This window comes from Phaseolus vulgaris, chromosome 7 (assembly GCF_000499845.2).
Source record: "Phaseolus vulgaris cultivar G19833 chromosome 7, P. vulgaris v2.0, whole genome shotgun sequence".
Classification (NCBI taxonomy): domain Eukaryota; kingdom Viridiplantae; phylum Streptophyta; class Magnoliopsida; order Fabales; family Fabaceae; genus Phaseolus; species Phaseolus vulgaris.
In genome coordinates, this window is record NC_023753.2 from 20,755,533 (window position 1) to 20,827,621 (window position 72,089).

Here is a 72,089-nt window from a genome sequence, read left to right on the forward strand (position 1 = left end):
TTAGTACTAAAATAAGTTAAATCTTGATGAAGTTGTAATAGCTCTTTCAATGGTAGTTGGATAGTAGATGGTAATGGTCTGGAGATCTTAATAACCTGCAAATCAACTAGGTCAGCTTTATGAACAATTGTTATGGTTGGATTTGTGCACTCTGATGTATTAGAGGATGATGGTGTAGTAATACCTACATCTACAACACAAGTTGTATCATCATATGATATATATTTGGCTATCTCAGCACACATTTGACAATTAGAAGATCCATTACATGAATTACACATGAAAGTATTAGTAATATTGGATATTCAGATAAATAAAATCTCCTAAAAAATTCAAGTAAATTATCATTTTCAAAGTCAGTAAGTATGTCAAAATGTAGAAAACAAAGTGGTTCTAAACTAGATGTTTTATAGTGTCTAGTATGTTAAATTGCATTAGAAAGTTACCAAATTCCATGGTCAGTGTGTCAACTTGTACATCAATCTTGGTTTGGACTGTTTTCAATAATGGCATGTCGAAGATGGTAGTGGCTGCACCAATGTGTGAATTTCCTCCTTCCATGTTCAGTATGTAAATATCTACAAATTAGGTCATCAACTTTCATCAGCACATTGTTCATAAGTCTTGCAGAATGGACTGTGCACGTATTGGCCAACTGGATTTCAACACCTATAATTTTCAAAATCCAAGAGACAAGGAAGTGAAAATAGATAAAGGCATAACAGTGATATACGTTCCTAAATGAAGCATAGCTAGCATTGTCAAATGTGTTATTGCCTATGATGCAAGGAATAGTGAATGGTCTTAGGTCTTTACATTTTTTCAGGAATTTCAGCCATAGGTTTCGCAATAAGTGCAGAGACATTCTTGTTTGTGTTAACCTTCTCATTACCTTTCAGACGTCGTTTATATGTGCAAAGGTCCTTTAAAAATTTGGCATACTTTTGGGATATGTTTAATAATATCTAATACATGAATTTTTACTGCTATGTTCCTATAGGTCTTCAAAATCTCTTTATCCACCTCTTCCAATTTCTTATTCTTCTGCACATACCTTTGTGGAAAAGAAACAGGGATAGACGGTCGTTCCAGACTGGTAGACGATTCTTTTTTACTAGTAAACAGTTGGTATCTATTATCAATTTTGATTTTTTCTACCAAAATTGGAGTTGTTGTTAGATATGGAATTCATTCTTTTAGGGAATGGAAGCGAATTTGAATTGCTCTCAGGGGTGGACTTAGCTATTTTCTATTCAGGTTCATCTGTGGTTGTATCAGACTTGCTAGACTATCTAGCTAAACTGTCTAGCGTTATATGAGTTTTGAGCTATTGCAATTCTTACATGCTCTTCCCTAATCTCAACATAACAACACTAACATTTTATGGGTTGATAACTATCTAGGAAATTAACTTGTTGGACCCTTAAGATTGCATATTGTTTACACGACCAATCTGACTTTCCAAAGTTTTGAATGGTTATCTTTATTTTATGTATTATGTTCAACGATATGCTTCATCATGTCTTATAGAGAAAGTTGACTCTTCGCCAGTATATCAGCTAGTGGTGGCAATTGCTACTACTGTTTAGTAACAAACAATAAACATACAAGCAAGGGTGAACTAGCGAATAGAAAACATCTCATCATATATATATATAAATATCATCAAGCTTCATTCATCATGCACATATAGAGATCATGCATATGAATGCAAATAAACTCAAATTTAGACACAAATCTTGTCATGACTAAATATGATACATATGAATGTAAATGAACTCACATTTAGTCACACATTATATCATGACTAAAAATGAGGTGTTGTCCAGAAGACTTCTAAAACCATGATATATAAGTTCCACCAGATGCTAACACAAGAATTATCATGAACCGTTAGACTTTAGTTGACCTATATGTTCTCAACGTCAAGGTAGTACAAGTATATTATAAATATCACGTCGATTAGAAATGAGACAAAATTATAATATATATATATATGAGTATGGTTCAAAATTTATCTTATAAATCAGTTTTGTGAGATTGGATTATAAATAAATTCACGATAGTTTAAAGTCTTTCCTAATCAAATATCTTATTGCACGCTCAATTCAACACCTAAGAATATTCATGCATTCATCCATCAAATCAAGGTCATGACCATCCACGTAATCTAGGTAAGCTCCCTAGCTAGTAACAAACCTAAAAGGAGAAGGAACTTTTAAAGCACCAATAATAATAAAACTACTTACTAAAATTAAACTTTGATGCGTAAAAAATGTTCCAAATTAATTTCTGTTTATAAACATCGTATCTAGTTCGTTTTAAAATCTAATGATAAAATATTATTAGGTCTTAGAAAATTTGTATAAATTTATTAATTAAATAAAGACTATAAACTTATACTATAAAGTTTGTTGATTTTAATAATATTACCTTTCAAGTGTCTTTGAATAAAAAATTTAAACATTTCGAATTTTAATTTCAATAATTTTGAATGTTTTAGATTTTTTTTTTTAATTTTAAATTTATTTAATTTTCAGATATCTCATTTCAATACATCAATTTAAATTTCTTAAATTTTGAATTAGTAGTTTTAGATAGGAATATTTAAATTTTACTATACCCAAATTTAATATTTTTAATACATATTTTTTAAATTACATTTTTGATATTGAAGTTTTTGAAAATAATATTAGTCCAAATTTAAATATTTAATAATTTAAAAATAATGTTATAGAATGTCTACTAATTAAAAAATAAATATTAATGTTTTTATCTTAATATTGATAGAGCAGTGAAAGATAAAGGAATAAGAAAGAGATGAAAGAGAGAGAAAGAATTTAAATGGTTCAACTATAATTAAATTTTATTTGAACGGGTATTAATAAAATAATAAAATTTAAATAATATATAAAAAATATCAGAGAAATACAATCTTATAATTTAAGATTTTTAAACTATAAATATAATTATAAACTCTAAAAGCTAAACACAAAAACATATGTTATAGTTTTTAACATTAAAGTACGTGTAAAAAAATAAATTAAATATATGTGATAACATATGTCTAAGTATAAATAATACACAATAATTTTATTTTAAAGATAACAAGTCCAACTCTTAAATAAAAATAAAATGATAAATATTTAGATTATTTCTTAAAGAATCAAAATAACATTGTATTAAAAAGTATTTTATAAGTAATTTTTTTGTTGACCTGTTGCAAACTTTATTTTATTACTAATTTTAAAATAGTTCAACTTGAAAGTATGATTTATTTATTTTTTCCGTTGAAGTGGATGATTTCCGAACTATAATAAAAAGTAAAAAGGGAAAGATATAAGTTATTAATTAAAAATTAATTTTAAAAGTAAAACATAATTAGTTATTATATTTATTTAATTAGATTTTATTTTATAAATTAAAATATTATTGATATTTAAAGTAATGTTATTATTAATAAAAATTTATAAACTAATTTTGAAATTGGTATTTAATTAACTTTAAGTACCAATTAATTTATATTCTATAATTCACACTACTAAAAAATAAGAATCAATGACAACATATTATGATAGGTGTAGTTTACCGGTCATAAAAAGTAGTGCGATGGCACGAACAGTCAAGTTTCTCCTTCCTCGACAATTTTTGAACCTTACAGTACCCTTCTATGATTGAAGTTTCTCCTTCCACCATCTTCACTTTCTGCGTCGAAGCTTCTCAAACAATGAACATTTCAAACCCTTCCGCGTCGAAACTTCTCATTCCACCATTGAGGTAAGTCAATCGAAACTTATAAACGCAAATTTGATGTGTTTCCCTTTTTTTCAAAACTTGTTTGGTTCCAAAACTTGAATTTCTCATTACAGTTAATTAAATATCAATTTAAAAACTAATTTATAACTTTTTTATAATAAAAATTATTTTAAATATTAATAATTTTTTAATTAAAAAAATAATATATAATTTAATCAATATAATAATTAATTATTTTTTATTTTTATAACTTATTTTTATTTAATGACTTTTTTATAGTGATAGGAAGAGGTAAAGAAGAAATCAGAAATGAGAAAAATAGATAAAATATATATAAACAAATGGTGATGTAAGAAAAAAAATATTTTGGATAGAACTTAAAATTTTGTAATTTTATGTAGTAAAAATACTTTTATAATTTATCAAAGGCTTTTTTAGTTTCATTCGAATAATATATTTCACTGAAAAAGTTAAAAATTTTTAAATTTGAGTTACTAACTTCATCGTATAGAAAAACTTATTAATAATTACTTTTTATTGATTAAACATTTAAATCTCTATACTGACAGTACATAATCATTAAGTTAATTTAAATTAAGATATTGTTAAATAATTTGAAATAATTTTTTGATTCAACAGAAGTATGTTTACAGAAATATTAAATATGTAAAAAGCCAAAAATATTGGATAAACTTATTAGGTATGGAGTAAAAGGTGGAAATACATATAAAAAATACATTAAAGTTATATATGACATTATTAAATTGGTGGGACTTGGGAGGAGCAGGTTGTAGGTAAAATAACGTCCTTTTAGTACTATACTACATCAAAGTTTGGAAAATCAATAACGGATAAAGGACTGACACACATTGGATATTTAATTTTTGGGTATATATATAATTGCTTTATATTGTTGGATAATAAGTACATATAAAACAAAACAACACCATAGAGAATATTCGTGTTTAAAAGTAATATTTATATTTCTCTTCCAATTGAGTTTTGCTTTTATTTTTTTAATTTCTTTTATTTTGATTTTATCTTTTTTAAATTGAGAAAATATTTAAATTAATCTATGGGGAAGATTGTGACATCACGTGATAAGTTCCTTAATAAATTTTACGTAAATAGGTCATTAAATTTTGTATCTTCTTACATAATAATGTTTTCTTTAATAAGATTTTTTTAGAGATGTTCATAATAAGGATAACATAGACACAATTGAATGATACTTGAATACATGTATTAAAGAATTTAAAAATATTTTATAGGAGAACGGTGGTTTTTCCATCATTACTAATATTATCCAAACTATTATTCTCACTTAAATTTTCTTATGGTTTTTGCAATTCAGACCATTAGGTCCTCATATCTACCACATTTTCTTTGTTTAACATAAAATGAGAGAAAAAGAATCCTAAAGGAGAATATGGTGAAATTATGTTAGAAGTTGGTGCCTTCAAGTTGCAAAGTTGGCTTTGTATGCTTTCAAGATGGTGGACAATAACCTTATTTGACATCAAACTTAGCTTCTAAGTTTAGAAAACATTTAGCATAATGAAGTATAAAGGAGTTTATCTCAAAGGATTGATTAACCATACAAGCTTCTTGTTTCCATTTCACATCATAGTTGTAGTTAGGAATCCATGTTTTAGATAGGGTTAGAATACCTTAAATTTGATTGAAACTATTAATCATCTTCCCTTTGAGGTGTATTAGACATCACATAGTCATTTAAGTAAGAGAAAAATTATTTTCTTATCACACCATCTATACATGTGACTATTATTAAATCTCTCTAACAATGGAACCTATATGTCAATGAATTAATATTCAACTAAAGCTTATACATTTATATCAAAAAAACATTCAAGGACTTATCAACAACAATATTTGATGGGTCTTTTGAGGGGGAATTCAGATGGGAGATTCAACAACAATGAGACCTAAGTCAAATCCATATAGGAGATTGACATCACCTCCAACTCAAAACCTTAAGACAATGAGTTTATGAGTCTTCTTCTTTGGATGTTACTCAACTTTCTCATTTCTATTTCAATGTGGGACTTAGGCTCACAATTAGATTCCTAACAATCTCCCTCTCAAGTGTGAATCTCTTCCATAAATGATAATTAGTACCATTTAATCATTTTTGTATTTTCCTCCATCATTCAAGAAAGTAAATATTGCCCTAAACCTAGGAGCTTTGATGCCACTTTAATAGGGGAAAGAACAACACAACAACCAAAAAGTAACAGAGTATGCAACAAACATAATCCTCCCAAACCGGTAAAAATCTATGAGGAAAAACAACAGTAGGAAATGGCAGCAACAATCACAAAAGAGACATCATATTTTAATATGGGAAAACTCTCTCAATATAAGTAAAAACTCACGAGTCGTTAGTCAGTCAAGCTCCACTAAGATCAAATACATATATAAGATAGTCAAATCAAATATACAAACAAGTGCTTACAACCAATCAATACATTAAAGCAATAACGCTTTCAAAATTTGATGAACAAATACAGAGAAGCTTAAAATAAAGCAACAGTGAGAAACTGATTTCTCCAACCACAAAGTTCCAAGGTTCCAATCGATGATCCCAATAGCCAAAATGAAGAACAATATGTCGCAAATTTACTGTCAAATTTTCAGCTTGATCCAACAGTGAAAGAAGTAAGGATCAAAATTTATTGGAGCTCCTCGCTGAATATGTAAATGAAAGTGTCATATTTCAGTAATATTTCATATTAAAAAATAGACACTTATGCATTTTTATTGATAAAATAGCTATAATTCAACTCCTAATTTAGTAATTTAAACATTTTTACATATTTTGTGATTATAATAGGAATAAGAACGATTTATTCTCAAATTTGTGGTAATTTTATGATTCTAAGGGAAAATAGAGATGAAAGGGCTAAAGGGGAATAAACAAGATGAAAAGGAAAAGTTGGAACAGTGAAAACTCGCTCAAAAATTGTCCAAGTCAGATCACTCCAAAGGAACTCGCCCAGGCAAGTTCACTCTAGTGAAGTTGAGCTTTTTCTTCAGTGAAGTTTCGCTTAGGCAAGATGTCACTTAGTCCAAGCCCAAATAGGTTAAATATTAGGCGTGAGGCATAATCCTAGACATCATTGAGATAATAAAAAGAGATAGAAAACCTTAAAGGAGGTAGCCATCAAGGAGCAACATCCTGGATCTTCTTTTCTTGTGTTTCCATGCTTGTAATGGCCAACATGAGTGGCTAATTCTTCCCTTTGGATTGAGAGTAATTTGTTCAAAATCTTATGTATTGAGGTGATATTTATCTATAATATTTCCGTTCTTTATTGATGATTGGTATTATCATTTTATTCTCAAAGCTTGAATTATTCATGATTTTGATCCTTAGATCTGACTGGAAAATATTTCTAAGAATTTGACCTAAACGATAATGCTTAACATATTTGAATGTTAGGAGTAGATTTGAAATGTTAATTGTTTTATAACATTTGTTTGTAATGATAAAGAGCCATATAAATATGCGAATAATCAATATTTAGGAGACTCTCTTAATTTTGTATGCAAGGAATCGATATGAATGATTTTTATATGTGCATCAATATCAATCAAGACTTAATATTATAATCTTTTTAAAAATACAGACGAGTGAGAAGGATGAACCCCAATCCCAATTTTCCCAATTGAATCAAACAAATCTTTTACTGCTTTATTTACATTCTTGCAAATTCAAACAACAAACTTTTACATATTGTTTTCTATTTAGGGAATATTATACTTGAGAATTCAATTGTTCCTTGTGGGTTCGATATCCGTCCTTAGTGACAAATTTATACTCCTAACACGATACACTTGCCGTAAAATAGTCATCATCAACCTAGTTTTTCTCTCTTCTTCCTCTTTTTCAAAGGCTGTAAAAATTAACAATCCTTCTTAACCTAGAAAACCTTTTTCCACTTGGGTATGTGAGACAAAATGGATTTGACAAGCTTGAGCTTTTTAGATACATAGTTGGAAGCCCAACCCACACATCTCCCCCTCATAGCTACATGGAGGTGACCATCAATGCAGCGATCTCATAACAAGTTTCAAGCTTCCACCTTGATAGTTCCTTAGTCATCATATCAATACCATATTCATCATTATGAACTTTATCCAACTCAAATAACTTAGCATCCAAAGCATCATGTACTCAATGATAACTCACATAAATATGTTTGGATCAAGAATAGAAAGTTGGATTCTTACCAAGGGGGATAATACTTTGACTCTCCACAAATAATGGATAGTTGTTTTGCATAAAACCAAGTTCCTCCAAGAATTTCTTCAACCATAACAACTTCTTGCATGCTTTTGTAATGGTAATGAACTTTACCTCTCTAATAGACAATGTTACACACCTCTATAATCTTAATTGTCAAGTCACAACTCTCCATAAAATTATTGTCTTAAGATTTGGGGACAAATGTCAATGTTTTATATCACTCAATAACATTAATCTATTTTGGTGTATTAATATATTGAATTCAATTTATTTTTAACAATTTTTTATTGTTTTTTAATGGAGAATAGGGTACTTTTCTCAATTTGTTTTTACGTATCTTCCTTTATCTATTTATCTTTTTTGGACTTTTTTTTAAAACTTTTTTAATCAAATACTTTGATTTCCATTCATTTGCTTTTTTTTCTATTTTTATCAAGAAAAAGTATTATTTGACAATCACTTTTTCCTTCAAATTACAACTTTTATATAATAGAAGTTATGCCATGAAAAAGAGTATTTTATTTTTATTACTTGAAGATGTGTAATTTAGAGCAAAGGTCCTCAAATTATCGGTATTTTTTTATCAATTTTTTTTTTCTTTCTGCCCAGCATACTCTTAATTAGACCTCAAATCATGGTTCGTTTTATTTTATTGTACTAACTTTTTCATTGTTAAAATAAATTACAGTATCAATATATTATGATTGAATTTAAAAACTCTTGATATTTTTTAACAAATAAAATATTTTAGTTAACTTTTGTAATAATTATATTGAATACATCAATTAATTTACACTGTAAAAATATACACTAATAAGTCATTTCTTAAGACACTTACATCTATAATACAAAAATAGATATTTCTGTGAGCATTAACGCTATATTTTCTTATAATATCCATTTTCCATTTTACGGAAGAGTATTAAAAGGAAATATAGCAAAAGAATGTTAGAAAGATGAATCAGAATCTGTATTTTCTTTTTCCAGCTTAGGTGGGGTTTACCTGTTTTATGTTATTATGGAAATTGAGCTTCAATTCAAAGAGCCTTACTTAAAGGATAAGATTAGTATTCCACAAATAAAAGCAAAATAATCTATTCTCAGTAGTTGAAGATCAATAGTTATAAAAAAAATAAAAATCAATTTTTATTTCTCTGCAACACCTCATTTTTTTCTATTCTTTTTCTTTCGTATTCATCAGACACAGCCAATCTATCCTCTAAGACTGTAAAAATCTGATATGGTGAAAATTCCAGAACAAGAACAAAATGGAAAATGAAAAGCAACAATAGCTTTTGTATGTTTGTGTTAAAAAACCATATTATATTAGTAGGTTGTACTAGAAATAGTATTTTACTGTTCTGTTTTCACACCAAAAACAAAATATTAGCTAGTGAGAGAGCGAAGCGGTCACAGTAAACAGAGTGAAAACACCGTCACCGCGTGGCACTGCTAAAAAATCAAAACAGAGTATCAAAGTCAGAGAGAGAGAGAGAGGGTTTTGAAGACAAAAAAAGACACAAAAAATGAGAAACTAAAAAGAAAACCAGCTTTGTTGTTGTGTTCCAATTCCAACAACACAGCCAAAAAACGACAACTTCAACTTCTACACAACACTTGAAGCCAAGTTTTCTTTTTCACCCATTTTCCGCTCCACTCTCAATCCTTTCAAACTCCTTTCTCTCTCTCTTTCTCTCATGTTCTTCCCCAAACAAACACAAAATACCCTTCTGACCTGTCTCTTTCTCTGCGTTTTCAGTACGCTTAGATCCTGCTCTATTGTTTTCTGAACCCCTCCACCCTGCTTCTACGCCCAACCCTTGATCATGGGGTCCATCAATACTTATTCCAAAATGCATTCAAATTCACTCGCTTCTCTTTCATAATCATAAAAACTCTTTGCAACCTAGGGATTTTAGATTTTAGTTTTTAGATTTTCCATTGCCATCACCTCAGTCTCAGAATGCAATCGCGTGGGCCTGAATCCGCTAGCCCTATGACCCACCGGGTTCAGTCTCTATCTTCGGCAGATACCAGAGGGAAACATAGGATACATGCTGAACTCAAGCGCTTGGAGCAGGAAGCAAGATTCTTAGAGGTACGTACTTTTTCTTCAAAATCATCATAATCTATTTGGGTGTTTTGGTCGTTGCTGAAGGTTGATTTTCTGCTACTTTGTTTTCTCTGTGTGTCGTTTCTTTCTTTTTTTCTGTTGGTCTTTTGCTTTTTGATGGGTGTACTTTTTGTTCTTCTGTGTGTGGAAGAGAGATGGTAAAATGAGTTGGGAAAGATTTAACTTTTCTTTATTCTCGTGTCGGTATTATCAGAGACAAGTGCCCTCTGTGAAACTGATGAAGTTGTCAACAGATGAACAAAAATAAAAATTCGTTTGGTTGATTGCTGGGTATTTTTCTGTCTGCTGGATTTATGAGTTTTGATTGTGGAAACACTGTCTAAGAAATTAATGTTCAGATAGGAGGAGTGGTACTTGTTATTGTGGGCGTGAACATTCAATCTTGGGGTACCTTCCTTCTGATAGTTAAATGGGGTAGTTTTATTAAATGCATGGTTCTCCAAAGATACGCTAACATTTACATCAATTTGGTCCTACAAGATTTTTGACATCCAATCAGCCCTCTGAATGTTTAATAGTGTGTTTGGATTGACAGTAGGAATCGACTTTTAGTAAAAAAAAATCATGGTGAAATCAACACAAACAACTATTGGTTGACATTACGCAGTTGACACCAAAATGGTTGAAGTTGATGTCTATAGCTCGAGAGAAGGGTTGTTTTGGTGAATTTTTTAATCTAAGGACTGTTTTTTTGTTGAAAATCTTTGTAGGGTGAGATTGATGTCAGGTGTATCTTTGGAGGACCAAACTGGTAGTTTGGTCTATTGTTCCCCAATGAATATTTTCTGGTAATCAGTATTAATGTTTTACATTAATTTTTACGAAGTTATAGTTAACAGCATTTCTGTTTCGATTATCAAGTTTCTTAACGAAAAAATGCAATTTTAGCTGACAAATTTGTCTTTTGAAAGACATGTGAACATTTCAGTTGAAGATCAATTTGTTGATACTATGTAGATTGATCTGTCATTACAGCGATAGAAGCTTGATTATTGAATCAGCATAACTAAACCAATGTTCTCCTTTTTAAACTTTAATTTTTGGTTGTTTCTTGCTTATTATTGTCTAGACTTGTGGGTGCGCACAAGTTTGTATTTTCTTTTGTAGGTAACTTCAACAAAGTCCATTTAGTTGCATGAAGGAGAATAGTTTTTTTATATTTTCATATTTTGTAATTTTCCTTTTATCCGCTAAAGCTAGGCGATGACATTTGTAGGGCTGTCATTCATGGGATAGCTAATTAATGTAAGTTTTGCACTCTGTATTGAATAATCAATGATGAAATATCAGTCGATATTTTGTCGTCTTTATTTTAGCTCTCCTAATGTTTGATTCTAGTATATAGTAGTTATTCAAGTGTTTGCTTCCTAACATTGGTGCTTTCATTGCTCTTACTGTCACCCTTGGAGGACCACGTCCAAAGTAGATGCTCTACCAAAGTAGATGTCCCTAAGAAAATCTATTTTATCTCTCTTTTTAAAACCATATATAATGGTAATTACGAAAAAAAAATGAATATGCACCTTGACTTTTGAATTTTATTGGTTGCTGAAAAAACTCAGCAGCTGCACTATGTTATGCACTTTTGGGGTTTTGCCCATAGCGAGGTACTGAAATCTAGGTTACCAAATAACTATCTATCTACAAAGACTATCATTTTAATAAAAATTGAAATTTCAGGTGACTTTTCCAAATATTTGTTTATGCACAAATCAACTTTAATATTGTGTTTATGGGACAAATTGGCATGTTTAGGGACTGTGCAAATCTTTTTGGCTTTGATTAATTCTTTAGTCAACAAAAAGTAAAAAGTTGGAAAAATTTAGCCTGTCAACCTCTCTGTATGTATAATTGCAATTTACACAGTTGGCTTAATTTATGAATGTACCTTCTTTTTAAGGTTACTTTCTGATGAGTGTTTACTAGAACTGGCAGGTACTAATTTCATGAAATCGGACCTCCATCCGTTCCAATATAAATCTTGTTGTATGCATTTGCTTCTCTTTTATCAATAATGTATTACTTTCTGTTTTAATTCATTTTGTTTAATTATAAGCATCAACAATTAGACTGTTTCTATTCAACTCCGTTAGGAAATAATTGAGATTCCATTCCTCAACCAGCAATTGTTAAATTATGGACAGGCTATAGATAAAATATGATTAATCACCAAAATCCCTTCAAATCTCTGAGAACTCTTTTATGTGAGCTGGAAAGGTTTTAATTTAGATCATGAATTCCAAGTTCTATGACAAATTAGAAAGCTGAAATTTAATAATAATTTAGATCACTTACAAGAGGTATTGTATATTGAATTGTAGAATGGAGAGAATGCTCTAAGAATGTAAGTTAGATACTTAACTAAATCAACTTATTATTCAACCATGCTGCCTGCAATTATCTTACTCCTTACCAACCTAAACTTCAAATTTAGGTGTGAAGGAAACATAGAAACATCGGATTGGGGGTTTGTCAAACTTAAGAGATTGTTACCGAAACCTTTTTTAGCCCTGTTTTTCTGGTTTAACTTTATGCAATTAGGCAAATATGATATCGTCACTGAATATTCAAAGAACTAGCAAAATCCCATGCTATTAACTTCATGAGCATCAATGGATACTGGGAGTAAAATAGTGTTGGCAACTGTGTTGATCACTTTCTAGTAGGTAGCAGGCACCTTTGGACAGGAAGGATCAAAACGTTTTTGGACATGCCTGGGAAGCTGCTTCCTTCCATGCATTATATACCCCCTGTAGTCGGCTTAAGCTCATTGTTAGGACTTGTGAGTCTTGCATTATTCTTGAGTCTGAACAAATGGTTTGATTGTTTTCCCTTTATATCTTAATCTTTAGGGAGATGGAATATGAAAATTCTCTGGACGTGGAATCTCTTTTGTGCATATTATTTGAAAGTTATAAGTTTCAGAATACCATGTGGAATATTCTATTCCGGCAGCGTGACTAGATATAGGTTCCTAAACTGATAGGGGAAGGTAATTTTGTAGCACTTGACAAAAGGGTAGTCCAATCGACTCCCAAGTAGTGTTGTTTAAATTGCCCTTTTCCATGTTCCACCATTTTTCCCCTTATGTTGCAAAGGAAACTTATGGTTAGGTGTGATGAGGACGAGGGGGATGGTAGGCAAGGCTGCAGGTAAAGCAGCCTACCCGGTGTCTAGCACTTGCAGTAAAGGATTTTGGTATTTGATCTATGGCTCTTTGGCACGAATATTACCTTCCAGTTTCACTATTCCTATGCTCGTATCTTCCCTAATTTTGTGGAATTAAATTCCTTAATCTTTGATGAACCCATCTGGTTGGCTTTTCATAGGAGGGTTGATTGTGATTCTTAGCCTCTCTTATCAATGACTTGTATTTTTATCCAGCTTTCAAATTTGGGTTGCAAGTGTCAATAGTCTCTATAAAATGAATGCAGGAAGAGCTCGAAAAACTTGAAAGGATGGAGAAAGCATCTACAGCGTGCAAAGGGTAAGTTTAAAGGTAGAATATGATGCCGTAATGTATAATCGGTGTTGGTTTAACTTTGATTTTCCATCTGGTGTCTGTTTTGCCAGAATGCTCAGCAACGTGGAAACAAAGCCTGATCCATTACTACCATCGTAAGATCTCTTATGTGAACTTCTATTTATGTTGCAACCACATGTTATCTTCATGTGTGACAAAAAATCTACATATTTTTGCTTTGACAGAACAATTGGACCCGTAAGTCCTACATGGGATCGATGGTTTGAAGGCCCCCAAGATTCTAAAGGCTGCTGTAGATGCTGGATTCTCTAATGAACAATGATAATTGCCAACCCTCCCTTCTTCCCTTTTTTAATCCAAGATTGGTCTAGAAATTGTGAGTTTTGAAACAATATTGTTATTGGCAATTTTTCATGATTGTTCCTATGTGCGGATGACAATTATAGCAAATACATAGCTTTTATGTTTCAGTTGACAGCTTAATTGCTGAGACGATAACTACCAAGCCATGATGACAGTATATATGTATATATAAATTTTTTTTTCATTGCAAAACTTGTGGTTAACGATGTTCGTTTTGACAAAGTGAACTGCAAAAGAATCTGCATACTAGCTTGTCTCGTTGAAGTACAAATGATACAAGAAAAAATAATCTCATCTTAGTTTTCAGCAACCCCACCTAGAGGGCACAGCAAGATTAGTGCACCAGTGATCTCCGCAGGAGTCAGAGCATTCTTGATATCTTGTTTATTAGCAAAGATTAGAATGGCAGAATGTTGTGTCCCAACAACCTGAAAAGTTCATTGTTCATGGTAGAGATCCTGACTCTATCACTGTGGTTTATAGCATGAGTTCCTCGGGAATGTTACCTATGATGTCCTTTCTTGTCGACCAATAATGTCCTACCTGAACTGAATGGCAAAGTTTAATGAGTTATATTTAAATCCTGCACAATACAAAAGCTTCAAAATATTCATGCCAAATGTTGTTTAAACACATAAGTATGGATTATCCCAAATAAGAATAAAATTTGGATTTCGGCAAGAGTCATTAGTTTCAAAGGAGAAAAAAAAGACTAAAATTAAAATGGAGGGAAGAAAAGGAGAGAAAATACGAATAATAAATTGTTACAAATATTAATGAATAAAAGGGACATCAAAGTAAGATCTCAAAGCAACTAGATTGATTATTTAGTTTATTTTTACTTTTATATATAAAAGCTAAATAAGATTTCTTATATCGTTAAATTCATAATTTAAAACTTTACTTTTAAGCGTTAGAATGAGATTTTATATATTATTAAGTTCGTATTTTAAAATTTTCTGTACATTAGAACTTTTTAACATTAAAGTAAAATGAAAATAATATTTAAGAACTTTTAAAAATTCTCTTTACGACTATAGCTGATAAATTTTATATTGTTATAAAAAATAAATATTCTTAGAACTAAATTTTTTAAGAAGAATACGTAAAAATATACATGAACTTTTGATAAAATCATTTCATCATAAAATATACTTCAATAATAAAATGTTTAATTTAAAGACAACTTGTCTTGTACAGTAAACTTAGAAAGAAAAGAATAATAATTTAAATAATATATATATATTAAAAAAATTAAAATAAATAATGAAATAGTATGAAAAAAAATTATGAATAAAGTACACTTTGCCATCTTGTTTATATTTTTTCTCTTTCTTCTTAAACACTTTATTATCGAACAATGTTATAAAATATTTCGTTAGCAAATATTTCTATGAATATTTATATGTTTGGTCGTTTTTACCATGCATGTACATGATATGGTACATAGGTAATTCTATATTCTTTATTTGAGTATTATAGGAGTTCAAGGACCCAAAACTTCATTACTAAAGGAGAACTTCACAATTGTCATATTCAATGCCAATTCTTCCTTCTTCCAAACATATATGGATTTACAATATCAGTCTGACACATCTCAACAATTTAGGACACCTCACTATAGATAACCATAGATGAAAAAGGATATTCATTTTCATCATATTCTAATCTTGGCATGACAAATATTTTTGGAACCTATGACGCAATATTGTCATTTGCCCATGTTTTTGTGCAATCAAATTACTCCACAATATTTCATAATCAATTGGGATCATCTTGAGTTGCATCTTAAGATTCTCATGACATGATCCACAACCAACCCCTATCCCTAGAAGAAGCACTACCACCGGAACAACTACACAAAGTAATTCAACACATAACAAGTGATGACTTTGTTGTGATACTAGACATCACAATGGAGATTGAACATCATGTCATAGTACTAAGTTGTGAAACAAATATCTTATTTTATTACAAGTATTTCTTAATAATTTTTCTTTCAAAGTGTTGCAAAAGTGTTACATATTATTTTGTGTTGTGAAGTTATATTTTAAAATTAATTTTCTTAATACTAAAAAAAGGCTTCATTAAAAAGAATATTGTAATTAAAAAATAAACTCAAAGTAATATTAAATTGTGAAAATGTGGCTTAATTAAATGAAGTCTTTGAAAAAAATTATGAATCCCAAAATCATATCAAGTGACTCACTTTGTCACTCCTATCCATAACCATAAATATGGAAATACATTTGTCAACAAGGATATTTCACATAGCTTTATGGCACTGAATACAATGTCATTGTTTTTTGAAAATATTAAGTTACAAATCCAAAACGGGGTCAAAAATAAAATAAAAAAAAAACATTAATTTCTAGTCCAAAAACATATCAATTTCCTCACTTTGTCACACTAACCATGACCTTAAATACGAAAATATGTGTTTGACAAGGATATTTCACATATTTTCTTGGTAATGAATACAATGGCTTTGTTCTAGGAACAAAAAAAAATCAAGTAACATGACAAAAAACCTAGGTCGAAAACCCAAAAAGCATTATTTTCAAGGAACCATTTCAACTACCTTACTTGGCCACCTCTATTCATTAACTTAAATATGAAAATGCATCTTTGACAATGGTATTTCACATAGTTTTCATGGCAATTAAGACAATGGTGTTGTTGTGAAAACCAAAAAACTCAAGTAACACGTCCAAAATCTATCACTCAATCATGTCTTGCACATCTTCACGCTCTACCTTCATCAAATTCACAAAAAGTTACATAGTATTGAAGATTAGACATTGAGAATGTCACATAATCATGTCCTGCATATCTTCATCTGTCTCAACAAAAACCACTTCGTAAGTTTCTCCAAAAGAAAAAAAGTGGTTTATGGTAAAAGACACTTGTAACTTCTCTCCCACCAGTGCATACTACTTCACCCTGATAATAATCTTCAAATGACTTAGTGTAACGCTATTTGGGAGCCTAAAAAATGCACACATGACACCCTTGTAATCAATGAAAGAAAAAAATGAATTGTAAGCATTCAATTCTTCAATGTGAACCATTTTCACTAGTGTGAGTTCCAAATGCTACATTCTTTTAATGATCAAAGTGTACTAACTTATACTTGAACCATAGAAGGTGGAATGAGATGCTACCCTGTCATACAATAGGTGGTTGAGAAGGCTTAAAATATGTGTCATCACATACACATGCATGCTACCACGAGTTTAGGACTTGTTAACATCACTGAAAACACGTGATAAACAAAAGTGACCTTGTATGGGATGTTATACTAGCATGCACTAGGTGTTTGAGTTGTTGATGACACATGCACGCTGGCACAAGGCCATAAATTTTCAACATCACTACGAACATGTGTTGGCTTAGAGTGACTTTGGATTGGATGATCCTGCCATGCAATAGGGGGTTGGGGTGGCTCAGGACATGAGACATTACATACACATGCATGTTGCCACGAGGCCAAGACTTGTCAATGTTACTAGGATTGCGTGCTAACCTGGAGTGACCTTGGATGAGATGTTACCTTGCTATGCAATGGGTGGTTGGGGTGGCTCGGAACACGTGTCATCACATACACATGCACGTTACCACACATTTAGGATGGGATGTTACACTAACATCCACTAGCTGGTTATGGTGGCTTAGGACACGTGCCATCACATACATATGCGTGCTTCCACACATTTAGGACTTGTCAACATCACTAGGAATATGTGTTAAGCAAAAGTGACCTTTTGATAAGATTTCCATTTTATAAATGGAACCGTATACCAACTTAATGCCAGTAAATCACAACAATTCCTCCCCAGAAAACCAAATCAAACGCATTTTGTCCATTTCATTATTATTTTCTTCCACTCATCTCCAAATGGAGAACTTCGACATCAAAAAGACTAAGAATTATTTTAATTTTGATCTCACCGCTCTGTTTACAAATGGTCAAATTACAGAATGCAATAAAGGCATCCAATTCCAATGTCAATCTCTTAAACTATTTTGGATCCCCCTACAATTGCACCTTCAGTCTCCTCAAGGATAAAGTATGCACTATTTTGGACCTTCCAAACACCACACCATTAAAGAACTTGTACTATCACCAACCACACTCAACGATTAGGGACAACTTATGTATCATGCTATTAAGATTTCAACAAATTTTCATATCAATTGATAAGTTTAAAGTCTTATTTCTCTTTTAATACAATCATTTAATTGTATGCTAACTTTACAAGGTCTACAAAATAAATTATGACATTTTTAAACCAACCGACTCCAACCTCTTCCACAAAACCCAACCACATCACGTCCACATAAGAAATACTTCACTTTGGAGGACCTATCCAAAGAGCCACTGTAATGGAAAGTCCAAAGTCCAAATGATTACAATCTTACCTACAAATGTAATAACCTAAGAACGATGGCAATCTAATACAAGTGTTTATAGAACATAACCATACAATACCGAGACCACAAAGAAGTCATTGAAATCAACTATCATCATCCATTTAGAGTAGTTAATCAAAAAATTGTGCACGACTCAATAAAAATCACATTTGACACTAATGTTGCACAAATGATCAATCATTGAAAAAAAAGACTCAACTACAACATCTAAGTGTGCAACATGAACAATCCTGAGATAACATTAAACTCTTTATCAAACCAAAGATTTATGTAAAACTACTCCTAATGAATTCGTTCGTGACTTAGAAGACAATACCTATATCGATCATTATGACATTAAAAAGATTTACATTTGACTAAATGTTTGTCTATTTAATTTTGATGGCATTCCTATGAGCTCTTCTTGGATTTTGATGATGATGGGTGTGGAAGCTTGGTGGAGGAGAGTGGAACAAGGCCTTCCTAGGAAGTGTGGGTGCCTTGAAGGTGCATGAGGAGTAGTGAGGGTTGGAGTGGTTCTGCCTTCTCCGTTTGAGGGTGAAGATTGAAGACTAAAAACCTAATTCTAGAGAGAATTTGGCAAGGGAGTAATTTGAATGGCACTTGGGCAGCATTTCATTACTCAAAATGGTCTTGCAAATACATGAGCCAAGCCCTCTTATTTATAGTGTTTAGAGGGCTGAAAATTCAAAAGAAAGTGGAGGGAAATTCAAATGAGAAGCATTTGAATTTGGAGCCAATTCCTAGTCACAAGGAAAGTGTGACTTGGTTTCTTTTTTTTGGCACCTCCTAAATCTACACCTACACCTTCTTTTTATGTCACATGGAAGGTGTGACTTAGCTTTATACATTTGCACCTCTTATATTTATATCTACACCTCCCTTTATGTTCTACTAAAAATACTCAAAAGTAATTACAAAAGAAAGACATCCAATGATGCTTAGTTGGCCCATATCTTCTATTTGTTGGGCTTGAGCTGAAACTTGAACTTGTATTTGGGCTTGGGCTTGGGCTTTTTCTATCATGGGCTTGGGCCTCTTCCATCATCCCCCCTCTTGAAAAGGATTTGTCCTCAAATCCAATGCTTCTTCTTCATCATCATTATGTGGATGTATGTGGCTGGATGGTTTCCATCAAATTTTATTTATGATTTTCTTCCTCCAATAATGTATATTTCATTTACAACTATTTATGTCAAATTTCAATTCCTCTTTAACTAAATATTCAAATATTTTCTTATTCATTCTATGATTATCTACTTCTAATTTACTTATTTCCAAATTTTATTATGTAAAATTATTAATAATATATATATTATTAATAAATAAATAAATAAATAAATAAACTCTACGATAATAAAATAGTCCAACCCAATTTTCAAATTACACATTTATTTACATTCATAAACATCAATATTATACGCATAAATTAAAAAAACATAGAATAATGTTATTTCAATAATGTTATTTTTACACATTTTTTATTTTCTTTTCATCATTATTTCAAAAATAATTTTTCCAATTCATCAACCTCTTTTATCATATTCATTGTACACAACTCGATAATTTCAATTATATAAAAAACTTTCCATTCATTTTTTTTATATTCTTTCTTTCCTCTTAATCTTTATACATTTTATTATTTACATATTTTTTATTATATCTTCTTAAAAAATTTATATTTGTAAGTAATTATTTCTTCAAATATTTATTTCTCTATTACATACACTTATTTTTTAAAATTGATATATTTTTTACCACTCGTGAATGATCACACACTTTCCATTACTTTCTTACAATTCTTTCTTTTATTTTTTTTTCTCATTTACATTTTTTAATTTAAATTTCTTTAAAATATATCTATTTATAAATATTTATTTATCTAAATTTTTACTAGTCTAAATAATTATATCCTCCACACTTACTAAATATAATTACCTTTCTCAATTTTGTTTTTGATTTTTTTTTATATTTCTACACTTTTATTCCAATTTTTTTTCTCAAATGATTTAATTTCTAATTTAGTTTTGTTTTATAATTTTTCCTCCCTACCAGTATTTTTAAAAATATATATAAAAAATAAAAAAATTGCTCTTAATTCATTTTCCAAGAACCAAATTCCTATTGGTATTCTAGCATCCACCCACTCAATCAAAATGTCAGAATTCAGCTTCTGTATAAAAACATGTTATCTTGATAAATATTTATTACAATATGAAAAACCTAAATATGCTATTTCAGTGAAAATTTCGCACTTTGATAATAGAAGAATGAGTCTTCAACTAATTTTCACACAGAAAACAAGCTCATTAAACGAATACAATATTTTTTTCTTGTTCATGTGATGATATAATGTCCACACAAAAAATGCCAACGATTCAATTTTATATGCAAATTAATGATTGGAAAAGCCGTGAATCAATGTTAGCCAAACATTGTAAATAATAGATACACAACAAGAGAAGTAACTATTGTGTGTTAGGAATAAGTTGAACGTTTAGTTTAGTTTAGCTTATTTTTAGTATATACTCAACTTTTTTTTAGTTTTGTGAGAGATAACTTTTGAAGAATACAAAATAACATCTTTCAAAACAAACATAAGGTATATTCAAATCACATTTCTCATGAAAACTAAACAAACATCATGTTTGTGAAAGTTTTATTATAGATACAATATTTCTTATTTAATTTATGCCTTAATCATTAATTTAAATCATGTAATAAATAAAATGATACCATTTAATATTAAAACTATCAAAATTAATATGTATAGTAAACAAATATTATATATAATCATAATTTTCATTCAATAAAATTAGGACCATTAAATTCAACCTCCTCTAATTGCAACCATAAAATTTTAAACCTCCACTAGTAATCTTTACAATGTATATATATAGATTGGAAGTATTATTATTCTTAGCAAAATTACTATTTTTATTATTATAAAGTTGAAATTTCAATCGTTTACTATAATTGTAAATCATCATTATAGTAATATTTAATATTAAAATTATTAAATAATTCCAAATAATAAAAAATATATATAAGTAGAATTAATATAAATTATTTGCATTTTCATAAAATAGCATAAATTAATTAAAGAGTATTGTTGTAAAATTGATATTTGAAGGTTGTAAAGTTTGAAATGAAGAGAGAAGGAGAGCGGCATCTACCCTAACAAACTAAAAGACGCATGTGTTATAAAGCAGAGAACAGAACAGACTTGGCCTCGTAGTTTCCGCAGTTCTGTTTGGAGACAAGGCAACTCCGTTGATAACGCCCAACCCAAAACTCAAAACACACTTTCTCTTCACTTCTCATTGGCCCTATCTCTCTCTCTCTCTCTGCCACGCGCCACCATGTCGGTCTCGCATTCCCTCAACCTCCGCCTCTTTGCCCCTCCCCCCACCGCCATTCCCACCCACGCCCACCTACCCCCTCCCACCCTCCTCCTCCCTCGCCACCGCCGTTTCCCCTGTCTCCGCGCTTCGTCCCCGGAAATCCTCGTTTCTGACAACAACGGCGTCCCGGCTCCGCCCTCCGATCCGAGCTCCATCGAGGTGGACGCTGTGACAGAGGCGGAGCTGAAGGAGAACGGGTTCCGAAGCACGCGGAGGACGAAGCTGGTGTGCACGGTGGGGCCCGCCACGTGCGGGTTCGAGCAGCTGGAGGCCCTGGCCGTTGGAGGCATGAACGTGGCGCGAATCAACATGTGCCACGGCACGAGGGAGTGGCACAAGGAGGTCATCGACCGCGTCCGGCGGCTGAACCACGAGAAGGGCTTCGCCGTCGCCATCATGATGGACACTGAAGGCAGTGAGATTCACATGGGTGATCTCGGTGGCTCTTCTTCTGTCAAAGCCGATGTATTTATTTATTACCCTTTTCGCTATCACCCGCTTCCTTCCTTCCTTTGCCTCTTCTTTAACATTCACTTATACTCATTCTATAATATCACTCTTTGCTTTCAGGACGGTGAGATCTGGACCTTCAGTGTTAGAGCCTTCGATTCAGCTCTCCCCCAACACACCATCAATGTCAATTATGAAGGCTTTGCCGAAGGTTAACCAACATATTCAAACTTTTTTTTTTATTTTTTTGTCATTAGGCCTTAACTGCTGTGAGGTTGTTGATGGAATGTGATGTGATGTGGCAGATGTGCAAGTGGGGGATGAACTTTTGGTGGATGGAGGAATGGTTAGGTTTGAGGTGATTCAAAAAATAGGTCCAGATGTTGAATGCCGTTGCACTGATCCTGGCTTATTGCTCCCTAGAGCCAATCTCACTTTCTGGAGGAATGGTAGTTTAGTGCGAGAAAGGAATGCCATGCTCCCTACTATTTCTTCCAAGGTTGCTTATTCACCCTTTGCCTTTTGCTTATTGCATCTCTTTATTGCTAATTTTGTTTACCAGCACATCTTTAAGTTCTATTTTGTCATTTACTTTGCCTTTAGCAAACAAGAGGAGCTTGCCAATGCTGTACTATTACTATGATAGTGTTATCCAATCCAAGTTAGTTGGGAGTAATTTGGTGCCCATGGGCCCAAAACTCTGGCAACCATGAGTGTATCGAGATATAATACTAAGGTTTATTGTTGTAGAACTCTCACATCCCCGTCAATGTGTTTGTTGGATACAACATACATTAACCATGCATCTTATAGAGCAATATGCTTCCTATTTTTCACTTCAACTGTTAATTGGTATCTTGTATGTATGTATTCCATGTTATTCCTACTTAGTGGGAAACTCTCCAAAAGAGAATGCACTTATGCTTGGACTCTTATATATGTCCACTGTCGGATTAATATGCTTAATGTCTAGGTGATCGTTGTTGTTTCACTATCAAATTAAAATATATTCAGTATAGACCGTCTAGCGTAGTGCTAGACTGTCTAACACCAAAAGGATGATAGTATAGATAGGATCAGTTAATCCAAAGTCGTCTCCCAACGAAACCAATAGTAAATCCACTCAATCACTGTTCACAATTCATCTAAAAGCAATAAAAGTCAGGAATAACAATAAAGATTAAAGGGGGTTTAAGGATGTTTAGCAGAAGAAGTAAAGTAGGCGATGAAAAAAATAAAAAAAAGCAAAATAGGTGTCTACTGATGTATTCAGTGTGTCACTCTCCTCCAAGTGTCTACTCATAAGATGTTTAACTTCTACCTCTTGAATTAAGAAAACTAACCAAGAACTCCAATTAAGAAAATAACTGAATTCTCAACAAGCGTCCAAAAACAATTTCCTTACAAAAACCATAATTCAAAACAATCATATTGTCTAGCATAATCTACTACAGGGAATCTAAGGGCAAAATTTTATTGAATAGAAACCTCAAAATTTATGGCGAAATAATAAGAGAATCAACCAAAAAGAGTTTAGTCTTCCATGCGAAGGCAAAACAGATTAATTACAAAGAAGAAAACTAAGACAATTATAATGCTTTGTTTTACTAATGCGTCCCAGAGTGGGACGCAATTCGATTTGCTCCAATCTCCTTGAAGCCTGTATGTATTTACAAGTTTCTTTGCTCCATGGATCTCAGAATTATATTCTATCTCAGATATCATTCACAAATTCTCAATTTCCAACTTTTTAGAATCTTCAGATTTTGTTTCCTGTTATGTGGCTCTTCTTATTCTCCTGATGATTTGTTTCTAATTCTGTTTTTGAGATATTGTAGAGTTTATTCTCTATTTCTTTCACTCAGATTTTGTGTCCCGTTTTGATTCAGAGAAGCAACTTGAACTTTTCTTGATCGGGTCCACTCGTCGCAACCGTCTATCGGACAATTCTATCATGTCATTTAGTCTAAGATTTTAACATCAAACTCTTTCTACACCTTTATCTTCATTACACTTGATGTTACTAAGGTGTTTTCTTCATATGAGTTGTTGGACCGTCTACTTCATATAACCACTAGATTGTCTAGTTAGACCGTCTGGAAGTACCAAACTAACAGTAAAAACAGTTAAGGCCAAAACAAACCAAGTTAGATTAATCTTATTTAAAACAGTGGATTTGTACATAATTTTTGTCCAATATAATTTTGATAAAAGATTCTAAGTGTGACTAAAATTATGCTCATCACTAGGTAAAAAGGAGTCGACCCAAGTTGATCATTTCTGTTAACATCACACTGATTGTGTTGTTGGAAAATGTTTTGTTACATCTCCATGAGTTCCCAAACAGGTTATCGTAGTATGTACATTTTTTATGGCAATAAAGACATACTATACAAATTCCTACCTTATGGGAGTGAATTTTAGAACAAATGAGTCTAGTTAAGTAGACAAAATGGGAGATAGAGAGAAATGGTCGAAAAATCCCTATTGATTGAAAACAGTGTCTCATATTCTTCATTTATGTAAGTAAAAGTATAACTTCGATATTCTCTAGTTTTGAACTCCACAAGTTTGTCATGTCAATTAAATAGTTGTAACCATAACAAGTTTGTTTATATTGGCATTGTCTTCTTTTTTATACCTAGAGATAATATTACCCTTGAAAATTTGTCTCTCACCTAGATAAATTCTTAGTATCTTAACTAACTTTCTCATAAATTCGAGTTTTCACTTAAAACCCTTGCATGAGTGAAATACTCTGCTTTAGTTTAAACTTTCTAAACATTTTTTTTGTACCATCATTATTCTATAGTTTTGTGTTGGTTGGTTCTAGGCATGTCATGTAAGTAGCACTTCTCTTGATTAAAGGCATTTTTGGGAGAGTTTATTCATAGTTTATTTGGACTTATTATATGACATAAACACTTTTGTAAGTAATTTGAATAATCTAAAATAGCATGTTATGTTATAACCTATTTCCAGCTTATGTTAAAACATAGCTTATAAAAAAACATTTTAATCCTATTTCCTCTTTCACTAAAGAATCAACTTATATATAAGTTCTTACGTGATGAATAAACAATTTCTATAAGTGTTTAATTAAGCTGTTTACTCAAATGCACCCTAAATATCCAGAATTTGTGATCTTTGTCTTGAATCAATGCATAAAGTTTTCCTTGGGTTGAGGTAGGCAACATTAGATAGTTTCGAATGGCTGTTGCCTTGGGGAAGAGAGGTTTTCCTTCTTTGATGGGTTTTATTTCATATAGGTTCTATACCTGCAATTTCCCTTGAACCAGAGCCCCGTTCTCTGAGTATTTTTATCTTACATATCGATAAATAGCCAAACACTTGAAGAACTCACCCGTAGAAGAAATCGGTTAAAAGGGGGAGAATCAAGTACTTAAGTATTCCACTAAACATCCCATACTTCTCAATCTGGAACTTAAACATTCCATAATAACCAATTTTCTACCATATAGCACCATCCCCCAGAGACCTTGTCGTGGTAGCTCACACTCTGTGATGACATCTTACTCGATGATATTTCACTCAAATTCTCCCTCTGTCATAACCATCCATTGGTCGGAATTCTTTGTAGACACCATCTACAACCATCTTTAACACCAATTCATGAGCACCCAAACACATGGGAACCCACCCTTAAAAGCTAGTGGGTAAGGGGGAGAATCAAGTACTTCAATATTCTACCGAACAATTTATGGGACTTAACCTACTCCATAATACCCAAGTCCCTATCACATAGGCAGTTTCATTTTCTATCAACTGGTTTCAGATCTCAGATTTAGTAGTCTTGGTATGGGGTGCTGGATTCAACAATGAAAAAAGTGGGAAAGTCGTGCGTGGTTGACATTATTGGTGGAAGAACAGGAAACAAGGGCATTAGAGAAGATTGAAAAATCCAGAATTTGAAGGAAATATTGCATATTGCACTAGATCAAGGTGGATTAAGTTGCTGCAATAGGAAATTGTGCTGTAAAGGCTCTTAGGGTTGTGCTTTGAACTGGTGGCTTTGGTTGAAACTGTGCAGCTCAAACAACTTAATTTATGTTGTGAAGGTGGTGCTGAAGCAGTTCCTGCTTGAGTATGACCCAGATTTACCACTCTATGCACTGGATGAAGAGCCAAAATTGGAGTGATGTGATGATTTTGGGATAGGCCATGATAACAGAGTGTTGTTTGATTCCTTGAGAGATTAATTAGGTTATATTCCTCCAATTTATCTAACTGATCCCCTAACTATTTTGCACTAACTATCCTTGATCACTTTTCCCTTCCTTTCCTTTCCATTCTAAAGTATCCCCCAAGGGGAAATTAACAACTTAATTTTGCATTATTACCCATCCTTTGTCAGCTTTGACGAAACATGTGGACTGTGATTGTGTTGATCTCGGTTCAATTTGATGACAAAACCATGTCCAAGACCTTAAAATTTTTTAATTTTGCATTGCATATGGTGAAGGCAAGTGATTTCCATGGTGCAATGTGGATCTTTGATGATTTCTAAAGTCTAATAATTATCAATGCAAAAAGTTTGTGGGCTTTATTCTTTTAACCATTCATGTTGATTTCAGGTGATTCATGTATTGAAGCCAAATTTCCTTTAAGCGGAGATCTGTCCCATATAATTTAATTCATTTATCTGATTTTCCATATGCAGGATTGGTTAGACATTGATTTTGGTATTGCTGAGGCTGTTGATTTTATTGCCATTTCATTTGTCAAGTCTGCTGAAGTTATTACTCATCTTAAAAGCTACATTGCTGCACGCTCTCGTGATAGGTATGTACTGAACTGTAATTAAATATTTCTATTTGAAACTATTATCAACATATCATTTCTATTACTATTATTATTTAATATTGACTAGCAGAGTACTTTTATTATTTACCATTTTTGTTATATTAAGAAATCACAGTTAACAAGTAGCACAATTGATAGAGTTCTATGAATTATAAAATTATATCACATTCACTTTCATCTCCTTTGTATTTGTTAGATTTATATCCATGTTTCAGCACCTCCAAATCTGTCTATCAATATTTGGATTGGAATTGCCCTTATCCTTTTTTGTGGATCCTAAACCTTAAACAAATACTGCACATGACACTTGTTGGGAGACAAAGCTGTGCGATTTCTGTGCATCTGTGATATTTCCTTTAATGTTAATCTTGCAAAGACCAATGGTCCAAGCAATTTTATACTCTAATATCTGCTAATATTGAGAGTTAAGATTGACATACTGTAATGTGATGAATCTGGTGATGCAGTGATATTTCTGTCATTGCAAAGATAGAAAGTATTGACTCATTGAAGAATTTAGAAGAGATCATTCAAACGGCAGACGGAGCTATGGTGGCAAGAGGAGATTTGGGTGCTCAAATACCTTTAGAACAGGTTCCAGCTGCTCAACAAAGGATTGTTCAACTATGCAGGCAATTGAATAAGCCTGTTATTGTTGCCTCTCAATTACTTGAATCCATGATTGAGTACCCTACACCTACAAGAGCTGAAGTTGCAGATGTTTCTGAAGCTGTCAGGCAACGGGCTGATGCTTTGATGCTTTCTGGTGAGTCAGCCATGGGCCAGTACCCTGAGAAGGCCTTAACTGTTTTAAGGAGTGTCAGTTTGAGAATTGAGAAGTGGTGGAGGGAAGAGAAACGCTATGAAGCTATGTTGCTCCCATCTGTTGGGTCTTACTTTTCAGAAAAAATATCTGAAGAAATCTGCAGTTCTGCTGCTAAGATGGGTAAGCAGTCTTTAAGCCTTAAACTTGCTTTCTTTTCCTTATTTTTACCCTAAACCCTAAACTGTTTCATATTTGTTTTGATTTGTTGCATCGGTCTATATACTGTTTGAATTTAAATTACTTTTTATAGGTCGCAATACTACTTTCCAATAGTTAAGTTTTATAATCAAAGTAATGAGCCTAAAACCATAATACACGAGGCTTGTTTATCTTTTTCTTTACTATAATATAAGAGGTTTATTCTATTCTTGACCATTAGTTTTCTTTGACGAGTTCACAATTTATAGTTTTCACATATCTGAAACACTATATAATGATTATTGACTGCTTAGTTAAAACACCTGTTTCACTCATAATTTTCAGTCTCTTATAATCCAAAAACTCTTTTCTATTTTTGGTTTTGTTTGTTTGTTAGTCGTTTGATGATGCGTGCTTACTTGTTTTGAACTTTGGCAGCCAATAATTTAGAGGTGGATGCACTTTTTGTGTACACGAAGACAGGGTACATGGCATCTTTATTGTCACGATGCCGTCCTGACTGCCCAATCTTTGCTTTTACTACCACTTCATCTGTCCGGAGGCGTCTCAATCTCCAGTGGGGCTTGATACCTTTCCGTCTGAGCTTCTCAGATGATATGGAAAGCAATCTCAATAGAACCTTTGCGTTGCTCAAGGCCAGAAATCTCATCAAATCAGGTGACCTTGTCATTGCAGTCTCAGATATGTTGCAGTCAATACAAGTGATGAATGTTCCTTGAAAACATGTTTCATTCCTTCTGAAACCCAACATAGCCGTTTGTTCAAAACCTCGGATGCTGCTAGAGCTAGATTGCTAAATTCGGACTGAGACTTCATGAATGAATTTTGTCATTCTGTCTTTTCAATTTATAGGACGCAACTAAGTTTGGGAGAGTTTATGTTATTACAATGAAGTCTTTATTTTAATGCTTACACCTTGAAGCTCTAGACATCTTTTAGGCGAGTGAGGCAATATAGTCGATAGCTACCCTTTTTTAAGCTGTATGACATATCAGCATTGCTGTTTTATTTCTTTGTAATTTGTATCAGTGTACCACTTCAATATTGGCTATAATGTGAAGTTTTCAGAAAGATTCCTAAGTAGTCGCATATCATTATGCACAATGTATTTGTTCTGAGCAAAACTCAATGCTAGTAGAGGAAGCAAATCGGCATCCAAGTATTTTTTTTAGAAGAGATTGTATTTTGTTGGAAGTGCAGAGGTTGTTTAGCAGTTATGTGCACACAATTTAGGGGTGAGGTGTTATTACTCTATGTAATTCATACTCTTCTTTAAATTGGGTATTTTTTTCCTTCAGATCCATTTCTAGAATGAAAGGAGATGTGTCAAGATTTTTATACAATTGGGACCTGTTACTGTTAGTGGGGGATGTCCCCACCAAAGCCAGAGTGTTGTGGTCAATACATGTCAGGATGGGGTATCATGTCGGGTTGTAGTTGGGCTTCATTGGGCTAGGTAATCTGAAGATTTTGTTGGGCTGACGTTAGGCCCACGTTCTGTCCAGAAAAGTATTCATGCACAGATTTTCTGTGTGGACCTCATGGCCAATATTTTCAGTTGCTTCACTTCAGATACTTTTAGGATACTCCAAGTGTCATTGACGAATAATGTATGTCCTTAAAGTTGATCGAGGAAAGGAAATGAGTGAGTTTCCCAAAGCAACGTTTCCTTCATTTTTTATACTGTCTAGGATTGGCTTTGAGTAGAACCTCATTTACTTCACTGTTTCTTTCGTCTTTTTCTTTTTAGTTGGTTCCTTGCGGGCAAAAGCATGTAGAATGCACGCTACAAACTCGACGATTAAATCTTAAACGGATATGCGTTGGCTCATTCACAAAGGGTCTGTTAAAGGTTTGAGTTTGACAAATTTATTCTTCCAAGAAACTGGTAATACACTGTCCGTGCTTTCACACAATGTAATGCTTGCTTTAGAACATTATTTACTCATCAAATTTAAGCATAGTTTCCGTACAATTATGCTTATACTGGTAAAGAATGGAATTATTCAATGTTTTTCTTTCCTATGTACCCTACCACATATATACGGCAAAAGTAAAGATCAACTGGATAGGTTATGTCATAAGTGAGAACATAGAAATGGATGAGGACATGATGTAATTACTACCAAATCTTGTACTCTAATTATTATTACTTTCATTAAGATTCATAAGTTGGAAATCTGAAATCTGAAGCAAGGTGTTGCTGAGCCTTCTTCACACTTAATTTTTAAAAGCGACAAAGTATCTACTCAACACAAAAATTGGAAATCCCTGATCAAATTTGATGGGAAGTTGCATTGTTCTACTTGTACAGATTTCATTAAGGTGCATCAGTTTGTTATGTACTCTATTGAAGAAAATTTATATATCTCATTTATAGCATTTGTTGTTTGTTGTTAAATATAGATGTCAGCTATGGAAGTTATGACATAAAATGAGTTTAATAGCTATACATTGTCAATGTAATGGTTTTTACAAGACAATAAATCAGAAATGATTGTTAATATAAAATTCAATAAATTAGTTGATTGAAATGACCGAATAAAATTACTTACATGGTCAATGCGCAACCCTTTTTTTCTCAATTTAATTTGATTATTTTTACCTGTAAGTGAGAAAAAAATCTGTCCACAGAAACTGTTTCTACATAAAAACAAGAATAGCATTTAAAAATATTACATTAAATGTAATGTACCAGTAGTATTTTTTTAATCCATTGTGTATACAGTACTGAGTTCTACAGTATAAATGAAGTTATTAATGTATCTGCCTCGTAAAGAACTCAATTGCAGTGAGTAATTAAAATATTTCACTGAGTGATGGTATTTACAATTGTTATATGGTCCCCTGAACAGGTACCTTTCTTGGCTTGTTTGTCCTCCATTCCAGGCCAACCCCACCCAGAAAGGGGAAAGGGCCAAAAAGGAAGTGTGAGAAAAAGACGTGGAATGTGTAAGTGACCTTAACTACATTGATAAAAGTCATATATATGCAGTGTTACAAGTCTTTTTAAGCTGCTTCCAAGCAATGCAAGAACTCCATATGTGACCCTTTAACTTTCACAATTAAAATTTGAATAGTGGTACAACTGCTCTTTTTGTTGCTTCTTTATTGTTCTTTTCTCTTTAACTTGAACCTCCAAAGAACCTAAAGATACACATAGAACAAACGAAAGATGAAATTAAATACACAAAAGAGAGCCCACAGTCTAAAAGACCAAAAAATAAAAGGAGAGAAGATGCTTATCTGCATACAAATTTCACATGTATTTCCAATGCATTCATGTACCAATATCTTTCACTCAAGCTAAACACACAAACAACTTATAAGGTGCCTTGTTCTCATCATTTTAGCCACGTTGCTTACAATTACAGGCATGTTTTTAGAATAAAATTCTTTTAAGAAGTTATGAAAAAAAAAGTAACTATTCCATGGAAAAAGATCAGTATGCAGTATATTTATAACACCTTGTATTTGTTTAACCAGAGTATACTGAATTTATGTGTGATATGCATTAAGTAGTGGAAAATTTATTTCCTTTTTCTGATAGCAGAATAACTAGAATGGTGTGTTAGGAGTCAGAAGTATTGTAGTGCAATCAATTGAAACCACATAGTAAAGTGGCCTTCAACTTACCACACAAGGCCAACAGATTCGGCTCAAACTATCAAACTCCAACTCCATAATTCAGTGGACCCGCATTTGCAATTTCAAGTTGAGGAAAAAGATGTGAAGGTGATTTCAAAACTTGAAGCAGCATATAACACCTGCTACACTACCCATTATTAAGGTCACTGACAAATGACATAAGGTCCTCATACTCTTCAAGTTAATCCGTAGTTGGGTTTGGTCTACACTCCACAGAGATCATCCAAACTGAAGATTTGATCGTCACACGTGAGAAGATATTTGCTGAGGTTAAATCACTTGTTTCAAACGGGTGGTTAAATCATCTAAGAAAAAACTGTAACTCTGATGGAAATTTGTAATTTTGTGAAATTTTTAGCATCATCACAGTGGGCCCCACCTGGAAAACCATTAAGTGGCTCACAGATTCATCATCAGCCATGACTCTCTCAGCCTATGATGTGTATAACATCATCATAGAACAGTTAAAATGTGCCATTATTTGAGCACACCCAGAGCTCAAATCAAATCAATGGTACAAACTTAGTATCAAGCACTGTGTTTGGCTTTTGACATAGGAAAACTCAACAAGAGTAAAAATACAATATGTATCTCACTGTAAAATACTCTTGCTGTCCAACTTAATCTGAGTTTATGGTAAATTTATTAATTTCTATAACTACTATTTTAAAACTCACATCAATGATAATAGTTTATTAATTTTAGTTAAACTCAAAGCAAACAAAAATCCCATCACAAGAATTCCAAAGATGGTTTTGGTGGGGAGGAACATGGTCTGGGGGTCTGGGGTCTGAGGCATCATGTCCTGTTTGGCCTTGCTTATCAAACACTTTGTGTCCTTATCAGTCATCATCTGCAGTTTTATTTTATTTATCTGCCTAGAAAAATTAATGTAGTTGAGACACCAACTTTTGTTGCAATTGATACAAACAAACACATATTTATTTATTGTTTGAATAACCCAGGATGAAGCGGCCATTTATAATGACGTTAGGCCACACATTTGAATGTGGTGTGTTTATCATATTCACAACAAGGAAAATAATCAAGCCGTAAGACGAGTTCAAACGTCCCGTAAGCAAGAAGATTGAGCAAGTACACTCATAATTATTGCCTTAGAGTCATTATATTATTCACAAATTTATATCAGCAAGGCACCGCAATAACATAATAGTTAGATAGATTGATAGATTCAGACCGATGAGAAAGAGGATTTGAATTAATAAATGCTGTGTTTGGACAATAGCTGCTATATCCATATCAATTAGTGGAACTAACAAGGTCAAACAAAGCATTCTTTATTATTTTATACACCATACTCTCTAACTCTCAGCAAAATAAAAAATATTACATGCAATCAACAAAAGTGGGTCCAATCTCATGTGCCACATTGCTTCAAATTATTCAAACATGAGATTGCAAAGGGGTGCATTAGGTGATCAAGATATACCAGTTGACTAGGTATACGGGTAAATACTAAATGATGGCATGGTAGGCCAACGATTGAGGTACTTTTGGGGAGTGTGGACTGTGACCACCATGTCTCTCTCTATCTACCTAAGTGCTTCAGTGCTGGATACCTATTCTCTAGTTTTCGGTTGCTTCTGTTGGGTGGTCACCCACATTTTTTACTCACTGCATCATCATGCTTTTCTATCACCAATTATTCCTCATATATTTCGAACATCTTCATCACTTTTATTCTCATTCATTTGCTCTATCGAACAAGAGGGTAACAATTGTGTTGTGTAGGGATATAACATTATGAAGAAAAGAGAGATGAGGCACACATATGTTTTTCTCTATTACATGTTGCGAAAATGGTGAAATGTGTTGATTTTTGTGAGACAGTGAAAGTCACATGAATGAAGTCTTTTGGTTTTTGGGAAAGAAATTAAATCAAGAAAGTGCCAAATAAGTTTACTCTGCACACTACATTGACAATCGATCTAAAACAGGCTAGCTAGTTTACATTGATTGATCTGGACATTCCATGGAAATAGTGACGTAAAATCTTCCTACAACCAAAGTTAAAAGTGTCTCAATAAAGTGAAAATTGAACGAAACGAAAGTAGCAAATGAAAACTAATCTAAACCTACTCATAGTTAAGTAAATTGAAAAATGAAAATTCCCCTTTTCTTTTCTTAGATCCTACATAAATTTCATGTTTCTCTTTCTCTAATATAAAAAATACTAAATAAAATGTCATTAACCAAGTTATTAATAAGGTGAAATATCTCATCTTTATGACTTATGAGAAATGAATAAGAAAATAGGAATATAATATAAATTAAGTATGAAAGTAAATGTGATTTGAAGCTGAGTCTCTTGTTGTGAATATATTATTATGTATGTTTTGTAGTCTTATCTTATATATTCTTCTAAAGGTTAAGATGATTTCTACAAAATTAAAATGTTGTTTTTCTTTTGATGTGGTAGTGTGAATGATGCTTTCTTTTGGGTCAATAGGAGGAGAACAAAGACATTTTTACACTTTAAGTTAGATGAGATAATAAATGTGTTATTAATGAACAATGTATACCTTTAAATCTTTATATATTTATAATATTTTAATAGATCTTTATTTCCATGGCTTTTACTCATATGTCCAAGTCATTCTAATACTCTATTCATATATAAAGTTGTAATTACTTGTCCACTACATATTATAATAAAGACTGAAATGTTGAAGTTGTAGGTTGGCCACATCTTTTAAAAAGATTATCCGTACACTAACCCCCGAGGAAGGATAAATGGTAAAAAATTTGAAGAAAAAAAAATCAATTTCATTGGAAGAAACTTTGTTGGGCATAGTATACATTGACTCAAAGCTCAATGAGTCATAAATGACAAAGAGTTTTAATAATAAAGGTATTGGGATGAATTTTTTTTTTTTGCAATGGTATTAATGATTATGAGAGAAGGTCATGTGGAAAAGTAGAGAGGTCACATTTTTTAATATGTTGGATTGAAATTATCAAGCAATCATAAATCGTTGAGGTTCTCTAAATATAAATGATGTTCAATGTAACACTCTGAAAATGTATCTAACTATTATAATACATGTTTTACATATTTTTATATAAGCTTAGACTTTTTCAAAAATATTCTATTACTAGATTATGACTTATAGAAATACAAATATTAATAATATAAGGTTCAAAACTACATTCTAAAACTCTCCAAACCCTCCGACAGTTATCTGATCATCTACTCGTGTACGTATTATAGTCATCGCAGTTCAAAGAGAACAAGAAAAACAAGGGTAAGCCAATGAAAAGAAATTCCATAACATATCTAATTCCTGCAAAAAGAACCAATCAAACCAATCATTTATAAACATTTTTTTAAATGTTGTCATATAAAATTTCAATACCATTTCCATCATTCATATAAACGACACATAGATCTATTTTCAATCACAATCATTGGATTTCATTTCAATCCACTGACTACACATAAATTCATCGTCTTCCAGAATACTCATTAAGTATGCCCCTACTAGAGACTAACACCTGATCCAAAGATTACCCGTGAATACAAGAGAAATGATCAGGGTAAGTTCCAACATTCAATACCGAGTGTCTATAGCAGGACCCGGTGTGTATGAACTCCCTCTCAACTTCTCACGATCTGATATCTTAGTCTATATGGCTTAGATCATTAGTGAAGCTAGATGATCTCTATTAAACATAGGATTTTCATACTTAATGCCATCAAACAACAACTCATACATCCCAAATGTATGACATCAATTTCATACAATTTTCATCATTCATATATAATACATATTATTCAATCAATAACATTTAAAAATTCATACCATTCAAGAATTTTTTCAACATCAAAAACAATATTTAACTTTCAAACTATCAAAATATAATATTTATACATGTTCACACAACATAAAATCAAACAATTTTATCAACTAACATCCCTGCAAGAAAATTGAAACTTGGGACCATGTCCCCTCCACATTCAGATCTTCTAGCTTAGGGTACTATTGAAAGTTAAAGTTAGCTTTCTTACCTGAAATTCCTTATTCTGATGGAAATTCTACCTCAAACAAGGAAACCACTAAAAAATTTATGAACCTATAGCAAGTTATCCAAACATTACCAAAAATTTTAGTATCAGCTTAATCAAGTTGAGAGAAACACTTTTCTCAACTGGCCCCACTAATATTGATGACTAAATCATAGAGAAAAACAGAGAATAAAGGATCTTTAGTGTAAAAATGAACTTACTATGTTTGAAAATCCGATAGGGTAGAAATGTACCTTTACTCCTCAGTTACAACATGGTGTGATCAGGTTTTGGAATAAATGAGGTATGAGAGAGAAATTGAAGAGAGAAGGGAGAGGGAGAGAGAAAAAGAAAAACAAAAAAAGAGGTAGGGGGTGGTTCGGGTCCCTGTTTTTTTTTTTTTTACGAAGGGGGTTACAATTAACCCCAACAACAAAAATTTTCGTCCTAAAAAATTAGCTTACCTAGAAAATTTAGGATATGATTATCTTATCTTCTCTTTTATTCCTCAAGTGGTACCACAACATGTGAAATTTCACAACAATTTGACTATATCGATGTTTTTATCATGAAGTTACTTTACTTGAGAACCCTTTTTTTTTTTGTCTGACTTCATCTTAAAAGACAAATCTCTTATTGAACTAAATCATATACTAGAATATGACCTATGACCAAGTATATATATATATATATATATATATATATATATATTTAGTTACAATACACAAAAATATTGTGAATGGTTGTTAAAGGAGAAAGGTAAGAAAAATTCATATGCAAGGTCTATTCCCCTGATGATCTTACAAGGTCCCATGAACTTTGGATAGATATGATTGTTCTCCCTTCATCAAGGAATGACGTAACTCTCAAAAAATCGTGTTTACCCATAGAAAAACTTAAAGGTCTTCTTCCTTTATCTGTATCATTATTCTGCGTGCTTGAAGATATCTTCAATCTTCACGGTTCTCAAAATTTGACTCACAATTGTTGATAATTGAAGTAATGAAAATACGCTAAGTTTTTGCTTGTGTAACTTCCTCTTGGTGCATACTAATAAATGTTCCGTTGTATTTTTCCTCCATCACAAACAAACGATCTAAGTTAATCCCATGTTCTTCGAGTCTTTCGTAATATTTTTGTTGAAACGTTCTTATCAAATTGCTTAAGAGATTTTGATGTGATCTAACTCAATAATCCACAACTTTGTTGTATTCTAACATGAACACAGACATTTCACACTAACCTCTCTGCAAGCATATCTCTAATAACACTCATGTTATCCAATCCAAGCTTATACTAATATAAGCAACACCAAATTCCAAAGAAATGGAATCCATAGAACTTTGAGATATGTATAACTAAATCAAAATGAATTCTTCCCATATTTATTGGGAGAACCTCTTTTACTTTCTAATGGTCATATGTGGGTGTTAACATCACTAGCTCATTTTGTTCTTCAATTTCAAGCGATAATATTCTCATATTCAGAGGGATGTGCAACATCAATTACTAGAGACCTCTACTTAGAACTAAAAGTAAAATCTATTACCATCTCACTCCACCCAATACCATGTGCTAAAGGATTCATTTTCACCCTTATGAAAAGATAAGAATAACTCAGCCAAAAACAACTTCCTTAACATTAGTTACAGTACCCGATGTCCCCTCTTCACCATTTTTGCCAAACTGATACATTTTATCTCACCCAATTATTTGCATTACCTCAAGCATACTATTCCCTTCCATAGGTAGAGCATGCATAATCTCCATTAATTCATTCCATATTACTCATGCAATCACTTTTATTCACTGTATGTGACAAATAGGAGATAAAACTCATGGAAATATTTTTTTTTACTCTCATCCCGTGAATGTCAAAACTATGTTAGCATACTTCCTAGTCATTATTTGTTCGATCTTTGATTTCTTTGACAAGATAAACGAGTAGCTACATACTTGACTATATCTTCCTTCATATCATGTCACCAAATAAACTTCCTTAAATCTCAATACCCTTGGGTCATACTTTGATGTAGAATGAGTTGGCTTTCATGACTCTTACATAACCCATCTGATTTAATTATCATCATTTGACACACATATTTTGTTTCTAAATTTCAAGATATCATTTACCTTTCAGAGAAATCTTTACTTTTATCATAATTTAATAAATTTTATAATATTCTTGAAATTGAATTTCACCAATTTTCTTACTCCCACCTTTTTTTCTTCTTCTAGAAACTCATTAGTTATAACAAATGTACTACAACTTCCAAATTTTAAATTGTTGAAACTTCCACTCAACTCAAACCATATAATCTTAAGTGTTGATACTTTTGCCTTCTCATGACTTTAACCATCTGCAACAACTTCCTTTCCCAGGATAGTACTTCCACTAAAATTAATAATCTTTCAAAACTTTGTCCATCTTCTTCAAAAACGTAGTTGATGCAGTTCGCCACCACCATGTTAGGTACACTGATGTGGCCTTTAACTTTTTAATGAGCATATTAATTTCTATTTCATTGTTATTTTTATCCATGATTGCCATGAGCACAAAAATCAAATCATAATGAAAAAACATGTGAATAAATTGATAGAGTCAAACGGTCACATCGTTATATGTTCAATGTCATATATACTATTATTGATTTGGTGTTCATGCTCTGGCACATAAAATTGTTCGAAAATTTTCTAGATAATTAAAGCTCAAAAGAAATATCATTATAAAGAAAGTGCAATCGAATTCATGTACAAGAAATCATGTTTTGTAATTCGGTATTTGAATTCATTATTATGAGTTTATGAAATTGATGTTTTGTTTTGTTTATTCTCTATTTTAAAATATTAAGAATTAGTCTAGTTAATGAAATATTACTGTGATAATGATTTATAAGCGTCCTATTTTACTTGAAACAATTTAAGTATTAAATAAATAATTAAAAAAATTAAAAGAAAAAAAAAACTTCCTATTTGACCAACATGTCAATAAAAGAAAAGGAAAACTTTAATTTGATGCCATGTTAATAAACTGGAAAATTATTATTGTAATTTAATATATAAATTCGTAAATTCTGTTACAAATTGAAAAATAAATATGGTCACATATTTTTCAATTAGAAGCGAGAATTTGTACGATTACAAATTAATTATTTTAAAATATTTTTCGTAAGAATTGGGTAAATAAAATTTTGGAGATGCCTATATACGTATTAGGTTTTGTCTTGATTAAAATCAACCCATGTGGTAACCCTCCATTTTCAGTTTGAAAATTTGTAGACCTCTTTTATCAAAATTAAGAGCTGATGATGAAATAAAAATAAGAAATGTTTTATTTATTTACCAATATAAATTACCCATTCATCCATATCTTTTTTTTCTCACGTTTTTAAGATTATGTCATATTTTGTTATAAAAAATCACTATATTATAATGTCATTGTTATTAAAGAAAGAGTATAGAGGTAAGTGAAAGATGGAAAAATAATGATGAAACTACAAATTTCGTCAAATTTAGTTCTTTTATTTTTTTTATAATTCTTTATTTTGAGTAAGAGTGTATGCACTATTTATTCACTTTATTTTGCATACCAAAATTATAAGAATGGGTTGGAACGTGCACTAAAGGGCCATAAGATTTTGCATTAGTGATGGTTTATGTTGTTTCATTATTAAATTTATTTCAACCAACAAAAAAAATAATGAATCTCATAAATTTTCAAAGTCCAATGGATTGAAAGTTTATTAATTTTATCGCTTCTTGTAGACAGTTATAAAAAATGTAGAATATTTATGCTTTTGAATATTTTCTCTTACAATGATAATTCTATTGGAGAACCTTCATTTAGTTGTTTCAAAATTATTGGATAGGAGACTTATACCAGGAACATGGAAATGATTAATCTACCTTTTTATTACAATTAATTAAATATTTGTGAAATATTTGTTGATTTGTTTAATTTGTATTTGGTACAATTTGATTTATTTGAAATTGATGTTGATTGAAAATAAGATTGTTTATTCAGTATACTACATAGTGTACAAGTTTGAAATTTGTAGGAGACCTATATGTTCTATTCAGAATAAATTTCATATTTTATGACACTAGTAGGAAGGTCCAAATAAAAAAAAAATCTCATTTAGGTGTTAAATTTGGTGGGGTGCCAACAATGATCGATCCAATTCAAGAAACTCCATTCATGTGTTAAACTTTGTGGGGTGCCGACAATTATCGGTCTAATTCAAAAAACCTTATTCAGGTGTTAAACTTGGTGGGGTGCCGACAATGATCAGTCGAATTCAAAAAACCTCATTCAAGTGTAAACTTGGTAGGGTGTCGACAATGATCAGTCCAATTCAAAAAAATCTCATTTAGGTGTTGAACTTGGTGGGGTGCTGACAATGACCAGTCTAATTCAAAAAACCTCATTCAGGTGTTAAACTTGGTGGGGTGCCGACAACTATCGATCCAATTCAAAAAAAACCTCATTCAGGTGTAAACTTGGTGGGGTGCCAACAACGATCGATCCAAATCAAGAAAACCTCATTCAGGTATTAACTTGGTGAGATGTCAACAATGATCAGTCCAAATCAAAAAACATCATTTCAAGTATTAACTTGGTGGGGTGCCGACAACGTTTGGTCTGGTTTATGAAGGAAATGTCGATCTCACTCGTTCCGGTTTGTAAGTTTTTTAGCTATTGTAGGTAAAAGAAATGTTGTGTCCATGTTAGATCTACTATCAGAAGTCAGTTGAAAGGTGGAATCAAGCAATACCAATGAACTTATCAGCCTCATTGACTTATGCCTGAGGCTGGAGGACTGTGAGATCATGGGCCGAGCCCGATCATGTGATGGTTGTGAACTTATCAATCTCATTGGCTTATGCCTAAGGTTGGAGGGTTTTGAGGTCATGGATCAAACTCGATCATGTGGTGAAATAGTCTTAATTTCGATCTCTGAAGTTAATGAAAAATATCCCCTTTATTTCTCATAAAGGGGGGAGGGTGTTAATTATGGAGTTTGACCGTATATGCGGGATTGTAATCAATTTGAGAATATAACTCAAAACAAGACCAAATACAAAGAGAAATGGGGGAGAACATTATCCTATATAAGGGAAAGAAGATGACCTGACAAACACAACGCTTTAGGGTTAGAAACCACTATTTCTGGCTTAACTGTATGCTCTAGTAAGGAGACATCCCTCTTGGATAGAACAACTTTTACAAAGTATCAACACACAATAAGGTAAACAAATTAAGAAATATCATACTCTTTCGGTCCTTTTGGAAGAGATCATAAAAAAAAACTTTACCTAACATGAAAAACTTTACCTAACACGGTAAAAAAAAATTATAGGTTGGAAAGGTCTCGTCATTGTAGTATATATATTCTTTGATGTGCGTTTTCAATATGAATTTAATTTTTGATCTTCGATTTTTCCTAGATCTCGATTTTCAATCTCTCCCATATCTTGGTCTTCGATCTCTTTTAGGTCTCAGTTTGCGATCTCGGTTAGAGTTGGGGGTAACTGCAAAATATACTATGACGCTCAAGTTAATGCTAAATTATCGGTGATTTGAGTAATAAATGTTATTGTATATTTATAATGTCAATATGAACTATTATCGAGTTAACTTAATATTAGACAAATATTTTGTACAATGATTATATTAAATATTGTACTGATATGGACCGACCGGTCAATACCACGACTCGGTCTCCTTGACCGAGCCCTGCAAGGACATGTAGGCTGACCAACACACTTAAGTCATTAACGCTCAAATCAAGGTCAGTAAAACTAAATTACCATTAAGAACTAGGTAATACGTTTCTAAGTGTGATCCACTCCACTAATCCGGCCCAATAAGGTAAGTCCATTAAAATAATATAAATAGCACACATTCCAAGAACAAGGTACGTCATTATTATTGTACACCTCCTAGTGTCGAATACCCATTTTTACTAACTTGAGTGTCGGAGTGCCTTCTGCAAGTACCCCCATTTGACATTCACTTGAGACTGAGAGACCGAGACCCGAATGAGTAGCATCGAGACGAGAAGGATCACAGTGAAGCTCTGACAACCTGCCCGAAGGAAGGAAGAAGACAAAGTCATTCAATAGTTCTATAAGTCTCATCTTCCTAGCAGGAATAAATATGTTACTCAAAAATACTTTTGGTTTCTCGAGATGTACTCGAATGTAGAAAAATTAGTCATACCATGGGAGTACTCGATGTATATACGGTTGTAAATATCATATTTGTAATGTATCAACTTTAAATAAATCTAAAATTTTATTAAAATTATAATTTTTTTAGAAAGTAGACTTTAATTGTAACGGAAGAAATTTAAGATTCATATTTATTTATATATTAGTTTTTTTTTATTATATCTCGAGAATCTCCAACCAAAATTTGATATAGATTTTTAAAAAATTAATATAAAATATTAATATTATTTTCACATGAATAGCACAAACCAATAGAGCGCGTAATAAAAGAAAAAGTTAAAATAATAGTATGTTATTTGTTTAGTAAAGTTCAGCATTGAGCACTGAAACAAAAAGATTACGGATGAACAATTAAACAAAAGCAGTGAACAAATTTTAGAAGAGAAAACACTCATAAAATGTAAGGACTTAAATGATATTCAAACTATCTAAATTTGATCTAGCAGTAACACCATCTCTTATTGAAACGTCAAACCCGAAATCTAAGGTTCAATGAGTTAATGTTCAATGTACAAATTGCTTGCACCAAACCAAAAATGAGATCTTAAATAAAATGTCAAATTAATATAGTGATGATATATATGTACAATAGTTCTATATTGTTTGAGTTAAGGTTAAACATGTTTTAAGAATAAAATTATGATCGAGTTTGAAAACTTGTTTTGGTACACTCAATAATTATATATTATTTAGGAATTAAGATAAAAATAATTTAAATATATTTTTTTTAAATACTTTTTAATGATACAAATGTGATATGTTTTTAAGTTTAAAACAGATAATAATTTATGAATTTGAAGTCGAAATAAATATAAATATTAAATTTATTCAAAATAATACGGTATGAAATTGAAATCCAAACGTAAAATTTATTTCAAAGTAATATTGAAAGTCTAGAGAAGTAAAGGTGAAAAAAGACTTAGGATACTTTTTTGCTAGAAAAGAAAAGAAAAAGAAAAAGTCGAAAAGACTAAATTTTAAATAAATATGACAATTTACTATTTATATTTTATTTCCTTCTCCTTTCAAATTAAATATGACAATTACACGCTTCAAACTCCAGATAAATTAGACATTTACAACAACAATTATGCACCACATTGATAAATTGGACATTTACATTTAACTAATCGTTTTTTTATTTTAAAATAGTGTATGATACATTAAAGTAATTTTATTTAATGGATACGCACACATATTTTATATATCAACAATTAGATAAATAAATTTGTAGGTAAATTAAACATTTGTAATTAAGTAATCTTATCATTTTCATTTATTTATATTTTAAAATGGTGTATTATGCTTTAAATTACATACATTTGATGAAGCATTAAAGTGTTTAAATTTTTTATAAAAGAAAATTCAAGTTATATCTATTCAATAAAATCTTTTAAGCTGATGTACTTTTTAAATTTAAATATAACATACAGTTACTAAGATGTATTCAGTTGAGTAAAAGATTTTAAAATAATTTTCATAAAATTTTTTTATACATTACAATAAACCTATTTTTTTAATTACCAATTATTTAGATTCTATATTTGATAGAAAAACTTTGATAGTTAATTAGATTTAAAAATCATTTAATAATAATAGAAACTAATTTAGAAATAAAAAAAATTTAGTCTCTAAAATTGTCTCTAATTTAATCACTATAGCAACTAATTATTTTTTTCTCTAATTATTATATTATTTTAGTGATAGTATTTAATTAATTTTTAAAATAAAAACAATATATATATAAACTTTATCTGTGTGTTAGTGTAGGTTATGTATGACAAAATTATCTAAAGATCTAGTAGAAAGTTAAGAAAATAGGATGGGAGTTAAATGTTGTGAATTGAAAACTAATTGTTTTAAAGTTACCTAACTAAATTACAACTGTTTGCTGTTGAAGTGAGTTTAAAAAATAAATAAGTATATAGCAAAATATCTTACCTTGTAATCATTAACAAATTTTAACATAAATACATGTTAAAGGAGTAGAAAGGGTAGAAAGAAAAATTTACAGAGTAAGTGAAAGAGAAGAGACGGGTGAGACAAAAAAAAAAGGAAGAGAGAGAAAGAAAGAGAAAAGAAAAAAGAAGAGACATGGAAAAGAGAGAAAGATATTCTTAATTTTAACTACAATATCTATAAACTTATTTATTTATTTTATAATTTTTTTAATGTATTTCTATTTAAATTTTTTTATATAAAAATCTTTATGTTAGGTATTATTATACAAATTGACATACCTCGTATAATTTATTTTAATTTTAGTGATCTATTATATTTATATTATTTTTTTTATATATATTTATATTATTTAATTTATCTATTTATCTATTTATATTATTTATGTTATTTTACTACTATCTATATATTTTATTCGATAAATGAATATGATAAACATAATCTAAATATTAATAGAAATAATAAGGTTATTAATAAATAAATATTTGAAGGTATTGTATTTGGAAGTTTGACTTTAAGAATTTAAATAAATAAATAATATTATTCAATCTGAAATAATTTTTTCTTATTCTATAAAATTCATTTTTTCAAAACTAATTTAAATCTTTTTAATATAAAGTAAAACTAAATACATTGATGAAATTGTAAAAAGATATTTATATATTGTTTTGATATTATATCATTTTAGAATTTAGATTAACATTTGTTCTTATCTCCTTTGTCATTGCATGATAAAAATAATAAAAACATCAATTAACTTTAAATAGATAGAGATACCAAATTTTCTAAATCCACTCTTTGTCATTAAAATAACAATTTTTAAATTTGTTTAAAACTAGATAAAATACATATAATATTGTTAATTACTTTTAAATAAATAGGCTTGTGAACTTTAAAATTTAAACTATAAATAAATAAAACTCATAATTTCTCTTTATACAATAAACAAAAATACATTTATAAGTAGAACAATAAAGTATAATGTTATAATTATAAATTACACATATATAAACTTTAATATCATATTACTTTGCATATCTCAAAATATAATTAATAAATAAAATATTAAAAATGACATTATAATGATATATAAAAATTTAGAGTTTTTTTTAATCAACAAACAATAAATAAATATAAAAGGAATATAAAAGGGTGTTTCAACCCTTATATATTAAAGATACCGAACAATTTCTCTAAGCATCCTACAAAGAAAGCAAACCTGTCAAAATAAAGCAAAAAGATCCACTACCCTCACAAAAAAGAGTCATGCAAAACAAAAAATACTAATCGAGTCCATAACATAGGAGAATTGTACCTCTCATACAAGAAAACTAAATAACCAAAGCATAAAAAAGAAACAAAACGTACACCTGTCGAGCCAAGCAATTGGAAAAGAAGACCGACCTTTCAAACCACACAAGGATCAACGTATTGTTTCCATATTAATACAAGTAGTTAGGCTTTTGACCCAATCTGAAAAAGAGAAAGACACCCTTGGAAGCTTGTTTTTTAACCAAGCCCATGACTGTACTTGAACCAGAGAGAAGATTTCACTTGCATCCACTTTTGCTTGGTTAAACACTATCTCATTCCTATGTTTCCAAATGCACCAAATGATGGAAACTCACACTCTTTTCCACAACTTATTACCTTCTTTGCTAAACCAAGTACAATTAAATTGTTCGAAGTGTTCCTTTAAAGCAAAATGGTTTACAAAACTAACCCCGATCCATTTGCTGTATGAATTCCGAACAGCATTCACAATTGGACATGATATCAGGAGGTGGGAAGTTGTTTCCTCCTCACTCCCACATAAAACGCACAATGAATCCACAAGGTGAATCGACCTTCTAAGCAGATTTTTCTTTGTAGCTATCCTGTCTTGTAATGCCCTCAGAGCAAAGTATTGTGCCGAGGGTGAAATTAAAGACCCACAAGCCAGTAAATATATCATTAAAAGCACCTGGGGTAGAACTAGAAAATATTTCATATGCAGATTTGACAGAATACTTACAGGTTTGCGGATCTCTCCATAGCCATTTGTTGTCCCGACCTTATTTCAAGATTTGACCTTCTAGATTTGCATATATTATCCCATTTAATCCAAACAATTTTCCTTCCCTCAGAATCCCAACCCCACAAGAATTTGCGTTGAAGCTTTGTAATCTTTTTGCATATAGAGGGTGGGGCTTTAAAGAAAGAAAGATAATACAAAGGAATAGCATTCAACACAGAACAAATCATGCAAACACAACCAACAAAGGATATATGTTTACCTTTCCAGGTTGGTAGCCTCTTCTTAACCTTTGTAATCATCGGGTCCCAAAAATAAGCTTTAGAAGGATTTCCCCCAATAGGCAATCCAAGATAAACAAATTGAATATTCATAATGCTGCAATGGAGTACCTCAGAGAACATTTTTAACACATTTATATCCAGTCCAAGGGCACTAATTTTACTCTTGAAGAAATTAATTCTAAACCCATAACAAATTTCAAAAAATCTAAGCATAGGTTTAACAACACAAATATTTTGGATATTCGAATCACACATGATCAAAGTGTCATCTACGAACTGAAGAAGTTTCACCTCCACTACTTTCAATCAGAAAATAACTCCTTTCTAGCCGCTTGATTTACTAAACCCGAAAGACTTTGAGCCACAATAAGAAATAAGAACGGTGCAATTGGGTCCCCTTGTCTGATACCTCTAGTCGGTTTGAATTCCTTAGATGGACTTCCATTAACTAAGATAGAAATAGAAGAAGATTTCAGGAACTTTTTGATCTACTGCACTCATTTTTCGCAAAAGCCCATCATAGCCATCATGTAATACAGGAAATTCCAACTGACTGAGTCATGCTTTTTCGAAGACAATCTTTATAATCACCCCGCTATTGTTTTTCCTCTTCAGTTCGTCTACTATCTCGTTGGCAACTAAAACACTGTCTAACAAACATCTTTGGGATAAAAAAAAGATGACTGCGAGGAGTCAATCACATTCTCAAGCACTTTCTTAATTCTGATAGACAGAATCTTAAAAATAACCTTGTAGATGCTTCAAATCAAAGATATAGGCCTATACTCATCTTGAGAGATTTAGGAAATTAGATTGTAAATATAATTAGATTTAGGATATCAGTATAATCTATGTTAATTTTTATTCAAAGATAGTTATTTTAATTTCAGTTTTTAGTTTGAGAGATTGTGTTTTTATGTTCTGTATTTTACTACAATCTTATACTATATATTGAAATATTTTTAAACAAGTTTAAAATAAAATAAAATAACATACGCTTAAATAAATGTCTTACTTTCATTACGGTTATTTGTATGTTAATAAGAAAATCATAACTAAAATAAAAGGAGATAAAAAAAAAGTATAACTAATAATATTTTTAAAGTAAAAAGAAATATATGAGATGTTAAATGGTAAAAACTTAAATGCTAATTGAAAATAACTCTAAAAAAGTACTATATTTTTTTAAAAGATACATGCCAAATATTATTAAAATAGTTAAATATTTTTTAACTAATTTAAAAAATTAAAGTTAACTAGAAAAGGTTGTAAAAGGTGTTGTAAAAAATAGCAGTATAAAAAATAGTTCAATAAAAAAATAAACATATATAATAAATTATCAACTTTTATAATATTTTTTGGCGAGAATCATGTCTAACATAATTATTAATTTCCTAAAAAATATTATTTTTAATTAAACAACATAATGCATAAAAAGTAAAGTATATAGTAGAGTGTAATAGCAATATAAAAAGAATGAAGATAATTTATTTATTTGATAGGCACTATAGTGGTGCAACAGCACTAAAAGGCTAGGAATTAAAACTTTGAAGTTGATAGATAGATATCTAAATGGAAAATTGAGAAGAGTTGTAATTTTGGAAGTAGCATAAATTTGGGGATTTGTATAAGGATTTTGACCCTTCACTAGAAAAATGTACAAATTGAAGGCCCCACTAAATGAAGCATTAATTTATAGGCCTGCTTCAATGGTAATGTCTATATGGATAAAGACACTTAGCTTTTTCCTTTACCTCTATAGGCCAATGCAACCCTACTCTTTTCCTACCACTACTTTCTTCTATCATCATAACCAATGTCATTATGTCACTAATATATACCATTAGGTAACATCTCCCACTAAGTAACAACTTATTTTTTAAATAATAAGGCATTTTTTATGAGGTAATCAATTATCTTAATAAGTTATAAATATTTAGTAAAAGTAGATGATAAGTCACTTTATAGATATAAAATAAAATATAGGAAATAATTACATAAATCTTGCTATATAAATAAAAGTTGTATCTTTTAAAAAAAATATTATTATGCAATCATAATTTTACATTTTGAAAAATAATTAAATTTTCCAATGTTTTCATTTTTTTAAATTATATTTTTTATTAAATGATTTTATTTAAACTATTTAATGTAATAAGTATTAATTTAGTTTAATTCTTATTTATTTTCACAAATTTAAGTCTCGAACTATATCAAACATTTGATAAATAACTTAACAAATATTAAAAATAATGTAACAAGTAAAATAAATATTTAGTATTTAATATCTTAAATGTTGAAATCGTTCTCCATTATTAATAAAAAATAATTAAGATTCAAAAAAGTAAAAAACAAAAAAATATTTTAAAATAGAAAAATAATAGTATTACTATCCAAGACCATCTCATCCGTATGTGAACCCTACATTTATAGATGGTCGATAATAAATTACTAATATATTATTAGATGTCTTTATATTTAGTTGGTTTGAGGTTTTAAACAATAACAATAGTTTGTAGTTTATGTTTATTATTGGTATAAAATCTTTTTATTTTCTAAAGCTTCCATTTCATATAGAGGTATCAAACATATTAATAAATTTGAATTCGAAACAAACTCCCTTTCTATACTATATTAAGCAGTAGAATAGTAACTATGTGATTGAAAGGAGCAGTGATCAATATATTTTTATAAGAAATTATTATTATTATTATTACACATAGTTATTCTGAAAACACTAACGAAGGATTAAAAGTAGTTTTTGATATATGAAATATTATTATTAGACTTTATGATGATTTCTTATTATTTATAATTAATTTATAATAAATAAATAAATAAATAGAATTTTCATTGATTATTTGAAGCATTGTCGAAGAAGATCTAAGAAGTCTTACACAGTTCCAAATTGAATAGCTCTGATATGAAACCCCTAAAACTTTATGATAGTGTTAATTTTGGGTAGGTTAATGAAAAGTAGGTTATGCATGATGGTGAAAAGATAGGGTTGTATCTAGGGAATAAGAATGAAGTAGCAAAGAACAAAACTCATGTTGATCTTGGAAATTATGAAGGTAGGACCTCCTCAATGAAATTCTTTAAACTTCTCACCTAACAAAAGGGTGCAACTTTTTCTCAACTCACACAAAAGCAAACCCCTACTATAATTAAAGCATTTGCATCTATAAAGATAATAACAATCCCGTGTTCCAAAAAGATTTAGAGTGCCAATCATGGCCTTTTTTTTCAAAACACATCATCAAATTAATGTAGCTAAAATTAAAGTTCTAAGATGGAACTTTAAACCCCTATAGTGTTTAATCACAAATACAGTAACCCATTCAACATGATTGTGTTTCCCTAATTGCAAACCCTTTGCCTTTTTAGCATCTTAATCATAAAACAACACAAAATATACTTTATTTTACCAACACACTTAACAACAACTTTGATTTTTCAGATAAAAAGATTTCGGGTTAATACTCCATGCTTCCCACTTTTCTTCTTTTCTTTTAAACAATACTGTATTTGTCGCTCTCACAGTTTTTTTTTTTTTTTCCAAACCTATATAGATCTTATGAACGTCCTAATAATGTCTGTGTTTTTAGGGTAAAAAATATATTTAATTTTACACATTTATTTATGCGTTAAACTTTGTGGTCAGAAGAAAAAAAATTACTAGTATAAAATAAATATGCTCAATCAATGTATATAATAAGTAATACAATAGGAGGCATCCTTATGTTAAAAAAAAATATCATTCAAATTTATAACATATCCTTATTTTTTGGAGTTGAAGTGGGAGTAGGAGTGTTATATTATGTAGAAATTGATGAGTTGAATATATAAAACAAAACAAAAACTTAACTCCTCATTTACCCAAAACTTTAGTTAACAATTTTGTGATACATGTAGATGAACTTGTCTATTTCATCGTATTTTTGCTACAAAAATTGTTTACAATGGTTTCATCATCGTGTTATTATATATTGATGATATGTATATTGTTGAGAACTTTTTTTTCTAAATTTGTCATATTGGAAAAGTAGGTGAGCCAAAGTAATTGAGCGAAGTCATTTGTTATTAAAAGAAGAGTTAAACAAATTTTTTTATATAAAAATAAGATATGATGGAAAGGAGAAGTTTTGTTCTTAACAAAAACAGTATATTAAACATTAATTAAATGTAGTTATAAATAAAATCTACAAAATGAAGTTAACTATATATTAACATGTTACCTTGTTTATTTGCGATAGATTCTTTTAATTTTCAGGTTTTTATAATCTGAGAAATTTAAGAAAAAAATCCAATAAAAAATGTTAAAGGATGATTTGTAATCTCCTTATTTTATTACATCTAATAATCATAATCTGTATAAAATATCAAAATAAATATATAAACATATATAACTCTTTTTTTTTAAAATATCTTTCTTCATAGGGAATTTAAATATTTGCATAAGATTAAAAAAAAATATTCAAAATAAAATAAATATTTTCATCCTCCAACCTCTCATTGAGGAATTCTATCACCTGTGATATCATCTGCTCCTGTGTAAATATACGATCATCACATATTAAAGAAAATAAAAATAAAACACAATACAAACAACAAGGTAATTTAACTATTTTTAAAACTTCTAATATAAATATAATTTTAAATATCAACATAAAGTCATCAATTCTCATACATTTTCACAAACCATCAAGTGTCTATCATAGTTCATAATTCATAATTCATCATTCTCATGCCAGACTTCTACTGACTCACAAAACATAAACACTTGACTCTACTTCCAAAAGACTCATGTATTGAAATTAGCATCTAAGAAGACCTGCACATGTCATACTACTCGATGTGAATTTACACATCCATGCACATAATCATCTCAATATCTCATCATCTCATATGACAGGGTAAATTCATATGTTCTGAAAGATCAAATTATATTCAAACCACAGACAAAGTCATATGAACCTCCTTTGACTCTCATCAACTAAATAAGTTCATCTATGTGATTATATTATATCAGTAGAGTAAGGAACATCTCATTCACATGATACTCGCAAATCAATACACCTTAATAACAATCTCAACATGGTATTTCCTTTCTTGAAAATATTATGTCTTGATCACACTTTCACCTCATTGTATACTTCATTTAACACATCAAGACATCATTCAATCACATCTTATTTTAAACTTTCTAAACAATCCAAATATATCTCAAAATTCACTTAAACACATAACTAAGTTCCTTTAATCATATTTTTAAATAAAATTTAGAATTTTCACTTAAAAACAATAAGCAATAATAAACTAGGATTTCAAAAGAAAAAAATACAAAATTTAAGTTTTTTTTACTGGTCTGAGCGAAAATCCTCTTGCTTGAGCAAAGTAAACCCGAGAGCACTCCCATAATTTATCCCATTTTCACTCGAGCGAAATTCCTTCTCACTTGGACGAAAATGGACCCGAGAGTACCTCATCTTTTCATTTCATTCTCGCTTGACCGAGAATTATCTCGTTTGAGCGAGATACGTAGAAAAATCTGCATAATTCTTCCTAATTTCATCATTCATAGCCAAATAAAAACAATTTCAATAACTCATTCACTTCAAAAGTAACTTACACTGTTGGAGATCCCACATCGACTAGAGATGAGAGCCTTTCATATTATATAAGTGGGTGCAAACCTCAACCCTATGAGCCGGTTTTATGGGGTTGAGTTAGGCTTAAAGTCCACTTTGTAACATGGTATCAGAGCCATTTCGAGCTTATCCTAGCGAGTATTTGTTGGGCTTATCGTGCCACCCGCTATCGGACCACCCATAATATATAGTCCCATGCACGAGCTTCTATCTATCACTCTCGGCGTGGGGGGGGGGGGGGGTGTTGGAGATCCCACATCGACTAGAGATGAGAGTCTTTCATAGTATATAAGTGGGTGCAAACCTCAACCCTATGAGCCGGTTTTATGGGGTTGAGTTAGGCTTAAAGTCCACTTTGTAACATACACTATATCAATTATACAAATAAACAAAGTTTTCAGATTCAAACAAAAACATCTACCATAAATCATCCATATCAAAATCAACATATTCACATTTTATTTCAAACAATACCCTACATAACTCATAAACAATCAATCTTGCAAACAAAATTTGGAACTGGTGACCACGTCACCCTCACATCTAGATCTTCTAACCTAGGGTTATATTATAAATTAAAACTAGCTTCTCTCACCTGAACTTGAGCAAATGCTCACTACGAGCTCCAAATCCTAAAATTGTTCAAGGTTAGCTTAACCTGCATCACAAAGTCCTGATAAAAACTCTAACTATATCACTAGGACCCTAAGTTAACAGAGACTAATCATGAAGCTAAAAGAGTCACATGCAAAGCCTAGAGTGAGACAAACCTAAAAAGTTCAAAATTTGACTCAAAAGAGAAGAGCAAAAGTGAACTTACTCTATTAGAAATTCTGTTGGGGCAGTCCTATAGTCTTTGCTACATAACACCTTCCAAATTTTGATAGTGGTTTTTAATTATTTAATAGTATTTTTTTGTCTTTCTAAAATGCATAGATTGTTTAGGTTTCAATGCTCATCAAATGTTGAATTCAATAGTCAAACCTTAGTCTTTTTTTATAATAAAATTTAAATATAGTATTATATATATGTTATTTTATATTATTTTTCAAATTAGAATATTACTCATGTATCGTGAGAATAATACTGTGAGACTATTTACTTAATCCATCTAAATAAGAAAAAAACAACTTAATAAACAAAAAATAAATTTATTCAAAATTTATATTGAATTTTTTTATTAATTTATAAAAGTATTTCTTATGGCCCGCGAGCTAGCCCATATGTGGGGCGGGCTAATAAAATCAACCTTCATTTTCTATGTGGGAAGAGCCAAAAAAATGACCCGCATTTTGTGAGCCAAACTTGGGGTGAGCCTATGCATCACCCTATAACCTATTAATGAGTATCATTTTAACGAGATCCTTACACTAGTTTGAGTAAGAGTTTAAGAACTTAACCAACAATTCTCTTAGGTGGACTATTACTTGATTAATAATCTCCTATTTGAGTAGGAATCACCAAATTTAAGATTAATTTATCTCGATCTAAATATTACTTTAGCTATAATTTCCTCACTTGAACCATGTATGCAAATATCAACAACTCAAAAATCTCAAAATTTGATAAAGGTACTACATTTCCCTACTTCACTTAACTTTAATTACCATTAATCAAGTAAAGAACATAACAACGAACTCTCATTTGAAAAAGATAAAACTTACATCAAATATCGTCAACTCTATTATCATTCCATCTAACAAGATAAAAGAAATAAAACAACTCCCAAGCCATGTCCAAAAAGTCATTTGCTTAAAATATGATATTGAAGCACCAAGTTAACAAAACATGGACTTACTAAGATCAATTTCAAAACATAAATTTGATTTAACATGTGCTTAAGGAAAAACTACGCATATACCAACGATAAATAACAATACATCGTGTTAGGACACGACCCAAAAACACAAACAAACTCAATAGACAGAAGGAGCAACCTTAGTGGATGAAATACTATATAATGTAACCCAGGCTTATCTCTGTTAGCAAATGGGCTATCGTTTAGACCCAAGACTATGTAACCCCATAAATATCACCTATTTAGATCATATGGTTTTGGAATAATACAATGAGAAAGTTTTTACCTTAGTTCAATTCGTTGGTTCCCTCCGTATGCGTTAATCATTGGTGGAACTGTAGTGAATACCTAGCATTAGTGCTTTCATTACCTACTTCATTCCTCCTAAATCCCAATCCAAAGACCGGGAAGACATCCTTCAAGCTATCCAAGACCACCTCGCAACCATCCAAACCCAATAAGAGGCCAATGTGACTCGACAGACCAATATTGAAGCACAAAATGAGCTCTTCTAATCCTTTCTTACGTCGTTAATGGACCAGGTTTCCTCTATCCCCCCTCTTGTTTCCTCATCATTTATCCTTACACAAGAGTAAACCACCACTCAATCACCACCTCTACCCATTATAAGACCCCCTAAACTGCACCTCACATTTTTTGAAGGAATAGACCCACTTGCCTGGTTATTTCAAGCAAAACAATATTTTGATTTTTAAACATATCTCATGAAAAACGATTATCTATGGTTCCATTTCACATGAAAGGAGAGGCTCTTAGTTGGTTCAAATGGCTGCACCACAAACAGACTGACCCTTTTTACCCGTGTCTTAGAACTACGTTTTGACCCATCTTCCTACACCAAACAAAGCTCTTTAAACTTCAGTAATACACAACTGTATCCACGGTTTATCCCCTTAAACCATCCTAAATTGCTTCATATCAGGTTGTAACCCTGAGATTCGTAGAGAACTCACCGTACTCAACCCATATTTTATTTCTCAAGCTATTGGCCTTGCTAAACTCAGAAGAAAAATTCATGACTCAAAAACCAAGAACTCTTACCCCCACCTACAATCCCCTACATTTAACCACATTACCATCACCACTCCATGTCCTCACCCTACCCCTAGACCAACTCTTACTCTTCCCATTAAACGCCTTAACCCCACCCAACTTAAGGAACATCATGCCTTGGGATTGTGCTATAATTATGACGAGAAAGTCATTCCCATTCACATATGTTTCTCTTCAAGGTTCTTACTACTTCTAGAGGTCACAAAGACCTCTCTCGAGCTTAACAAAGACCCCACCTACTCTACCCACACAAAAGACATAATCCATTTTCACTTATCACCACACGCCCTCACTAAATTTCTCAAACCTTAAAATTCACAAGTGTCACCCACAACTTACCACTCACTTTTCTTATTGATTTAGGAAGCTCTCACAATATATTGCAACCCCGAATTGCACACCATTTACATCTACCCATCCAAACCAACCCATCTTTCAAAATAATGGTTGACAATGGAACTTTCATCACTTGTTAGGGAATTTGTTCCAAATCTCTCTTTTCACCATCTCATTTTACCTTTTACTTATAGAAGGAGCATACTTACTTTTAGGAATCGAATGGTTGTGAACCTTGGGTCCTATTCAAGCATATTTTTCCATCTCGAGTATTGTCTTCAATCACATTGACAAAAAAATCACCCTTAAAGCCACACCAACACCTACACCAACTTAAGCTATTTATCATCAATTTTGCCAAATATTACCATCAACACCAGTTCCCTACATTTACTCTCTCTTGAGTCCATTTCTCCATCTTCTCTTCCACTCGAATCTAGCTTACAAACACCCTTTTCCCCACTTTATCATTTACCTTTTCACATACAATGCATCTCATGCCAATACCAATCTATATTTAAGACACCCCATGGCTTATCACCATAACGTCCCCATGACCACCACACCTATTTCCTCCCCAACACTACCGTGTTAATGTCAAACCATATCCATACCACCATTCTAAAAAAATATCATATCACGCATTATTGGAAAGATGCTTTAGGAAGGTTTCATCAAACCTAGTTTCAACCCTTTCTCCTCCCCAGTTCTACACATAAAAAAAAAGATGGCATATGGCGATTTTGAGTGGACTATAGAACCCTAAATGCATTCACCATTTGTGACCATTCTCCATACCCACCATTGATGAATTGCTAAATGAATTAGGTCCAGTTACAGTTTTCACTAAGATTGACTTATACTCAGGGTATCACCAAATTAGACTAAACCTAGAGGATACTCACAAAATAGGTTTCAGAACCTCTGTTGGCTTGACCAATACGTCTTCCATATTTCAGACAATTATGAATGACCTTCTACAACCTATCTCATACTATTTGTTTTAGTCTTTTTTTTACGACATACTGGTTTAGAGTCCTACATTTGAGGATCATCTAATTAATTTAGAACTTGTTCTAGATTTTTAAGAAACAAAACAATTTTTCGCTAAGTTGTCTAAATGCAATTTCTCTATCATAAAAGTTAGCTATTTGGGCCATATAATTTCCTCTACAGAAGTTGCCTCTAATCCAGACAAAGTAAAAGCTATCACTGATTGGCCTCAACCATGTTCACTCACTGGTTTTTGTAGGAAATTTGTTCGCCACTGTGATGACTCTTTTTACAGTAAGTGTACCTAGTCAGAAGTAATAATTTGTCCCTAAGGACGAAAATCGAACCCACAAGGAACAATTGTTTAAAATCCTTATAGTAACATTCACTAAGAATAAGAATATTTACAATAATTTGATTTGATTTGATATTGACAATAGTTTGCATGAAACTTAAATAAAAATAAAGTAAATAGTTGATTCAATTGAGAAAATTGGGATTGTGGTTCATCCTTCTTACTCTTTTGTATTTTGAATAGTATGGTAATATTCTATCCTTTGATTGATATTGATGGTCATATAAAAATCATTTATATTGATGTCTCGCATATAAAATTATTAAGAGAGTCTCTTAAATATCAATTCCTCACATATTTATAAAACTTCTTATCATTACGATTAGACATTGAAAGCAATTAACATTTCAAATCTATTCCTAGCATTCAAATATGTTAAGAATTATCATTTGTGTCAAAAACTTAGAAGTACTTTCCAGTAAAATCTAAGGATCTAGATCATAGAAACAAGAATTACAAATAAAATGACAATACCAATCATCAATCAAGAATAGAATATTATATTTAAATATCACTTCAATATATAAGAGTTTGAACATATTGCTTCCAATCCCCAAATGGTAGAATTAGTCACTCATGTTGACTATTACAAGCATGGAGAGTAAGAAAAGAAGATCCACAATGTTTCTCCTTGACGGTTGTCTCCTCTAGGATTTTCTACCACCTCATATTCTCCCAATGAATGTCTAGGATTGTGTCTCACACCTCATATTTAACCTAGTTGGGCTTGAGCTAAGTGACTTCTCATCTAGACGTGATTGGACTCGCCTGGGCGAGTTGCACGAAAAAAGGCCCAACATCACTGGAGTGATCTCGCTTGGGTGAGATCCTCTGGAAGCTTCTGGCTTGGGCGAGTGCTGGTGCGTTTCAGTTTTCTCTTTTTAGCTTTGTCTAATTTCCTTTTGCTCTTTCATCTCCATTCTTCCCTAGAATCCTGAAATTAAGACAAATTTGGAAATAAATCATTCTAATTCAAATTATAAAAACAAAATATGTAAAAAGGTTTAAATTCATAAATTAGGGGTTATATTATGGTTATTTTATGAATTAATATCCATAAGTGCCTGTATTTTAATATGAAATATTACTGAAATCTAGCACTTATCACACTGTGCCACTCTCGCCTCTCCTCTCACCAATTTATTAACTATCAAAAGTTTGCAGGGACCCTTACAACACATCAAGCTTTAACAACATTAAAATTACAATTGGTACAGGTTCCTACTCTACGTCTTCCAAACTTCCCTCAACCCTTCATTGTAGAAACAAATGCCTTCGTAGTCACTATAGGTGTCATGCTTAGCCAGGCCAATCACCTCCTTTCCTTCTTCAACAAAAAAGTGTGTCCCTGCCTCCAAGCAACATTCGTGTATATGCGTGAAATGTATGCAATCACATAAGCCATCAAGAAATTATGTCAGTACTTGTTGGGATATCACTTTAAAAGTTCTACAAAGAAAAAAAGTCTAAACACACTCCTCACTCAAACAATTCAAACTCCAAAACAACATAAATGGATAGCTAAACTATAGGGGTACGATTTTCAGATCATATACAAACCTAACAAAAAAAACGTAGTTGCATACTTCCTCTTAGGCTAGGAATCATCACTACCCACCCGGATGCTTGTCAATTCATCACCCCTTCTAGCCATTTTCAAAGAATTGCAACAGCTCTTCTCCATAAGCGAAGGTCATCAAATCATTCAGACTTATATTCATAATCAGCCACTGCGAAATCAATTCTCCACTCATCAGGGCTTGCTATTCTTTCACAATCAAATTTTCCTCCCAACAACTAACTACTTCCTCCACCGCATCATTAACGAATTCCACAAACAATGGGATATTCCAGCCTGAAACCCACAATACCAAGGATATCGACTTCCTTTTGCTGGTCAGGATGGACCCAAGATGTCAAACACTTCCTTCAACACTGCTCCACATGTCAGCATAACAAATACCTGCCATAAAAGCTAACTGGATTAATTCAAACCTTCCCATTCTTAAATAAAGTATGGAATGATCTATGGACTTCACTCACTTACCATCATCGATTGGCCAAACGGTAATTTGGGTAATTTGTGATCATCTCACCAAATATACTCACTTCCTTGCATTACCCACTCACTACACGGCTTAGAGCCTTGCTCGCAGATTCTCCAGCGACATGTGTCACCTTCACCCAAATCCATTATCTATGAACGTGATCCCCTTTTCATTAACACCTTTTGGTGCAACCTGTTCAAAGCCTGGGGAATCAACATTGGAGTTTAGTTCATCTTACCATCCTCAAACAGATGGTCAAATAGAAGTCCTCAACATATGATGAGAAGCTTACCTACGATGTTTCACCAGTGACCACCCCCACTCATGGTATCAATACCTCCATCTAGCTGAACTTTGGTACAACATTTCGTACCACTCTGCCATTGGCACATCCCCCTTCCGCGCATTTTATAGTCAACCACCCCCTACCACCCTAGACATCCTTCATACACCTTGAATCGAAACCAAAATCTCTTATCTATTGTGCCAACATACTCTTGTCATCCACACAACACAGACATGCCCATTAGACAGAAGGAGCAACCTCAGTGGATGAAAGATTGTGTAATGTAACTCACACTTACCTTTGTTAGCAAATGGGCTCTCATTTAGGCCCAAGACTGTGTAACTCCAGAAATATTTAGGTGATATGGTTTTAGAATAATACAACGAGAAAGTTTTTGCCCTAGTTTAATTCTCTAGTTCCCTCTGTATGCTTTAATCTTTGGTATAATGATAAGTGTCTAATTTCAGTAATATTTCATATTAAAATATAGGCACTTATGAGGATTTATTGCTAATTTACATATAAAATAATCCTTGATTTATGAATTTATACCTTTTTACATTTTTTATGAGCTTTATTTGAATAAGAGCATTTTATTCCCAAATTTGATGTTAATTGCAATTTTTAGGGAGGATTGAAGATTTGGAGTAAAGGAGAATAATTTGATCTAAAAAGAGAAAGCTGCAAGGTCCCAGAATGAAAAAAGATGCAAAGAAAGATTGTTTTTTTCTTTTTTTATGTTTTATCACTTAAACCATTAGCGCGACACAGGAAGTGACCTGACCTTAGAAAACTAGGATAAATAGGGGGCTAGAGGCTCAACCCTAGTGTGCCAAATTGAGAGGAAAACATCATAGAGTGAATTATAACCCATTTGGGTGAATGGAAGGTGCTAGAAGTATGCGTGACTAATTCTACCATTTGGGATTGAGAGTAATCTGTTTAAACTCTTATGTATTGAGGTGATATCTTATATATTAATATTCAGTTCTTGATTGATTATTGGTATTGTTGTTTTACTTTTAACTTTCCATGACAAATTGAGAATCTTAAATCTGTCTGGGAGGTATTTTTTAGGTTCGGACCTAAACAACAATACTTAACATATTTGAGTGTTAGGGATAGACTTGAAATGTTAATTGTCATTAACGTCTGGGTGTGATTCTAAGTTGTTTTTATAAATATGCGAGGGATCGATATTTAGGAAACATTCTTAAGGATTTTATATGCGAGGGATCAATATAAATGAATTTTCTACGGGCATCAATTTCAATCAAAGAACTCAATACTAACATGCTAATCAAAATACATGAGAGTGTGAGAGATGAAACCTAATCCCTATTTTTCCAATTGAAGCAACTAATTTTTTGTTTGTTTTCTTATATTGATCAGTGCCAACACAATCACTTTAAAACTTTTTTTATTGTTTTATTGTTATATTTAGCTAATATTGTACTCGATAACTCACTGTTCCTTGTGGGATTGATATCCATCCTTAGGGACGATTATTACTTCTGACAAACGTGGTGCACTTGCCGTAAAAAGTCATCATAGAACTATAAAGAATACCTAACATATCACTCACCTCTAATCGTGTATTCATTTATATTAAATCTCATAACATTCTAAACTTTTAAATCATCAATTATTAAGATAAAAAGAAAACTCAATAATCACCGTTGAATCCTAATTTATTAATAATGTAACACAATAAAAAATTTAAAATTTGATTCTTAAAACTTTTCGCACAATAAGTGTAACTAAACATACACTCAAATTATCACTTATAACTTAAATTACAAATTAGAATAAATGTAGTTTCTCTCACTTTATACTGAACAATAAAAATTAAAAAAAAAAGAACTTGAAAATATCAAAGAGACTCTTTGTTCAAACACTTCAAAATCAACCTCAAACTCAATTCCATCCAATCCACAAACCTCCAAGCCATGCAAATATAAAAGATGAGATAAATTTTTAAAAAAAATTAGAAAGGTGATTATCTATGACAAAATTCAAAATTGATATTCTATATTTGTTTTTGGTAGCCTCTACTTTCACAAAGGATACCTAACATATCACTCAACTCTAATCATATATTCATTTATATTAAATCTCATAACATTCTAAACTTTTAATTCATCAATTGTTAAGATAAACAAAACACTCAATAATCACCATTGAATCCTACTTTATTAAGTATATATATAACACAATAAAAATTTCAAAATTTGATTCTTAAAACTTTCACACAATAAGTGTAACTAAACATACACTTAAATTATCACTTATAACTTAAATTACAAATTAGAACAAATGTATTTTTTCTCACTTTATACTGAACAATAAAAATTTAAAAAAAAAACTTAAAAATACTAAAGAAACTCTTTGTTCAAACACTTCAAAATCAACCTCAAACTCAATTCCATCCAATCCACAAACCTCCAAGCCATGCAAGTATAGAAGATGAGATAAATTTCAAAATTCAAAATTGATATTCTATATTTGTTTTTGCTAGCCTTTACTTTCACAAAGGAAGGAAGAAAGAGTTTTGAAATTTTAAAATTTCAAAGGGAGAATTAAAAAATAACGAAGAAGAATAAGTGTTTTTTTTTTTAATTAGAAGGTGTACTGCCAGACCTCGGACATCGACATCGGAGAGGTCGATATCAGCTGGGCACATCGGACCTTGGTGGCTCGAACGCATTAATGGGACACGTGAGCAGGGTCCCAGAAATAATACGAGTTAACACCAAGATATCAAAAGGACCTAAGTCACGAGAGGATTCATGCATGTGGTGTGTATAGCACGTTCAGGTCTAGCACAAGTAAACAATCCTTGGAGGCACTAAGGCCCATTAGGGTTAGGGTTTCCAAGGATAGACTACATGCATGACACATGAATACTTAGGGCACCCATAGAACAGAGATGACCACGCAGCGCTGGTACATGAGTTGGTACCCTAGTGGCCATACTGTTCCAGACTTTGCACTCTAGAAGAGGCAAGTCTTGTGTCGCGGTTGCGCTAAGCTTGTGCAACGCATCACAGGATGCCTCACCAGTAACCCTAATTCCACTTAAGGAAATATCCTCATGGGACAGAGAGTTGACCTAGATACAACCTATATAAAGGGTGGTAAGAATCCTAGAGAAGGTACGTCGTTTCTAAGACTGAAACTGCTTTACATACTTTACTATTTCTTAACCAGTATTGACTTGATTGTCGGAGTGCAATCAACAGGTATGACCCCTTTGTTTCAATGGAGTCACTCTTAGCTACCTAAAGAGAGAGCGGAAACCACCAAGAAATAGGAGGAGCCACCATCTGCCTTTGAAGTCAACGGTAGCTGAGTCAACCGGCAAGAACAAAAAGATTTTTTTTAATTAATATGTGTTTCTTTACTAAACTCACCTGTAAAGACCAATACTTCTTATTATATGCACCACCCATAAATAATATTCCTAGCCTACAACTTAAACACAACTGCCACCATCCATTTAAATTTAAAACTCTCCACAAACATTACACATACACATCTGAATTACATAATTAAATAAATTAAAATTTAATAATATATTAAATTATTGTTATTATTTATTTATGTCACATGTTTAATATTAAAACATATAAATATTTCGTTAAAAAATAATTTCAAGTAAAATACTATTAATTTAGTTTTATTTTAAAAGATTTTTTTTACAACAAAGAGCCTTTGATAAATTGATGACGCATATAATCTATAAACTGAAATAAAATATGCATTTTTCCATTCAAGAGTAATTATTATATAAAATAATTCAACAATTATAATTATAAAAACGAAAATGTAAATTAACATTTCAAATTTTCCACACATTATGTGTCATAATTTATAAAATAAAAAATATGACAGTAGAAATACGTGCACAGACATATGTATGTTAACTTTTCTTTATGATAACAAAAATAAAAATAAAAATTTAATTAAAAAAATATTATTAAATTTTTTAAAAATTATAAAAAAATATACAAAAATATTTTCTAATAATTTTATAATGTTGTAATTATATAATAAGTACATTTTGTAAATTTCTATCAAAATAAAAAATAAATTTATAATAAAATGTTTATAAAGAATAGTTATATGATATATTAATTTTTATTTAAAAATTCATCATTATAATAATAAAATAATTTGCAATTTTTGTAGGTAGTAATTTATTTAGATAATAAAAACTAGAAGATTAGTTCATGTGTAAGTTAGTTTCTATGTATTTGAGTTGGTAATATTTGGAGAGATTAGATCTTATATATTAACTTTTCTAATAAAAATGATTAAAATTGGTATATAACTTATACACAAATAATTTTATTTTTAAAATTACTTCAATTATTTTTCGCTTTTTGTTAAAAGAATTTACTAATAGCTCACAATTATTGACAGTTCTAGTTCAATTCCCATGAATTAGTTGTTACTCTATTGGGCACTATAGCTTTTATAAGAAGACATTACTCTTTGTCCCAAGCTTAACAAAATAATAACACCATCTCTTATTTTAATTTTATTTTCAGTGTATTACAAAGTAATAAAATATTATCTAGTGAAAGTGTGTTTCTTTCTTCAACATCATGACATTAACATGATCTCTTCATCATCTAATGCATCCACATTTTTAAGCTTAAAATTTGAGTATTTCATACAATTTTTTTACTAAAATCAATAAAAATTATAAAGATGTGATATTTATATTGAAACAAAATATGAAAAAAAATGAGGAAACTTTAAAATAATATGACCTTGAAAATACTCTGGAGCAAAAATATTATAATATTGAAAATAGAAAAATAAAACACATTCCCTTTTACATTTGAAAATTGTAGTTTGAGAATAATTTACAATGAAGAGAAAATAAATAATAATAAATAAACCCAGGAAAATCTTTCGATTTCTTAAAATATGTTTGGGAAGGCCTTATTCTATTGATGGAGCATTATAGTATGGTGATGGTACACAGTTCACGAGAAAAAATTCTCCTTCTCACAGTTCACATCACAGGTTTCAAATTTTCTCCTTTGTCTTTACCTTTGGAATTTAAAATTTAAAAATGAAGAATAAGAAATAATTGGGTAGACATAATGTACTAATGCATAATCCCACGATGGTGCTACAGTGGGGCAGTTTTCAATAACCCCAGAACACGAGGGGCATCTACCCAATATTCGACATAGTGGAAAGGGTACCACCGTAATTAATCCTAACAAAACCCCAATGCGTACAGCGCACGATAATCTTCCCCAACAAGCGTCACCAACCTAAGTGCTCCGTGATTTCCTTCGCTATCCAAATCATCCATTCCACATACATCCTACGTGGCAAATAATGCCATGTCACCAATTTAGCCTCTTTCCTATAAATACCAATGCCTTCCTCACTCACACCTAATAATCCACAACCCAAACAAACAATACACAGGTGATTTTTCTTTTAACTCTTCCACCTTCTTCACTCTTCCTCTTCCAAAACCCTCATCCACCTCCGGCGACAGGGATCTCGCCGGTGAAATGAACATTCCGGCAAAACTATCTTCTCTCTCTATGAACAATGCACGTCTCTCTTATAATCGCAGTCATGTTTTTCACGAAAACCTTCATTTCCAAATGTCTCCCAACTTCTCCTCTACTCTCCTAGTCTAGAACTTATTAGATACTTCTTCCCTTAAAATGGAACATACATGATAGAGTGGTTTTAAAGATAGATACAAGTTTTCAGAAGATTTCTACTCTCTTGAGATTTTTTTCCCTCTCTGTTGTCTCATTCATGCCTCCAATGAAGATCCAACCCATCCATGTTGATGATCTGGATGATCCACAGAAGCTACCGGTGGTTCGGAACGACCCTGTTAAGCCGGTGCTGAAGTCGCGCTTCAAAAGGCTGTTTGTGTTTGACCGTCAGTTTTCAAATGTGCTGAAGATTTCCTCCTCCTCGGATAAACCCACCTCCGGCGAGCCTCCTCAGTCCAACGGAAGAGACACGGCTGCGGAGTTTGAGCCGAGTTCCGTCTGCTTGGACAAAATGGTGCAGAGTTTCATAGAAGAGAGCAACGAGAAACCGGCCACTGCAAAATGTGGTCGCAACCGCTGCAACTGCTTCAACGGCAACAACAACGACAGCTCCGACGAGGAACTCGACATCTTCGGTGAATCTATTTCCTCTGGCTCGGTCGGCGATGCCAGTGACTTACTCAAGGTAACTAACTAGCTAGCTCCTCAAATTGCCAAAACCTAAGTGGCTAGTTCAGGATTTTCTCTTCATCCAAACACTTTAATTTGAATTATGTACTTTCCTTTTTCACAGAGCTTGATTCCTTGTGCGAGTGCTGTGGAGAGAAACCTCTTAGCTGACACATCCAAGATTGTTGACAAGAACAGCAAGGTCTACAAGCGAAAAGACGATTTAAAGAAGATCGTTACCGAAAGCCTCTCGTCTCTCGGTTACGATTCTTCCATATGCATATCTAAATGGGACAAAACCCCAACCTTCCCTGCTGGTAATCTATTTTACTTATTTTTCCCCAAATTTTCTGAAAAAAAATACCCTGGGTTTTTTTAAATAATTGTGGAGAAGTGATTGTTGGGATGTTGATTCAGGTGAATATGAATACATCGATGTGATTGTTGAAGGTGAGAGGCTGATAATTGATATCGATTTCCGATCGGAGTTCGACATAGCTCGATCCACAGGAACCTACAAGGCGATTCTTCAATCCCTGCCGTTCATTTTTGTTGGGAAATCGGATCGTCTCTGCCAGATCGTCGCCTCTGTGTCGGAGGCAGCGAAGCAGAGCTTGAAGAAGAAAGGGATGCATGTCCCCCCTTGGAGGAAGGCGGACTACATGTTAGCCAAGTGGCTCTCCAACTCCTGGACCAGGACGAATCCTTCGTCTTCCTCCAACGACAATGGCTCCACGGAGAACTTGAGCGTCGGCGACAGTGCTGCGGCCGAGACTGATTGTGGTGAATTAGAACTGATCTTCGGCGAAAAAATATCGTCGCCGGAGTTGGAGACATGTTGCAGTGGCGAGAGGAACCTGCCACCGGTTGCGACGCCGACGTGGCAGCCACCTGCATTGAAAGTGAGGAGTGTTGAGAGAGGAACAAAAGTGGTCACCGGATTAGCCTCTCTTCTCAAGGACAAGCCATAAAAAATTTTGCACTTAGTTTTTTGAAAAAAAAAGTTAATAAAAAATTAAAAGTATAACCAAAATATTTGGATAAGAGCAAGCCCTTTTTCTTTTTCCCTTTCAGTTTTACCTTTTTTTTTTTACTGTTGCAAGGGGACTCTGTAAGAAGCATCAACATGAGTACTCCATGTAATAAACATGAGTAAATATTTGCAGAATCTAACTTTACAAGAACATACATTGCTTATTTGAAGTTCCAAAAAGTGCATTAAGGCATTTCTCTATATTACTATGTGGAGAATGGTTGTTTAATTATATCTGTGTTTGAGTTATTATGTGTGTAGGTGACATGTTTTTAATGATTTCTTCAAACAAAGATAGTTCCATCAACAAATTCTTGTTTGATTAAGGTATTTTGGAAGCGTTTCTAGTAAAAGGATTTCTTAACAGCTCAATTTTGAAATTTCATACATGGATATTCCATTACCACTGTCTTTGTGGTTGGGTGGTTGATTTCTGGGAAAGGAGGAGTCACAAGGTTTCGGTCCCTATAAAGGGAACAGGGGGTAAAACTTTTCTTTCTTAAAATTTAAGCATCTTTTCATTAAATTTTATAAATAGTATTAAAATTCTTATGCATGTTTTGACGCTTTAATTAATAAGATCACAGTTTATGTTTTCATTGCACTGGTAGAAAAGCAGGTAAGGTAAGAAGTGCAGTGATGTTGGTGACAGAAGAGGAAGCATAAGCATGAAGGTTCGAGCTTTTTGGTTTGTTTTTCTTCTTTTTTTTTTCCTTTTTTATCTTTGCTTCCCATACTGCCCTCAATGTTTCCTACCTCTTATCCTTCCTTCTTCTTGTTGCCGACAACAGTTTCCTTTGTCGTGCTTGACGGCCCGTGAACATCATATATGTGTATATGTCACCACAGTTGGAGGTGATTTCTGCCGCTGTTAAAAAAATATTATTATTTATTATTATTAATATTAATTATTAAACTCACGACCACGACCTTGCGAGATGTCGAAGGGGAAATCGCTGGCGCCGGTCTCATCCATCGCCTCCTATGGCCTCGCCGTATGCTACCTATTCTGAAATGCGCATAAACAGAAGGGTTGCAGGTGATGCCGTTGTGGTGGATGGGAAGAGAAAAAGAGAGAGCAGGGAGAAAAAGGGAAATGATGGAGGAAAGAAAAGAAAAAGGTGAATTTAATCTCGTCCATTGATTAAAAATTAAAAGATCTAACGGCTCATATTGTCTTTATACCATTATAAAAGTGTCACATATTATTAGAAATGTTTACAGAAAAAAAAAAAAAAAGTGAAAAAAAGTTAAGAATAATGGATGAAGGGCCCACAGTAAAAAAGAAAGGCGAGAATGTGTGAGGAGGTAAATTAAATTAATTTGACTGAGACTGACTAGTAATGCCATACTATTCCACTTTCTCAGTCTGAGGAAACACAGTGAAGCTGCCTTTCAAATGCATGACACGTGTCAACCATCACATTCCTTTCGCTCTTCTTCGGAAGGTTGAAAATGCTCGATTTAAATATTTTCATAATTTTTTTGTATTGTTAAAATTCATTAACTTTTAAAATATTATTTATAACTAGTAATAATATAAATAAATTTTCTTTGTAGCATTGAACAAAACCAAACAAAACCCCTGCTAACTCATGCTCCCTGCCAAATCTGGCCTCTTTCTACATTTTGGATTAGGATCACCTGCGGCTAAATAGAAGTGCACGCTCTCATAGTTTTAAATCCAACCGTTAAAAACTCTAAATTATATTTTAATTTATAATTTAATATATAAGAATATTTTTAATGACAGGGATTAATTTAATACGTTTTTTTTTTACTTCCACAAAAAAGAAACTTGTATATCACACTTTTATATATTTCAAGCATATTTTACTATATTTTATTTCAGTTAAACTAGGAGCTTTAAAATCTTTCCTTAGTTACCTTTGTCGTCTTTATAATTAAGACATGATTCATTCAAAGAGAAAATCAACCCATTTTCACTTAGCTATTTCTTGTCTTTTGGTCTAAATCCTGACCATGATCATAATTAGTGTTTATTATTTGGAATAAACTCCTTTTAATGGTCTTTACAAATTTGAGAGTGGAGGCAACTTAGCTTTAACCAATCCAAATCTATATCCAAACCAATTTGGGATGGTTTAAGTACTAAATTTAGATTATCTATATCCTAACATATTTAGTCTTATTGTTGTTTAAGTCATAATCCAGCTTTAAATTATTGAATATGGAATTGAAGGTAAGATTCTATCCAATGTGAGTTTATTCTTAAAAAAAACTAAACAGTTAGTCTCACATAAACAAATTAAATCATTAATAAAAGGTAAATTCAAGCTTTAAACTACCGAATTTGAAATGGAATTTAAAACTAGACTATATCCATTTTGGGTTAACATTTTACTTTGTTTGTACATGTACAAATACAATAGAAATACGAAAAAAATTGGTCTCAATGATTGTAGTGGGCCTGTGCAATGAATATGCAAAGATATAATATACATACCCTACAAGGGTAATATTCTAGAATTTGAAAAAGTTTATAATAGGTTATTTATTTTTTCTTTAAAACGGGTAAAGCTAATCACAAAGTTGTCAGAGATATTATAAGAAAAAATGTGGGGTCCCCTCTACTCTCATGTCTTTTGTGACACCTATTCCCATCTTTATTATATATCAAAGTTATTATATATCAAAGTAATTAATTGAAGCCTATCTCAAGAACAACTACTTTTACATTATAGACAAAATATATCATTTTTATTTTCTTAAAAAAATAAAGCTAATAGTATCTTTTTCATTGTATCACTTAGAAAAATTGAATTCATCACCTTTGACTTTTTACTTGGTAGATCAAGTTTAGAGTCTGACTTTAGTTTTCTTAAGTTTAAAGTTCTATCTGATTTAAATAACCATTGCGATGTTAAGTTCATCAAATGTTTACCTCGATGATATGACGATCAAATTAAAGAAATCTAACTATTGAGGTGAAAAAAAATTAAAAGATTCAACCAACTAAATTTAATTATATATATGATAATGAAGGAATTTAATAAAAACGTAAAGCAAGAACAGTTTATAAAGATAAAAAATTTTACAAAACCCAAAAGTATGTTCAATCCTAATAATAACAGACGGGTGGGTGGATTAAATGATGCTAGCCTAAAATAAAAAATCTTGTAAGTTTTCTCCTTTAGATAAACTATAGTATATTTTGTAAATTTACGAATCACACCCTCAATAAACAGAGAATGTGACTTATTAGCAGATATATTATATTCCCTAGTGATATGGTACACATTTTTTTTATACAAGTAATTAATAATTGAGTTAGATCCGACATATTTTTTTTAAAAAATTATATGTAATCATAATAAAACTTAGTTAATAAATAAAAACCATGTTATGAAAATGTGTCAAAAGAACATTTTATTAATACAAGATTGTATTTGTCAAAAGTATGTTATCAGAGGTTGACATTTAAGAGCCTGATTGCACAAATTATTTAATTTTATTTTTTTAAAAATTTTCTCTTAAATTTTTTTATAGAGAAAAATTGTCCAAATATTTGTTTAAACAGAGAATTTCTATCACCTACGTGATAAAAAGTTAAAAGTCATTTTTTATAAAAAAGAAAAGCACTTCGTATTTTTTATCAGTATAAAACATTCAATAAAACCGTGAATCAATAAATGATTTCTATTATTAAAAAACATCACAACAATATGTTGATAATATTAAATACTATAATTTTTAATAAACATCACTTTGTCAGTTTCATTAACAATAATGTTGAAACAATCAATCAATAATTTTTTTTTCTTAAAATGATTATTAAGATATATTATTAACATTAAATAAGTAACCATTAAGTATTACTTTTTATACTTCTTTTTACTTATTTGCATGATTACCTTCATATAATGAATATATTAAGCATTTGTGATATGGAGGTCAATAAACATTTATTGGTCCACTTTGGTGCTAGTTGGGCCACAGCCCATTCGGTGTTCAAGACTTTGACTAATTAATGTTATTGGAGAATGGGAATCCACCACTGACTCATCTAATCAAATGTGACAAAATTGATAACAAATTGGAGAAAGAAGAAGGACAATCAAAGTTAATATTACCCCTCCCAATTTGTAGTATCTCTTTAATCTTCTTTACAGCAACTGTATTTACAACTTCTTCAAACATTTCTCAACCTAAATCACCTTGCAAATGGCAAAAGAGAAAGGCGTTTTATCCCTCATTCACAAACTCTAACCAATTAGTTGCATTTGGCAAAACATTGCTTTCTAAATGCATGCAATAAGTGAGAGAGAGAGAGAGATAGTAAAAGCTTTTCTACATGTATTTTATTTTGTCAGTAGAAAATGGTTCTTTTACTTCTGAGTTATCAGATATAATGCCTAGTGCTGCTTTCTGAGGAAATTAAATGCTTATTTGTTTATCATCTTTGTGCCACTGCATCCTATTTATAATATACTGTAATTTTGTTTCTTTTTACTTTCTCTCCTTGGATCTGTGTTAACATAATTGAAACTGAAACAGCCATTCTTGTGTGTAGATGGTGTGATGAAGCAATAATTATGAACATCAAGAAGGAAATGGCAAAATATTCATTAAATTGTTGAGTAGAAGACAGCTTGCATCAGAGCTTTAGGAAAGACTATCACAGAAATCAGAGAAAACCAGAAAGAAGTAATGATATTAGCCTTGGCTCACTTGGATCATGAGCTTCAGCATATAATGCTTACTTTTAAGTTTTGGCTTCTTTAGCTAAAGGAATCCTAGAAACTAGTGGTGTGATCTCAATACAATAAATGATAGTTGCAGATGGCAAGTAAGAAATTCAAAAGGGTCTTAGCAGAATTGAAGATAATAAAGATTTTTCACTTCATACACCTTCCTTTCGTTTTATTGTTATTTCAAATTATACTTTAAATTAAAAATATATATCATCAATGCTTTTATTTATAATATTAATTTTCTAACATTTTCCTGACATGTCTTTTATCTCTTATTCGTTTACCACTCTCTTTCTTCATAATTATAATGATAACAGATATTTATAAAACTGAGTTTCAAGAAAGCTTGTGCTTGTGGCATAGTACTAATGCTTCCACTATGGTTGTTTGTTTGCACTGTGGCAGAGACATGCTTGTCAAAATGAAATGACCATTTTCTTATCATTAATTTCCTAATTAAGGCTTATCACTAGCTACTTTATTTTCCAATTCCTCGCGGTGCATAAGGATCTATATTCAGTTGGTGGGAACGTGCCAAAGAAGCAGTCATGTCACATTGACACAGACCAGAATTGTTTTGTAGCAACAACTGTGTTATACTATACTATGTGATTGCCTTTTCGGGTACTCGTAGTGCCACCAAGATTTTGTAAGATAACAAGGTTTGGAGTATTCAACACACACAATTAAACCAATTACCTACTACATAATTGCTTCAGCTTCTAATTTGTCATGATGTGGGCATCATCGTCTACTCACTAGTGGCTATTCTTTTTTATTTAGGAAACTATTCTTTTGAGGCACTGCTTCACTTATCTCCATCTGATTAGTACTCTACCGTATGAGGTGTTTAAGCCAACTATTCACCATTAAACTTAACCTCCAACCATGTTTCGAGGTTTTGGTGAACACAAATTCAGATTAATTTCAATGTGTTATTTGTCAGGAAAGTGTTTACACAAATGAGGAGGTGGGTCTTTAGCAGAAATCATGATGATTGATTTTAGAAAATGAGTGTTAAGCAGTGGTTGCCATGGACTGAAACACTACAAAGTAAACATTGAGTACGTTGTCCAAAGCATCTTAAATTCCCCATGGATGAGTTTGGAATCTCCGCAATAAAATTTGTGATCCTACAGGAGTAAAATAATACTTCTACCAATGCCTCTGATTTGATGACCACTTTACCTTTAAGTTCTTTAACTTAAAAAGTTGTATTATTAAAGCTAATTACCAATGGTACCCCACCCATCATACATAAACAGATATAGATAAGGACAAGAAAGATGTGGATTTCCCCTTGAAAATTGATGTGATC

General features: G+C 31.6%; 3 protein-coding genes and 1 long non-coding RNA gene across 4 annotated transcripts; all 4 read left to right on the forward strand.

The window, feature by feature from the left end:
- Positions 1-9,440: 9,440 nt before the first annotated feature.
- On the forward strand, positions 9,441-14,199 carry LOC137828377 (guanine nucleotide-binding protein subunit gamma 2). Its single transcript, XM_068634914.1, has 4 exons — positions 9,441-10,124; positions 13,595-13,647; positions 13,734-13,778; positions 13,869-14,199. Exons 1-4 carry the CDS (start codon positions 9,990-9,992, stop codon positions 13,954-13,956), a joined length of 321 nt encoding a protein of 106 aa, XP_068491015.1. The 5' UTR covers positions 9,441-9,989; the 3' UTR covers positions 13,957-14,199.
- A 7,364-nt stretch (positions 14,200-21,563) lies between these two features.
- Positions 21,564-29,187, forward strand: LOC137828378 (pyruvate kinase isozyme A, chloroplastic). The gene is made up of 6 exons (XM_068634915.1): positions 21,564-22,310; positions 22,416-22,506; positions 22,601-22,794; positions 26,977-27,098; positions 27,587-28,065; positions 28,522-29,187. Exons 1-6 carry the CDS (start codon positions 21,804-21,806, stop codon positions 28,821-28,823), a joined length of 1,695 nt encoding a protein of 564 aa, XP_068491016.1. The 5' UTR covers positions 21,564-21,803; the 3' UTR covers positions 28,824-29,187.
- A 679-nt stretch (positions 29,188-29,866) lies between these two features.
- LOC137828379 (uncharacterized) lies at positions 29,867-31,798 on the forward strand. Its single transcript, XR_011083865.1, has 3 exons — positions 29,867-29,956; positions 30,960-31,056; positions 31,658-31,798. It is a non-coding gene; the product is annotated as an uncharacterized lncRNA (long non-coding RNA).
- A 32,435-nt stretch (positions 31,799-64,233) lies between these two features.
- Positions 64,234-66,236, forward strand: LOC137828480 (uncharacterized). The gene is made up of 3 exons (XM_068635088.1): positions 64,234-65,039; positions 65,148-65,340; positions 65,441-66,236. The coding sequence occupies exons 1-3, from the start codon at positions 64,611-64,613 to the stop codon at positions 65,992-65,994; spliced, it is 1,176 nt and encodes a 391-aa protein (XP_068491189.1). The 5' UTR covers positions 64,234-64,610; the 3' UTR covers positions 65,995-66,236.
- The last annotated feature ends 5,853 nt before the right edge of the window (positions 66,237-72,089 follow it).

What these genes read in the sequence shown, in the direction of transcription:
- LOC137828377 (XM_068634914.1), top strand. Translation starts at nt 9,990, where the DNA reads ATGCAATCGCGTGGGCCTGAATCCGCTAGCCCTATGACCCACCGGGTT. An exon ending in AGGAAGCAAGATTCTTAGAG is followed by an intron (nt 10,125 to 13,594) that starts GTACGTACTTTT and finishes AAATGAATGCAG; the next exon opens with GAAGAGCTCGAAAAACTTGA. An exon ending in GCATCTACAGCGTGCAAAGG is followed by an intron (nt 13,648 to 13,733) that starts GTAAGTTTAAAG and finishes CTGTTTTGCCAG; the next exon opens with AATGCTCAGCAACGTGGAAA.
- LOC137828480 (XM_068635088.1), top strand. Translation starts at nt 64,611, where the DNA reads ATGCCTCCAATGAAGATCCAACCCATCCATGTTGATGATCTGGATGAT. An exon ending in ATGCCAGTGACTTACTCAAG is followed by an intron (nt 65,040 to 65,147) that starts GTAACTAACTAG and finishes CCTTTTTCACAG; the next exon opens with AGCTTGATTCCTTGTGCGAG. An exon ending in AACCCCAACCTTCCCTGCTG is followed by an intron (nt 65,341 to 65,440) that starts GTAATCTATTTT and finishes ATGTTGATTCAG; the next exon opens with GTGAATATGAATACATCGAT.
- LOC137828378 (XM_068634915.1), top strand. Translation starts at nt 21,804, where the DNA reads ATGTCGGTCTCGCATTCCCTCAACCTCCGCCTCTTTGCCCCTCCCCCC. An exon ending in TTATGAAGGCTTTGCCGAAG is followed by an intron (nt 22,507 to 22,600) that starts GTTAACCAACAT and finishes GTGATGTGGCAG; the next exon opens with ATGTGCAAGTGGGGGATGAA. An exon ending in GCTGCACGCTCTCGTGATAG is followed by an intron (nt 27,099 to 27,586) that starts GTATGTACTGAA and finishes CTGGTGATGCAG; the next exon opens with TGATATTTCTGTCATTGCAA.